Below are 72,089 nucleotides of genomic sequence, written 5' to 3'. Positions count from 1 at the left end.
TATATTTTGTCAGGCTGGATGTTTGAAATATGAGTAGGTGATTTGAGTAATGCTTCTTCAGTAGTGGAATAAAGACAAGTAGCACTTGAATGTTGTAAAGAAATACTGGAGTGATGTAAGATTGTTAATAAAACTGATTATAGACCAATTTATTATACTAGGTCCATGTTTATAGGCTGCAAGTACGTTGAAATTAAGTTGTTGTCAAGTCGTTGAAAAAACGACCTGAAAATACATATTTTCAACTAAAACCGAATGTAAACTCAGCAACAACAAAAAAGTCCTCTCACTGTCAACTGCGTTTATTTTCAGCAAACTTAACATGTGTAAATATTTGTATGAACATAACAAGATTCAACAACTGAGACATAAACTGAACAAGTTCCACACACAAATAATGTGTCCCTGGGGGGGGGGGGTCCAAATCAAAAGTAACAGTCAGTATCTGGTGTGGCCACCAGCTGCATTAAGTACTGCAGTGCATCTCCTCCTCATGGACTGCACCAGATTTGCCAGTTCTTGCTGTGAGATGTTACCCCACTCTTCCACCAAGGCACATACAAGTTCCCGGACATTTCTGGGGGGAATTGCCCTAGCCCTCACCCTCCGATCCAACAGGTCCCAGACGTGCTCAATGGGATTGAGATCCGGGTTCTTCACTGGCCATGACAGAACACTGACATTCCTGTCTTGCAGGAAATCACGCACAGAATGAGCAGTATGGCTGGTGGCATTGTCATGTCAGGATGAGCCTGCAGGAAGGGTACCACATGAGGGAGGATGCCTCCTTGCAGCATGCATAAGGCACGTTCACGCAGATGAGCAGGGATCCTGGGCATATTTATTTTGGATTTTTACAAATTATCTTTGAAAGACAGGGTCCTGAAAAAGGGACGTTTCTTTTTTTGCTGAGTTTATATTGGACATCAGGCATAGTCTTCTTTTCAATGACTTTTCAATGACATTTTGTTACGTGGGAAACCTCAATGTCAAAACACAGTTTTAACATGTCCAAATCAATAACCAATATGCAAAAACAGTTTGTGATATATTGAAAACCTAAACCTAAACTGTACTATCTACACAAATGTGCCACAATAATCATATTAAAACAAGCACCTTATAAACTGCACAAGCACCAACAATAAGTCACTGATATCGATTATGGGGAAGATCAGGTTGTATGTGATGTTGAAACTAACACAACTAAAAAAACACATGAAAATGGGAGATAACTTTTACCTCACTGGTTAGAGGACAACCTGCAGAAGACAGTCAGCTACATTTTGGAATGATGCATTTACATTTATGGGTCGCTAAACAAAGGAACGCAACACTTATTTCATCGATATCATGTTGAAATCAATTGCGCGAGGGGGGAGATGAGGTTGCACGTCCTGTTAAAACGAATAGCTCAAACACCACATGGAATCTGGGAATAATGTGGACATCACTGGTCAGAGGACAATTTGTAGAAAACAGCTAGCTGCATTTTGATTAACGCGGAACACAACTTTTTTTAAATTTATTTTTTACTTTTTGTTAAATCACATAAATACTCTTTCAATTCATAGCCTGGGTTTTTCCCAGAGGCTAATATCCATATCACGCTGAAATAAATTGAACAGGGGGAAATGTTTAGGGTTCTACATTGTGACATTATTAATTAAAGTACTTCTTCTACAATGTTAAAACATTCTACATTGTGACATTATTTCATTGATATCATGAAACAACTCATGTATGTACTTTCTGATGTTTGATCAGAGATCTTTTATCAAAGTATCTCTTGTCACATGATCACAGCTATATCATTTATCTCCAGCTATATCATATATCTCCTGCTAAATTGTTTCTCTCCTGTGTGTGTTCTCTGGTGTGATTTTAAATCTCTTAACCTAACAAAATTCTTTCTGCAGTCAGAGCAGTGATAAGGTTTCTCTCCCGTGTGTGTTCTCTGGTGTACTACCAGGCCGCTTGACTGAGTAAAACTCTTCCCACATTGATTACAGCCATAAGGTTTCTCTCCTGTGTGTGTTCTCTGGTGTATCGTCAGATACACAGATGTACCAAAACTCTTCCCACATTGATCACAGCTATAAGGTTTCTCTCCTGTGTGTGTTCTCTGGTGTATCGTCAGATCGCAAGATGCAACAAAACTCTTCCCACATTGAGTACAGCTATAAGGTTTCTCTCCTGTGTGTGTTCTCTGGTGCACTATCAGGGAGCTTGACTGAGTAAAACTCTTCCCACATTGATCACAGCTATAAAGTTTATCTCCTGTGTGTGTTCTCTGGTGTATAATCAGATTGCAAGATGCAACAAAACACTTCCCACATTGAGTACAGCTATAAGGTTTCTCTCCTGTGTGTGTTCTCTGGTGAACTATCAGGGAGCTTGACCGAGTAAAACTCTTCCCACATTGAGTACAGCTATATGGTGATTTCTCTCCTGTGTGTGTTCTCTGGTGTGATTTTAAATCTCTTAAACTAACAAAAGTCTTTCCGCAGTCAGAGCAGTCGTAAGGTTTCTCTCCTGTGTGTGTTCTCTGGTGCACTATCAGGGAGCTTGACCGAGTAAAACTCCTCCCACATTGATCACAGCTATAAGGTTTCTCTCCTGTGTGTACTCGCTGGTGTATTTTAAGTTCTGATGAAGACTTGCAACGTTTCCCACAGTCAGAGCAGCAGTGAGATTTCTTCCCAGTGGGTCTCAGATGTTTTTTTTTAAGGTGTTCTGATCTGGAGAGAGACCTTTCTGCCTCGTCAGCATCATGTTGTTGAGGCTCCCCAGAGGATCCACGATAGCCACGTCTCTCTCCTGTGTGAACGACAAAGTCAGACAGATGGTTCAAGAACCACAACAGCAGAAATACACTGTTTATTTGAGGTAAAAGGTGATACCCAGAGAGTACCCATGAAATTGTACAACAATTGACGTCTTAAATTATTTGACAATTGTCTTAAGACAGTCAAGTGAGCAACAAGTCATATTTTGTCATTTTTCCACATTAGTAGTAACATCGATGATTCTAGGCTAGAAATAAGTTATTAGTTGTTGAAATCCTAAGCAGAGTGCCAGACGACTTTTACTCTCCAATATAGGACCCTTTCTGTGTTTGCTGCTTGTTGATATGCAAGACAATTTGGCTGTAGAAACTCCTCCATGCTAATAACCTCTAGTTATGGATGTAGTATATCTGAACTCCTCCATGCTAATAACCTCTAGTTATGGATGTAGTATATCTGAACTCCTCCATGCTAATAACCTCTAGTTATGGATGTAGTATATCTGAACTCCTCCATGCTAATAACCTCTAGTTATGGATGTAGTATATCTGAACTCCTCCATGCTAATAACCTCTAGTTATGGATGTAGTACATCTGAACTCCTCCATGCTAATAACCTCTAGTTATGGATGTAGTATATCTGAACTCCTCCATGCTAATAACCTCTAGTTATGGATGTAGTATATCTGAACTCCTCCATGCTAATAACCTCTAGTTATGGATGTAGTATATCTGAACTCCTCCATGCTAATAACCTCTAGTTATGGATGTAGTATATCTGAACTCCTCCATGCTAATAACCTCTAGTTATGGATGTAGTATATCTGAACTCCTCCATGCTAATAACCTCTAGTTATGGATGTAGTATATCTGAACTCCTCCATGCTAATAACCTCTAGTTATGGATGTAGTATATCTGAACTCCTCCATGCTAATAACCTCTAGTTATGGATGTAGTATATCTGAACTCCTCCATGCTAATAACCTCTAGTTATGGATGTAGTATATCTGAACTCCTCCATGCTAATAACCTCTAGTTATGGATGTAGTATATCTGAACTCCTCCATGCTAATAACCTCTAGTTATGGATGTAGTATATCTGCATGGAGCAAAAATGGTGAGCAAAGATTTTAGTTTTTCACAATGTATTCTGAATATTACCACACATTATCAGAGCAAGATCGGGAGTGCTACTCAAGGAAACTCACATTAAGCTCTGTGTCGTAAAATGCTCTTTGGCTACCTTTGCACACTAAGTGTATGCCAAACTGGCCCATAACTTCACCTAACAATAACATACAGTACCAGTCAAAAGTTTGGACACAACTACTCATTCAAGGGTTGTTCTTTATTTTTACTATTTTCTACATTGTAGGACAATAGTGAAGACATCAAAACTATGAAATAACACATATGGAATCATGTAGTAACCAAAATAGTGTTAAACTAATCAAAATATATTTTATATTTGAGATTCTTCAAATAGCCACCCTTTGCCTTGATGACAGCTTTGCACACTCTTGGCATTCTCTCAAGCAGCTTCATCTGGAATGCTTTTCCAACAGTCTTGAAGGAGTTCCCACATATGCTGAGCACTTGTTGGCTGCTTTTCCTTCACTCTGCGGTCTGACTCATCCCAAACCATCTCAATTGGGTTGAGGTCGGGGGATTGTGGAGGCCAGGTCATCTGATGCAGCACTCCATCACTCTCCTTGGTAAAATAGCCTTTACACAGCCTGGAGGTGTGTTGGGTCATTGTCCTGTTGAAAAACAAATGATAGTCCCACTAAGCCCAAACCAGATGGGATGGCGTATCACTGCAGAATGCTGTGGTAGCTATGCTGGTTAAGTGTGCCTTGAATTCTAAATAAATCACAGACAGTGTCACCATCAAAGCACCCCCACATCACCACACCTCCTCCTCCATGCTTCACGGTGGGAACTACACACGCGGAGATCATCCGTTCACCCACATCGCGTCGCACAAAGACACGGCGGTTGGAACCAAAAATCTCAATTTCCACCGGTCTAATGTCCATTGCTCGTGTTTCTTGGCCCAAGCAGATCTCTTCTTCTTAATGGTGTCCTTTAGTAGTTGTTTCTTTGCAGCAATTCAACCATGAAGGCCTGATTTACCCAGTCCCCTCTGAACAGTTGATGTTGAGATACGTCTGTGACTTGAAATCTGTGAAGTCTTTATTTGGGCTGCAATTTCTGAGGCTGGTAACTCTAATGAACTTATCCTCTGCAGCAGAGCTAACTCTGGGTCTTCCATTCCTGTGGCGGTCCTCATGAGAGCCAGTTTCATCATGGCGCTTGATGGTTTTTGCGACTGCACTTGAAGAAACTTTCAATGTTCTTGAAATGTTCCGTATTGTCTGACCTTCATGTCTTAAAGTAATGATTGACTGTCGTTTCTCTTTGCTTATTTGAGCTGTTCTTGCCATAATATGGACTTGGTCTTTCACCAAATAGGGCTATCGTCTGTATACCAACCCTACCTTGTCACAACACAACTGATTGGCTCAAATGTATTAAGAAGGAAATAAATTCCACAAATTAACTTAAGGCACACCTGTTAATTGAAATGCATTCCAGGTGACTACCTCAGGAAGCTGGTTGAGAGAATGCCAAGAGTGCAAAGCTGCCATCAAGGCAAAGGGTGGCTACTTTACAGAATCTCAAATAAAAAATATATTTTGATTTGTTTAACACTTTTTTGGTTACTACATGATTCCATATGTGTTATTTCATAGTTTTGATGTCTTCACTATTATTCTACAATGTAGAAAATAGTAAAAAATAAAGAAAAACCCTTGAATGAGTAGGTGTGTCCAAACTATTGACTGGTAGTGTACATAGTGTACACTAACTGTAAGTCGCTCTGGATAAGAGCGTCTGCTAAATGACTCAAATGTAAAATATACACATATAAATATACACAGACATATAGTGGTTAAGAGCGGTGTGCCAGTAACCGAAAGGTCGCTGGTTCTAATCCCCGAGCCGACTAGGTGAAAAATCTGTCGATGTGCCCTTCAGCAAGGCACTTAACCCTAATTGCTCCTGTAAGTCGCTCTGGATAAGAGCGTCTGCTAAATGACTTAAATGTAAATGTATTATTTTCCACTAACCCTACCACCTCTCCCCTAATTGCAGCAAAGTAATGAACAACAACACTTAGGCTTCTACTTCCAACTTATACATACTATATACATTTTACGGACACAATCTATTTTACAATAGTTATATTTTGTTTGTTTTTTACATCACTGGGGTCAAGCTTCCTGCCATCCAGGACCTAGATACTAGGCATGTCAGAGGAAAATCGTCAAAGACTCCAGTCACCCAAGTCATAGACTGTTCTCTCTGCTACCGCACAGCAAGCGGTACCGGAGCGCCAAGTCTAGGACCAAAAGGCTCCTTAACAGCTTCTACCCCCAAGCCATAAGACTGCTGAACAATTAATCCCCTCCCTCCTTTGTTTTGTCTTGTTATGCCTGTACCAGTACCCCCTGTATATAGCCTCATTATTACCTGGACTAACCTGTACCCCAGCCCATTACCTCTGTACCGGTACCCCCTGTATATAGCCTCATTATTACCTGGACTAACCTGTACCCCCACACATTACCTCGGTACCGGTACCCCCTGTATATAGCCTCATTATTACCTGGACTAACCTGTACCCCAGCCCATTACCTCGGTACCGGTACCCCCTGTATATAGCCTCATTATTACCTGAACTAACCTGTACCCCAGCACATTACCTCGGTACCGATACCCCCTGTATATAGCCTTATTATTACCTGGACTAACCTGTACCCCAGCCCATTACCTCGGTACCGGTACCCCCTGTATATAGCCTCATTATTACCTGAACTAACCTGTACCCCAGCACAATACCTCGGTACCGGTACCCCCTGTATATAGCCTCATTATTACCTGGACTAACCTGTACCCCAGCACATTACCTCGGTACCGGTGCCCCCTGTATATAGCCTCATTATTACCTGGACTAACCTGTACCCCAGCACATTACCTCGGTACCGGTACCCCCTGTATATAGCCTCATTATTACCTGGACTAACCTGTACCCCAGCCCATTACCTCGGTACCGGTACCCCTTTATATAGCCCCCAGCCCATTACCTCGGTACCAGTACCCCCTGTATATAGCCTCATTATTACCTGAACTAACCTGTATCCCAGCCCATTACCTCGGTACCGGTACCCCCTGTATATAGCCTCATTATTACCTGGACTAACCTGTATCCCAGCCCATTACCTCGGTACCGGTACCCCGTGTATATAGCCTCATTATTACCTGGACTAACCTGTACCCCAGCCCATTACCTCGGTACCGGTACCCCCTGTATATAGCCCCCAGCCCATTACCTCGGTACCAGTACCCCGTGTATATAGCCCCCAGCCCATTACCTCGGTACCAGTACCCCCTGTATATAGCCCCCAGCCCATTACCTCGGTACCAGTACCCCGTGTATATAGCCTCATTATTACCTGGACTAACCTGTACCCCAGCACATTACCTCGGTACCGGTACCCCCTGTATATAGCCCCCAGCACATTACCTCGGTACCGGTACCCCCTGTATATAGCCTCGAAGTCGCGAGAGTGTGACTCACCATAGTATGTTTTACCAAATTTGACTGACCCTTAAGGGAACTACACTGCCATAAATGCAAGGAAATCCTCACTGGCAGTTATAGAAAGACCCATATACTGTATAACCATTGATTCTTGAAGAATATAACTTATAAATGCCTCAAATGTATTTCCCCATCAGAAACCAAAACATAAGCTTGTATAACGCCACTGTTTGTAAACAAACACTGTTTATCTTCAAAACCAGGTCAAAACTGTGATTTTGACCTTATGGATGGCCAGTCCTTGTATTCATAGTGTAGTGAATTCAGGGGGTAGCCCTGAGTTGGACTCAAACCTGGGTCCAGAGACTGTCAAGCCAACACCTTATAACTGTTATACCAAGATGTCTGAACTTCTTGATGAGGTCGCTAGGTTTTGGGTTAAGGTTGCTATAATAACTTTCTCTATGAATTTGAGAGTGGTTACATTTCTCCAGCCCCCAATTTTGCTGCTGTTTAAAACCTAGGTTGCCCCTTTAAAAAAAGCCACACATCAATCAATCAACCAATCTGCAGTTCAAACAATAACAAAGCTGTCGTTCCGCCACTGTTTTGGTAATAAGATGATGAATGGGACTGGAGAAATGTAACTACTCTCAAAATCATAGACAGACCTATGGATGCAAGGACTGACCATCCATGATATCACCATTATAGTTTTAACCATGTTGAGGCGATACAGTGTTGGTTTACATTTACATTGTTTCTAAACATTGGAGTAGAAAAAGCTTATTTTGGGATCTGATGGGGTACGACTAGGGGTGTAACGATCCATCTACTACATCGATGTATCGATTTATATTCATATGATCCAACTACATCGATCTGTGCGCGGCGAGTTGGCCTTTTGGACAACATATATCGATCTAACATCGTTTTAAAATGTAATAAATCGATTGTATCGATACTAGGAAATAACCCATTGGATTTAAGCACGTCAGACTTTATATGCAGGGGTGCACATAACTGGTACGCAGATACGCAAGCGCGACAAAAATCAGGAATGCGTAATGCCACTTGTGTTACTACGCGCCTTTGCGTACTTGACCGATCTTCTCATCTAACCTTACACATGACATGTTGCTTGGCAACTACTGTCAGGGATGTCCAAAAAGCAACAGACATTAAGCAGCTTCTTTGGCGTTTCGCCACCTACAAAGAAACGCCAATTGGAGCCAGAGCCGAAGAAAATACTTTTTTCGGAAAAGTGGCTCCAAGATGTGCAGTGGCTTGAAGCTAACGATGAGCGCACTGAAATGTGGTGCAAGATTTGCCGCTCAAATCCACATCTAGCAGACAAAACAGGTGCATTTTATAAAGGCTCAAAGAATTTCAACCATCCTTTATTTGACCAACATGAAAAGAGCAAGGAGCACACGAATGTGGCGCAAGCCATTGCTAAAAGCTAGCCGAGAATAAATGCATAAAGCTAAACACGCACGTCCCATGTCTTCCTATTCTGAGGATGTTCCTTTACTGAATGCTTTTTGATGGATCTGAGGACATCACAAAAACTGAGCAGGAAATAGTTTACATTGTGTCTGTGTCCAGCAACGGAGAGTTTACTTCGGACTTTATTGGACTGATTGAATTGGGTGCTGACCGAACCGCACAGGCCATAACAGACGGACTTGTGAGACTTTTCCAGGACACAGGCTTGGATGACTGGACAACAAAGTTGGTCGCTGTGTGCACAGACGGGGCTGCTGTCAACGTAGGTATGGGTACGTTTCATAATACCAGATGGTCTGCATGGAGGCATGAAACACTGTTAAAAATATCAAGACTATTGCCAGCCATTAAAATGCAACTGGTTACCAGGTATTTATTTCAGTCACACTGGTTGAATTTTTGGCTAAAAGGTTACTGAATCGATTTCAAGTCACTGAATCGTTTCGGATCGTATCGTTCTAAATGAACCAATATCGTCCTTGAATCGTATCGACAACCACGAATCATGATACAAATCGAATCGTTGTTAAAACGAATCGTTACACCCCTAGGTACGACAGTTGAACTAAGCTCATGAGGCATGTGTTATATTCTTCAAGAATCAATGGATATATATAAATAATTTAAAAGTCCAAATATGGATGTAGCAACTGCAGATTCCCCCTTTAACACCACACATCAGTTCAACAACTGCAGAGGTTGTGCCTCTGTTTTTAAGACAGTACTTACTAGTGTTAATCAGGGCCCGGTTTCTCAAAACCCTCTTACTGCTAAGTTCATCATTAGAACCATTGGATGCCTTAAGATGCCTTTGGGAAACCGGAACCAGATATCCAGTTTCCTCATCTTCTTCCTCCTCCTTTTTCGATGTGACAGTCATCTCCTCCTCCTCCTCTTTCACTCCAAAAACGGGAGCCCCCTCTTCTTTCACTGTAACATCCTCCTCCTCTTTCACTCTGAACGCGTCTTCCTCTTCTTTCACTGTAACGTCTTTCTCTTCTTTCACTCTGAACGCGTCTTCCTCTTCTTTCACTGTAACATCCTCCTCCTCTTTCACTCTGAACGCGTCTTCCTCTTCTTTCACTGTAACATCCTCCTCCTCTTTCACTCTGAACGCGTCTTCCTCTTCTTTCACTGTAACATCCTCATCCTCTTTCACTCTGAACGCGTCTTCCTCTTCTTTCACTGTAACGTCTTTCTCTTCTTCTTTAACGGTAACAGCTTCGCCCTCTACTTGTTTTTGTATTGTAACATCCTCCTCTTCCTCCTCCTCTTTCACTAGAGCTTCTTTCTCCGTCCAGCAGACCTCCTCTTCTTTAGCAGGAGGAGAGTAGCTTAGTGAGCTCATGGTCGGGGATGTTAGCTAGCTAGGCTAGTGCTAACTTAACCAGCCAGCTAGCTGACCAATAACAACAACACCGTAAATATGAAATTAAATGGGATAACTAACTAGACGACAGAAGTAGGTTTAAAACACAGTGGCTCATATACACGAAAGCGTCTAAAGAGCTTTATTGGTTGGGCTATTTTGGCTAGCAAGCTACCGAGGTGTCTGACTAACTGTTGCTGCTGTTGAAAGAAGCGTCCCGTCCACTAGATTATACGTCACACTAGCAGCATAGCCTTAAAGTTCCACATTGCCATCTGCTGACTGGAGTGGGTAACGCAGTTGAGTAAAATGTAGATTTAATTTTCAGACAAAAAGTTAAAGCGTAGGAAGCATGAGTTTTTTTTACCCACCAATGTAACAACACAGTGTGGTTAAAGACTTAGTAAATTAGTTGTAGTCACGATCTGGTTACCTATAAGAACAAACAGTTATGTTTTTGCGTTATTACGTATTTATTAACTTATTTCCGGATATCTTCTAAACTACCCATAGTGCACTATTTCTCAACGTCATATGGGGGATCTACTCTGTGCTACCGAGTTCATATGCTAGCTCAAACTGACTAATCTCAGCCACACCTCATGCTCTTCTCAGACTGTGTGGCTAAAGACTTTTATAACTAACCCAAGATAGACCAGAGCCTGTCATTTCCAATGGGAGCAAATTAATCATAGTGGGCAGAACAAGCAAGGAGGTGGGCAGAGCCAAGCAGGAGCAAGAGAGGTCCTATTGGCGCGTTCTAGAATCTATTTGCATATTTCCTTTAGGGAACGCCTACTTTGTGAAGATTGCCCATGTGCAATAACTCAATTCGCCCTTGCACTCCTTCTAAACAACGCAATTTTTTACAACTTTGGCAAAGGGTAAAGTCTACAAAACGTAGTCCACTCTGTTTGTCACAGATTCTAGTGATGGAAACAGAAAACTGTGTTGAGATCAAATGTTTCATAGATAAAAAAATAAAATAGCAGAATATCGGCCAAAATCCATCTCGCTCCATCTTCTCCCACTGCCGGCCACTGGGCTTCCTCTCAACACCATATTTGGTATTGATTTGAAACGCCAAAAAAAAAAAAAATGTATTGTCCCATCGCTGCAACTCCCATACGGACTCGGGAGAGGCGAAGGTCGAGAGCCATGCATCCTCTGAAACACGACCCCCGCCAAGCCGCACTGCTTCTTGACACACTGCTCGCTTAACCCGGAAGCCAGCCGCACCAATGTTTCAGAGGAAACGCCATACAACTGGCGACCATGTCAGCATGCATTTGCCCGGCCCGCCACAGGAGTCGCTAGAGCGCGATGGGACAAGGACATCCCGGCCGGCCTAATCCGGACGACGCTGGGCCAATTGTGCGCCGCGTCATGGGTCTCCCGGTCGCGGCCGGCTGCGACACAGCCCGGGATCGAACCCGGGTCTGTAGTGACGCCTCAAGCACTGCGATGCAGTGCCTTACAACGCTGCACTGGAAATTAATAACTTTTCCATCAACTTCCGGGTCAGTAGCTTTAGCCCAACATCACTCACACACACACACACACACCAACTGGCACTCACAAGTGCCTGAATGATTTATTGCCACAATTGCTTCATATACACATAAAACCTGCATCACAGACATAGAAAACACAGGAGACTGTCGTGTATTGAGATTATGACTGTTTTGGAGGAACAAGGAATGTTGTTTATGTTAGTATCAAGAGTGAATGTTTTAGGTGTAATACCACATACCACAGACAGGAGGTGGGTTGTAGACAGGGGAGACTGGTGATTGGCCAGAAGAGGGGGCATCATTGTTTATAAATAGGGGGGAAAATGACGGAGAGGGTAGAGCAAGCAGCCATTCTGAGGCGTCGCTCTCCGGGTGTCATGTCACCTGTTACTCATGCTGAAGCTTGTGATCTGAATAAACCTTATGATCGACGTTCAGTATGAGCAGACTCTTTAATTGATGGTAACACCTACGAATAACCGACACTACAAATGGAGGCTCCGCTGAGATATTGATTGCATCGTTGTTGGTCCCTTTCCTGGATTCGCGAGGTGACTACTGTCCAAGCCGGCTCTAAAGGTGAGAGATTACTCACAAAGAAATTTGGCCAGTGGTTATCCCGCTGATTCATGAGAGGGCTTTGACGGTGTACAGTTAAAAGTACTTGGGTCGTGGTGAATGTGGGGTGTTGCTGTTGATTAGGAGTCTGATAATAATTATTCTAAAATTGTATAGATATTAGTGGCAGATATTGGCAGAATGAAGTAAGGGAAATACGTATATAATTTTAGAGCATTGCAGGTTTAGATAAGCCCTCGTGACGAACGGGGCGACCGCAGGGTGGGCCAAAATCCTGGAAAGGCATTAGGAATTTCTGGGTCAGTCTGGGACTGGGGTTTGGTTGAAAATTTCTTGGGGATGGCTTACTCAACTTCTGTTCGACGGGATAGTTGCATTGGGGGGGATCGCTCATAGGAATAGCCATACCCACGGCAGAATAAATTTAGGGCAAACGAAACAGTAATCAATTAGAGACGCAATGCAGGATATTGATTTGTGTTGTAGGCCGCAGTTAGCTGGAGGCTAGGGCTAAGGCTGGATTGTTACGGGTCACGTGGTACATCGTGGCTAAATGCTAATGTTAATGCTTAAGGCTAAATGCTAATGTTAATGCTTAAGGCTAAAGGCTAAATGTGTTTTGTGTCACCGTGTACCTCAGGCTAATGCTAACTGCTAAAGCTAATGTTAATTGTGTTGTGTGCTACATGCTAACGTATCCTTAGAGATTCCGTTGCGACGGGTGAAAGTCTCTTAAACTTGTCACTGTCTGTAAGTCAGGTTGTATGTTTTGTGAGCGCTGTTAAATGTTGTTTGACTATAAGGGGGAAATGGGAAGTTACAGCTGGCTGTTATTCTTTCTGTTTGGGGAGAGAGAGTAGAGAATCATTCTTTCACGGGGAAAGGTATTTTTGAATGGTTGTGCGCATGCGTTTAATTTTGCGACACTACACTACAGAAAGGGGGAGTTTATGACACGAGATTAGGGTACGTTTTGGTTTACGGCACTAAATCTACGACATGCGGTCGTGCTGAGCCTACGAAACAAAATGGTGGCGTAAGGTCATGTGGTTTGGGGTTTCCTTTTCAGGGGTTTAATGGCTACCGGAAAAGAAAGGTGAACACGACTCTTTTAAAATCGTTAAAGTAACTGTTATGTGAACGTTAAACTATTTGGCGAGATGTAGTAAAGTTATAAATCAAATATATGTTGACGGAGTATAATTAATTAAATTAAAAGACGATTAAAATTAAATGAAATGTTTTGGAGCGATTTATGTAATAAATGTTATTTGCGCATGCGTGGGATTCTGCAAAACAACACATTGGTTAAACTGCAGGGGGAGACAGAGGAACACAGACGATGGAACAAATACGCATAAAGAGATTTTAACACGAATCTTATAAGTTTAAACGGCGGTGGGTTAAGATGAAACTTGTTTTGGGACCTATTGAATTTATAAATTAAATATATGATAATGGATTATAATGGATTGAATTAAATAATTAAATAACGGATTAAAATAATGTTTTTGAGCGATCTATTTAGTTCTGAGTTTAGTCTTAGAGTGAATAATGTAGAACGAATGAATATTGAATGGTTGGAAATACTCAGTGATGGCATGAACTACTAAAAGCTGTTCTTGTGTCTTTGTCCCTTGTCATGAGAGACAGGAGAGAGGGGGAGCGAGGAGATACAGGAAGTGATCACGTCACGTGGCAGAGGATCAAGTCAAAAAGGTTTTGGTACTGATTATGGTTACAAAATCTTTCCCTAACAAGATATGTGATGTTATGACGATTTTACATAGACTTGGCAAATACTATTTCATTAAAAATTGCATTTTGGATGCTCTGTGTATCACTGGGGTTTAATTACAGTTGGGTTGGGAATCAAGGACTGACATTGTTCTGTAAATTTAAGATAATTAGAGCTAATAGAGCAAGGGGTTATGGGAATTGGAGTATTGAAGGGTTGTAAGGTTAGAAGGCTTTGTTTATGGGTATTTTAGTCTGAAGATGACTAACTTGCATTTACTTGCAGTTGATGGGTTGTGGTAAGATAGCTAACACTAATTGATATTGGTGACATAGGAATAGGAATTGGGGTTAATTATTCAGGATTGTTAATGGATTTGTTTAGGTTATATTAAGAATTACAGGGGGGAAGCCTATATAACTTATACAGTCTAGAATAACATAGTTCACAATAAAGGAATATAAAAGGCTTGATATAGGGGAAAATTGATTAAAATAGTCATTTTTTAATCTAAGTAGGGTTAGAGAGTAGTGTTAGAAAGACAAATGGTAGATGTTAGTACACCTTTCTCACATACGGATTCAGCAGAAAGACACCCACCTTACGAGAAGGAAGCTTTCAGTGATTGTCTAGCATGGTGATTATGGCATCAGAGATGAAGACGAATACGAGCAGAAACGACGATGAAGATGAATTCAAAACTCCAGAAGGAAGGAAAATCGGGATGTCTGGGAACTTAAGAAGATGAGGATGATGAAGATGAGAGTGATTGATGAGAGGCCATGGGTGGAGATGACTCTGTGATCAGAAGGAAGTGGCAAGAGAGGAAAGAAGGATACTGGAGACTTGATCTCTGATGAAAGTTGAACGAAGAAGGAGACAAGAGATTCGAGTTCTGATGAAGAAAGCGATGAAGATTTGGAGATTAAAGGTGTTGTATGTTCAAGAGGATTTTATCCTACAATGACGGGCAAAGAAGAAATAGGAGATATAGACCGAGGTGTATCAGGTCTGGAGGAAGAGACGACTTTGGGAGAGGTAAGGGAGCTAGAGGAACAGCTCGAGACGCTGAAGATACAGAAGAGACAAGGAGAAAACCTGCGGAGAACATTTTTAATCCCAAGAATTGAAGGAGAAGAATAATACAGTGAGGCCAAAGGAAAGGCCACTGGTAAGAAGATGATATTTCAAGAACAGAACTTAGAAGATAACCTTTTGAAGAATACTGATAGGTCCACAACGAGAAGAACCGGACGAAGAAAACTCTATCAAATACAACTTATAACTGGTGGTGGAGAAGAAGAAAAGAAGTGTTGGTTATGAAGAATCAGAGTGAATTAAATCAACAATCACTGTTACAGCTTTAACTGAACAATATCAAAGGCAATTGTACCAGCCAAGGGGGGACCAGATGTTCCATATCGACCGCCAGTTTCTGGACAGACACAGAATTGGAGAGGGAGAAGAACAAAGAAGAAGGGGGAATATTTCAGCTACACTTTCAGCAACTTTCAGAAGACTGGTATAATTATGGACAGATTGGGTACTTTACCTGTTCATGCAACAAGTTAGGAGGAAGAACAGAGAACCTTTTTAAGGAAGATACAGGGGCAATTCAAGATCACCTGTTAGTGTCTAGAAGAGATGAAGGGGGGTGCATTGCTGAGAGCATCGATTAGAGAAGAAGAGGAAATAGTTAACAGTTGAAACAACTGACAATTAGAAGGGATAGTGAATAGGGGAAAACTTATCTGGGTTCAGCCTAAAGAGGTTAAACATCTCACTAATTGATAACGAATTAGGATAGGGATTTGAGGTAGTAAAACGGTTAATTACTCTTAAAGTACTAATATTAGAAGATACTGTTATTGTAGTGTTGGGAAGAGAATTGAATTGTACAATAAGATGTCCACTAGACGACTGTCAGACAGTCTGTCTGAAAAGTTAAAAGGGGTGACTGTTTATTCTGGGTTACATTCTTACAGTAAGGGATTTCAGGCTAGGCTAAAAGGTGTTTAGTCGGTTTTGCCAAGTCTGTGTGTAATGAGTCAGAAGCAGGTGGGGAACTTTCCCAATCACATAGTCTAAACATTTGGTGGTAGGAGATTTTGTCAATAAGTCAGGGGAAAAGGTTTTAAATGTTATGAGAGAAAAGATTAGATTAAAATAAGTTAGGAGTAGATTAGGGTTGAAGGAACTCTGAGACAGTAAGCTAAGTTTCAAAGTTAGTAGTGAAAGAGAGAGAGAGAACAGTAATGAATGACACTTTAGAATAGGAAGATCAAGGTAATTGTGGGTACCTTTTGTTATAATCAAAAGTTTGAAAGTCAGGGATTTAGAGATAGGACTGAGATTTGGGGAAAAAGTGACACTAGTGGTGATGGATGGAAGTACAAGGAAAGAGTTCAAAGTCTTAGGGGAAAACTGGGGGAAAACTAGGAGTAAATAAGGACATTAACACTTCAGTCTATTAGAACAACAGGGAGAAGCAATTTAACTCTTTCAACATTGATAGGTATTAAAGTCATAAATATATTGCAGTTGATTATAAGGGAACCAATACAGCACCAATTTTAGGGGGAAAAATACTTATTAGGGTTTAGGATGGGGACGTTTCTCTCATATGGAGAGATAATTATGGAGAATAAGTGTTGTTATCAGGACCAGGAGTAAAAGGAGGTATAGTTTAGAAGAGGGTTAGGAGTGACTGTTCACTTATGTTGCGTAATATTATAGAGAAAGGTTAGGGAGAATATATGTGTACTTATCTAGTGCAAGCATTAGAAGTTGTTCCGGTTAAGAATTATGGGTTAAAGGGCTATGTAATTCGTAAAGTGATGCCTATAATGGAAGATTTGAAATCTGTTCAAGCTTCCGCAGTCACCGAAGGAGTTCAGGAAGAGTAGATTACAGTCACTCCAACAGTAGATAAGACACAGAGGATAATGGGATATGGGTAGCTTTTCCACTAGAAGGAATTAAGGGTTTTAATTCATCAACTAAATCAACGACGGTAATGGTAACTTTGGAAAGAAATTAATGACTCAGGAGTTTATGTTACGGATGGAGAGGGCTGTCAATGATAGTACGAATAGGATTAAAATAGGAGAGCAGATAGAAACAATATAGATTAATCTGAAATGGAGAATATAGATTCATCATGGAAGCTGCAGGATGGGGTCTTTTGATTTTGATGACAGAGGGGGGGGGGCATCTGATCAGTGCTGCTCGTTCCTCTGTTGTGAAAATTAGAGATAGATTAACTCATTCTGTAAGAATCAGTGAGGAATCTTGAGGGTTGATGTCTGTTGGGGATGCCAGCCCAAGACGTGTTAGACGGTCGCGCGGCCTCTGGCAGGTGTGGGTCAGGGTTATGCTTTGTCATGACTGTGGTGTCGGCAACAGTCATTGACAGATAAAATAATGTTGTTGTCAGAACAGTGGTTTAAGCCTAGGTAGTGTTCTTGGGTAAATGGATTACCCTATGGGAATTGTTAGATGGAAAGTAAAGTCAGGTAACAGTGGAAACCTGAAGTATTCAGGTGAACCAGTGAGGATAAAAGTTGTTTTTGGTCTAATAAAACATGAGGTAAAGGGTGTGTTTATGGAAAGATCAGATTGGAATGTTAGATGATAACTTTGGAAGGGATTAACATAAGGTTAGAGATGACAAATATAATGTAATTTTTAATATACCAGGGAGTAAGAAGAGCAGGACTTTGATGGTTGAACGATTAGCTTTTGACTGACAATGTGACTATGGGAATTTTAGAGATATTTGGTGGGTTTGTGATGATAGAGTATATTCTTACCCTATGGGGATAGGATGTTGTTACAGGTCAACGTTTAAGCTTCCATATGAGGTTTTTACCATTAAAAGAGGAGTGGTACCAACACAGAAATCTGAAGCTAGGGTTAAAAGGGTGACATGGCGACATGTCATAGTCTTCAAGCCTATCATTGAAGGGTAAGTCTAAGGGAGAAGGGGGGACTTCATTCATGGTATGGTGTAACATTTGGGAAGATAATATTGATAAATATTAGTTATACTTTGAGTCCAGATAGTTCAGATAAGATCACTGGGGTTATATATGCATTATAAGGGATGTGTTTGGGAGATCTGAGAAAATTTGGTTGCAAGATCAATTAGGCCAGTAGGGGCAGTGATGGGTTAATGACAGCTTTGATAGCAAGGTGTAATATGTTACTGACTTTTGAGGAAGCTATGAGATTGAAATAGGTTGGAGAATGATGCCGGTGTTGACTGTTCCGGATCTGGACGAAGACGGACGAGGGGGTCTAGATGGACTACTGAATGGATAAATATCCTTTTTGATTATTTGATCATTTTATTTTTATTGTTTCAAGGAAAACATTTTTTTAGTATGATTTTAGTATGATTTATGAATCAAGGGGGGGATAGGTTAATGTGATTCATACATCATTTATAGGTCATTTTTATATTCTTAAATTGATGTTGAGGTTTAATTTGAAAATGTTGTTTGGCAAAAGATACTGTTTGGTCGTTTATTTTCTTGTCATTCTAGAAGCATTTGGGAGAACATGTGGAGATTGGAATACTCAAACAAAGACAATATGAAGGGACAATATGACTGGAGGAGATGAAACAAGGAGGGTGTGGCTGATTCCATCATCAACAAGTCCATTGGAAGAGGACACTACAGGGAGATGAAGTGTAGTGGACTACATTCCAGTGTTGGCAATGAAATATAGACATATTTGATGTGTAATACATAATGGTGTCATATTCTTAGGTATTGATTTTAGTAGAATGATGTTTGATGTTATTGAATGCAGATGAGGATCTTAGATGCTTTTGTTTATTTCGATGGGGTTTAGGGACAGAAGGTCTAGGAAGGGAGAGATTCATTGTACGATTCGATGGGTTGACCAGCCGTACAATGGATATTTCTGGATAGGATTTTGTTTACAGGGGCTTACATGTGTAGTTAATTGTATTATAGTTTCAAATGTATTTACATGGTTTATGAGGTTATCTGGAGTACCGACGGTGGTTGCCTGGGGCAGAGGGACCGTGAGAGAATTTTACTGTCTTGATTGATGGATGGATATCTGAAAAGATGGCTGCCGGACAGTTTTTCGCTCTTACACTCCATAAAGATTTATTCATAATTCATAGTAATGTGTTCACACTTCATAAATAGTTATTCATATTTCATAGAAAGGTATTTACACTCTAGAGGAGAATGGTTTGGTTTAAGGTTAAAGATACTCAATAAGATAAGTTGTTACTAGTCATAATCCTATTCTGTTTGGTTTCGAGACGTTTAGTTCGTCTCGAAGGGGGGAATATGTCGTGTATTGAGATTATGACTGTTTTGGAGGAACAAGGAATGTTGTTTATGTTAGTATCAAGAGTGAATGTTTTAGGTGTAATACCACATACCACAGACAGGAGGTGGGTTGTAGACAGGGGAGACTGGTGATTGGCCAGAAGAGGGGGCATCATTGTTTATAAATAGGGGGGAAAATGACGGAGAGGGTAGAGCAAGCAGCCATTCTGAGGCGTCGCTCTCCGGGTGTCATGTCACCTGTTACTCATGCTGAAGCTTGTGATCTGAATAAACCTTATGATCGACGTTCAGTATGAGCAGACTCTTTAATTGATGGTAACACCTACGAATAACCGACACTACAAGACTCTTTACAGTTCACACCTGGGTCTCACACATTATGGAAAATATAAAATACTTACAAATATCTGAGGTGAGCTTGATACCAAAAGAGGCAATCTGCAGTTGCTACATCCATTTGTGGACTTATAAATGAATGATATATACCCATTTCATTCTTGAAGAATATAATTTATAAATGCCTCATGAGCTTAGTCCAACTGTCGTACCCCGTCAGCACCCAAAATATAAGCTTGTTTTATACCAATGTTTGTAAACAAAGTAAATGTAAACAAACACTGTAAAACCTTAAAACATGGTTAAAACCAATCATTGTGATATCATGGATGGTCAATCCTTGCATCTGTCTATGAATTTGAGTGGTTACATTTCTCCAGGGTTGTCCCTGAGCTTTTCACCGAAACAGTGGCGGGGAACTTGTTTTTGCTGCTGATTGCCCCTTTTAAAGGTACCATTCCATTGGTTCCAAAAGGAGAGAATAATATATTTATAAGTATTGGACATAAACAATAATAAATAAACTCAACTGCGTTACCCACTCCTGTCAGCAGATGGCGATGTGCGTCTTTCAGGCGATGCTGTCAGAGTGTGACGTATAATCTAGTGGACAGAACGCTTCTTCAACAACAGCTAGTCAGCCACCTCCGTAGCTTGTTAGCTTCAAGCTCTTAGACGCTTTCGTGTATATTATCCAGTGTGTTTTAAAAGCACTCCTGTCACCTTATGTCGTATAGCTAGCTAGTTACCCCTTGAATGTAATGTTTATGTTGCTATAGCTAGCTAATGCTAACATCTCCGACCATGAGCTCACTAACCTACTATCCTCCTGCTAAACAAGAGGAGGTCTGCTGGACGGAGAAAGAGGGTCTTTGGCCGAACATTGTCGTGAAAGAGGAGAAGGATGAGGAAGATGTCACAGTAAAACAAGAAGTAGAGGGTGAGGCTGTTACCGTGAAAGAAGAAGTGAAAGAAGTTACAGTGAAAGAAGAGGAAGAAGCGTTAAGAGTGAAAAGAGAAGAGAATATTACCGTGAAAGAAGAGGATGCCGTTTTTGGAGCGAAGAGGGAGGGAGAGATAACTGTCACATTGAAGGAGGAGGAGGAAGAGACTGAAGGTCTAATTAACACCAGTAAGTGCTGTCTTAAAAATAGTATCACTAACTGTTGTTGAACTGAGACGTGGTTTTAAAACGGCATTCAACTGAAGTGATACATGTGATTATGTTCTTTTTTAATGTAGAAATTGTAAAAACTATATTAAGTAGCCTAATACTGGACTAAAGGAGCCGTTTGAACCAGAATCTGGGCTTACAGGAGACGTTGAATATGGAGATCCTCCTTTTCAAGCTTAATAATGTCAAAATACGTTCTGGACTAAGCAAAGAATGGAGTTTCGTTGAGCAACTATGATCAGTACTGCTGTCCCACCGGTATGTACTCCCAAAAAAGGTTTAAATAAAAAGTTACAAGTGTAACAGTGTTGCTTCCGTCCCTTTCCTCGCCCCTACCTGGGCTCGAACCAGGGACCCTCTGCACACATCGACAACAGTCACCCTCGAAGCACCGTTACCCGTCGCTCCACAAAAGGCAGCGGCCCTTGCAGGGAAACAACTACTTCAAGGTCTTAGAGCGAGTGACGTCACCAATTGAAACGCTTCGAGCGCGCACCGCTAACTAGCTAGCCATTTCACACCAGTTACATAAGCAACCAAAATAATACCTTAAATACCTTGTCTGGAAATAAGTGTTGTTTTTGAGCACCAAATCCACCTCTTCTCCACCCAGGAGGATACAATTGAGATCTTCCCTGTATGTAGCCTCTGCTTCCAGGCTGATGAGGTGAAAGCCTGGTGGACACTTTACTCAGTACTTTGTTGAAGCACCTTTGGCAGCGATTACAGCCTCGAGTCTTCTTGGGTATGATGCTACAAGCTTGGCACAACTGTATTTGGGGAGTTTCTCACATTCTTCTTTGCAGATCCTCTCAAGCTCTGTCAGGTTGGATGGGGAGAGTCGCTGCACAGCTATTTTCAGGTCTCTCCAGAGATGTTCGATCGGGTTCAAGTCCGGGCTCTGGCTGGGCCACTCAAGGACATTGAGACTTGTCCTGAAGCCACTCCTGCGTTGTCTTGGCTGTGTGCTTAGGGTCTTTGTCCTGTTGGAAGGTGAACCTTTGCCCCAGTCTGAGGTCCTGAGCGCTCTAGAGAAGGTTTTCATCAAAGATCTCTCTGTACTTTGCTCTGTTCATCTTTCCCTCGATCCTGATGGTCTCCCAGTCCCTGCCACTGAAAAACATCCCCACAGCATGATGCTGCTGCCACCACCAAGCTTCACCGTAGGGATGGTGCCAGGTTTCCTCCAGACATGACGCTTGGCATTCAGGCCAAAGAGTTCAATCTTCTTTCTCATGGTCTGAGAGTCCTTAAGGTGCCTTTTAGCAAACTCCAAGCAGGCTTTCATGTGCCTTTTACTGAGGAGTGGCTTCTGTCTGGCCACTCTACCGCAAAGGCCTGATTGGTGGAGTGCTGCAGAGATGGTTGTCCTTCTGGAAGGATCTCCCATCTCCACAGAGGAGCTCAGTCAGAGTGACCATCGGGTTCTTGGTCACCTCCCTGACCAAGGCCCTTCCTCCCCGATTGCTCAGTTTGGCCTGGCGGCCAGCTCTAGGAAGAGTCTTGGTGGTTCCAAAACTTCTTCCATTTAAGAATGATGGAGGCCACTCTGTTTCTTGGGGACCTTCAATGCTGCAGAATTTTTTTGGGTAACCTTCACTGAGCAGAATGGCAACACCGTATCTCAGTAGCTCCTGTTGCTAATAATAGCCACATAATAATGGCTCTGCGGGGCTCTGTTGGCTCTCAGTCCAGGAGTGGATAAGGGTGTTTTAAGAGCCTGGTGGGTTTTAGGATTTTTTTTCCCTCCGGGTTTTACAAATTGGTAAGTAGGTTGTTTTTATGAATGGATATTTGAGGCTCTTGACTAATTGACACCTGGGACTGACCTCGACATACTTGCTTGAGGCTTTTCATTATAAAGGTACATCTATTGTGACAAATGTACTTCTACCAGAGATAGAACTGATGCAGAAACTACTGTAAAAAATAAATAATAATCCCTTCGCTATTCAGTGGTACGACCAAACTGCTTGTTCCCATAGCAACTCTGCATGTCAAACTGTCCCTGTGCAGAACTGTCACAGCAGTTGCCACAATCAAAAGTACAGGAACAAAATTGACCACCGACTGAACGTAATCTGTCAGTGCCTATTTCTCTGCTTCAATCTGTGAATGATGGACATCATCTAGGCCTAATGCCTATATATATAATATATATTGGCCAGATTCTGGGAGAATCTCAGTGGAGAAATAATACAAAAAGGACAAAATGGTGGCAAGTATGATGTGAAAATATACTTTACTGGACAATTTTACATGTAATAGAAACAAAAAAAGTAGGATCAGATTAGGCTTGGTTACACTTTTACTTCCCATTGTAAAAGCATTTCAAATATCTGTTCCTCTTGTTGGTTAGTATGAAAAATGTATGCACTCACTAACTGTAAGTCGCTCTGGATAAGAGCGTCTGCTAAATGACTAAAATGTAAATGTAAATCTGTGCCTCGACACAATCCTGTCTCGGAGCTCTACGGACAATTCCTTCGACCTCATGGCTTGGTTTTTTGCTCTGACATGCACTGTCAACTGTGGGATCTTATATAGACAGGATGTGTGCCTTTCCAAATCATGTCAAATCAATGGAATTTACCACAGGTGGACTCCAATCAAGTTGTAGAAACATCTCAAGGATGATCAATGGAAGCAGGATGCACCTGAGCTCAATTTCGAGTCTCATAGAAAAGGTCTGAATACTTATGTAAATAAGGTATCTCTGTTTAGAATAAGGCTGTAACAAAGTGTGGAAAAAGTCAAGGGGTCTGAATACTTTCCGAATGCACTGTATTATTGTCAGCCTATAACATGACATTATCTATTATTATAGAGCTCTGATCAGCCTATAAACATGATCTATTATTATAGAGCTCTGCTCAGCCTATAAACATGACATTATCTATTATTATAGAGCTCTGATCAGCCTATAAACATGACATTATCTATTATTATAGAGCTCTGATCAGCCTATAAACATGACATTATCTATTATTATAGAGCTCTGATCAGCCTATAAACATGACATTATCTATTATTATAGAGCTCTGCTCAGCCTATAAACATGACATTCCATGAGAGCAAGATTAGATTTGAAGCTCTACATCATCTCAAGTTTATTTTTTATTGTGTTGTGAAGACTCACCTCAGGCTATTGTGGGATATAGTCTGGATTAAACCTCATAGGAAGACGGTTTTATCATGTGGAGGTTTCATTCAGGTCGCTGTTTAGCTAAATTATATGTCTGTCTTTGGCAGGAGAGAGACCAGACTCTCACTCTGACAGCGGGAAGAGTCCTTCAGGGGAACCAGACCCAGAGACGCCCAAACCAGAGAGACGACATCCGTGCTCCCACTGTGCAAAGAGTTTTACTAATTTAGGGAGTCTGAAAATGCACGAGAGAATACATACAGGAGAAAAGCCTTACCACTGCTCCAACTGTGGAAAAAGTTTTGCTCAGTTAGGGGCCCTGGTTGGGCATGAGAGAACACACACAGGAGAGAAGCCTTATCACTGTTCCCACTGTGGAAAGAGTTTTAGGTGGTATGGGAGCCTGAAGGAGCATGAGAGGACACACACAGGAGAAAAGCCCTACCAATGTTCCCAGTGTGAAAAGAGTTTTACCCATCAAGGGAGCCTGAAAGTCCATGAAAGAATACACACAGGAGAAAAGCCCTACCAATGTTCCCAGTGTGAAAAGAGTTTTAGGTGGTATGGGAGCCTGAAAAAGCATGAGAGAACACACACAGGAGAAAAGCCCTACCAACATACTAAAACACAGGAGGAGAAGACATACCACTGCTCTCATTGTGGAAAGACATTTTCCCAGTCAGAGGACCTGAAATCCCATGAGAGAATAGAGAGGCTGTGTTCTGACTTATGTTTTTGATAAAAAATGCTAGCTAGTTTCGTCAACAACAACAACAGCTAGTCAGCCACTTTGGTAGCTTGCTAGACAACATAGCCAAAACATTATAGCTCTTGAGATTATTTCGGTGTCACTGTGTTTAAGAAAATATATGTTGTATAGATAGTTACCCCATTTATTTCATATGTAAGTTACTAATCAGCTGGCTGAATAGCTAGAATAGCCTACCACTAGGCTAGTAGCTCATCTTAGCCAGATAGGAGGATGTTAGCTAGTTAAGTAACACTAGGCTAATGCTAACAAGCTAGCTAACATCCTCCTATCTGGCTAAGTAACACTAGGCTAATGCTAACTAGCTAGCGAACATCATCCTATCTGGCTAAGTAATACTAGGCTAATGCTAACTAGCTAGCTAACATCCTCCTATCTGGCTAAGTAACACTAGGCTAATGCTAACTAGCTAGCGAACATCCTCCTATCTGGCTAAGTAACACTAGGCTAATGCTAACTAGCTAGCTAACATCCCCGACCATGAGCTCACTAAGCTACTCCCCTCCTGCTAAAGAAGAGGAGGTCTGCTGGATGGAGAAAGAGGGTCTGTGGCTGAACATTGTTGTGAAAGAGGAGAAGGAAGAGGAGGATGTCACAGTAAAGAAAGAAGATGAGGAAGTTACAGTGAAAGAAGAAGAAGAAGAGAGAGAGGAGGATGCCGTTCTTGGAGTGAAGGAGGAGGGAGAGATAACTGTCATGTTGGAAGAGGAGAAGGAAACAGTACTTACTTGAGGGAGTGTGCAATTGGCATGCTGACTGCATGAATGTCCACCAGAGCTGTTGCCAGATAATTTAATGTCAATTTCTCTACCATAAGCCGATCCCACAGACCACGTGTAACCACACCAGCCCAGGACATCCACATCCGGCTTGTTCACTTAAGGGATCGTCTGAGATCAGCCGCCCGAACAGCTGATGAAACTGAGGAGTATTTCTGTCTGTAATAAAGTCCTTTTGTGTGGAAAAAACTCATTCTGATTGGCTGGACCTGGCTCCCCAGTGGGTGGACCTATGCCTGTCGTTCTGTACTTTTTGGACTCTGATCTGGATTATTGACCTCTGCCTGCCCTAACACTGCCTGCCGTTCTGTACTTTTTGGACTCTGATCTGGATTACTGATCTCTGCCTGCCCTGAGACAGCCTGCCGTTCTGTACTTTTTGGACTCTGATCTGGATTACTGATCCTGCCCTTGACCTGTTGTTTACCTGCCCCCTGATTTTGTAATAACCTTTTGTTACTTGGACAATGTCAACATCTGGGTCTTCTCCTGAAACGTGATACAGTGAATGTGAGTATATTTAGGTGGTTTAAATTATTAACTTTCCTGCTAACCTTCTAAAAGTTGACGGTGCCAAAATCTTGCCAATGCATTCATTATTCTACTAACTATGACTGAGTGTGAGACATGTTTTCCATAATGTACAGTACCAGTCTAAAGTTTGGACACCTATTCATTCAAGGGTTTTCCTTTGTTTTTACTATTTTATTTACATTGTAGAATAATAGTGAAGATGTCAAAACTATGAAATAACACATATGGAATCATGTAGTAGCCAAAAAAGTGTTAAACGAAGTCGGGGGAGAAGGGCCTTGGTCAGGGAGGTGACCAAGAAAACAATGGTCACTCTGACAGAGCTCCAGAGTTCCTCTGTGGAGATGGGAGAACCTTCCAGAAGGACAACCATCTCTGCAGTACTCCACCAATCAGGCCTTTATGGTAGAGTGGCCAGACGGAAGCCAATCCTCAGTAAAATGCACATGACAGCCCACTTGGAGTTTGCCAAATGGCACCTAAAGGACTCTCAGACCATGAGAAACAAGATTATCTGGTCTGATGAAACCAAGATTGAACTCTTTGGCCTGAATGCGAAATGACACGTCTGGGGGAAACCAGGCACCATCCCTACAGTGATGCATGGTGGTGGCAGCATCATGCTGTGGGGATATTTTTCAGCTACAGGGACCGGGAGACTAGTCAGGATCGAAGGAAAGATGAACGGAGCAAAGTACAGAGAGATCCTTGATGAAAACCTGCTCCAGAGCACTCAGGACCTCAGACTGGGGGGCGAAGGTTCACCTTCCAACCGGACAACGACCCTAAGCACACAGCCAAGACAACGCAGGAGCGGCTTCGGGACACGTCTCTGAATGTCCTTGAGTAGCCCAGCCAGAGTCCGGACTTGAATCCGATCAAACATCTCTGGAGAGACCTGAAAATAGCTGTGCAGCGACGCTCCCCATCCAACCTAACAGAGCTTGAGAGGATCTGCATAGAAGAATGGGAGAAACTCCCCAAATGCAGGTGTTCCAAGCTTGTAGCGTCATACCCAAGAAGACTTGAGGCTGTAATCGCTGCCAAAGGTGCTTCAACAAAGTACTGAGTAAAGGGTCTGAATACTTATGTAAATTTCATATTTCAGTTTGTATTTTTTATACATTTGCCAAAAATTCTAAAAACCAGTTTTTGCTTTGTCGTTATGGGGTATTGTGTGTGTGTGTGTGTGTGTGTTTATTGATGAGGGATAAAAAACGATTTAATCCATTTTAGAACTAGGCTGTAACGTAACAATGTGGAAAAGTGAAGGGGTCTGAATACTTTCCGACTGCACTGTATATGAAGTGCCATGGAGGGCACAATATTACAATGTTGCAGTCCAGAAAAGAGAGCTTTACCATCTCTGCCAAAAGCCTGGGCCTCTGATGGAGGCTGTAGAACTGTCATCAACATGCTTCAGTATTCTCCCTTCTCTCTAGGAGCATTTGGGTGCCAAGAACCCCATAGGCTCCTCTGGACCGTACCTCTCCCAGAACCCATAGGCTCCTCTGGACCGTACCTCTCCCAGAACCCATAGGCTCCTCTGGACCATACCTCTCCCAGAACCTATAGGCTCCTCTGGACCGTACCTCTCCCAGAACCCCATAGGCTCCTCTGGACCGTACCCCTCCCAGAACCCATAGGCTCCTCTGGACCATACCTCTCCCTGAACCCATAGGCTCCTCTGGACCGTACCTCTCCCAGAACCCATAGGCTCCTCTGGACCGTACCTCTCCCAGAACCCATAGGCTCCTCTGGACCGTACATCTCCCAGAACCCATAGGCTCCTCTGGACCGTACCTCTCCCAGAACCCATAGGCTCCTCTGGACCGTACCTCTCCCAGAACCCATAGGCTCCTCTGGACCGTACCTCTCCCAGGACCCATAGGCTCCTCTGGACCGTACCTCTCCCAGAACCCATAGGCTCCTCTGGACCGTACCTCTCCCAGGACCCATAGGCTCCTCTGGACCGTACCTCTCCCAGAACCCATAGGCTCCTCTGGACCGTACCTCTCCCAGGACCCATAGGCTCCTCTGGACCGTACCTCTCCCAGGACACATAGGCTCCTCTGGACCGTACCTCTCCCAGAACCCATAGGCTCCTCTGGACCGTACCTCTCCCAGAACCCATAGGCTCCTCTGGACCGTACCGCTCCCAGAACCCATAGGCTCCTCTGGACCGTATATATGAAGCGATGTATGTAGAAAAGTTATTCAAGCAACCTTTTTCAGCGAGTGGTTGATTGGACTGGCAGTGGACGAAGTGCACACTGTTGTTCACCGGTTAGTCTATATTTCAGTCTACATGTTCAGATGAACTCCTGGCTAGCTATTGCCGCTAGCTAGCTGTATCATTATCCTACTTCGCTATCAACTGGCTAGCTGCATCTATCATTCATTCTACTTCACTATCAACTGGCCAGCTGCATCATTCATCCTACTTTACTATCAATTGGCCAGCTGCATCATTCATCCTACTTTACTATCAACTGGCTAGCTGTATCATTCATCCTACTTTACTATCAACTGGCTAGCTGTATCTATCATTCATCCTACTTTACTATCAACTGGCCAGCTGTATCATTCATCCTACTTTACTATCAACTGGCTAGCTGTATCATTCATCCTACTTTACTATCAACTGGCCAGCTGCATCATTCATCCTACTTTACTATCAACTGGCCAGCTGTATAATTCATTCTACTTTAGAATCAACTGGCCAGCTGCATCATTCATCCTACTTTACTATCAACTGGTTAGCTGCATCATTCATCCTACTTTACTATCAACTGGCCAGCTGTATCTATCATTCATCCTACTTTACTATCAACTGGCCAGCTGTATCATTCATCCTACTTTACTATCAACTGGCTATCTGCATCTATCATTCATCCTACTTCACTATCAACTGGCCAGCTGCATCATTCATCCTACTTTACTATCAACTGGCCAGCTGTATCATTCATCCTACTTTACTATCAACTGGCCAGCTGCATCATTCAACCTACTTTACTATCAACTGGCCAGCTGCATCATTCATCCTACTTTACTATCAACTGGCCAGCTGCATCATTCAACCTACTTTACTATCAACTGGCCAGCTGCATCATTCATCCTACTTTACTATCAACTGGCCAGCTGTATCATTCATCCTACTTTATTATCAACTGGCCAGCTGTATCATTCATCCTACTTTACTATCAACTGGCTAGCTGCATCATTCATCCTAATTTACTATCAACTGGCCAGCTGTATCTATCATTCATCCTACTTTACTATCAACTGGCTAGCTGCATCTATCATTCATCCTACTTTACTGATCAACTGGCTGGCTGCATCTATCATTCATCCTACTTTACTGATCAACTGGCTAGCTGCATCTATATTTCATCCTACTTTACTATCAACTGGCCAGCTGCATCTATCATTCATCCTACTTTACTATCAACTGGCTAGCTGTATCTATCATTCATCCTACTTTATTATCAACTGGCTAGCTGTATCTATCATTCAACCTACTTTACTATCAACTGGCTAGCTGTATCTATCATTTATCCTACTTTACTATCAACTGGCTAGCTGTATCTATCATTCATCCTACTTTAATATCAACTGGCTAGCTGTATCTATCATTCATCCTACTTTAATATCAACTGGCTAGCTGTATCTATCATTCATCCTACTTTACTATGAACTGGCCAGCTGTATCTATCATTCAACCTACTTTACTATCAACTGGCCAGCTGTATCTATCATTCATCCTACTTTAATATCAACTGGCTAGCTGTATCTATCATTCATCCTACTTTACTATCAACTGGCCAGCTGTATCTATCATTCATCCTACTTTACTATCAACTGGCCAGCTGTATCTATCATTCAACCTACTTTACTATCAAATGGCCAGCTGCATCAATCATCCTACTTTACTATCAACTGGCCAGCTGTATCTATCATTCATCCTACTTTACTATCAACTGGCCAGCTGTATCTATCATTCATTCTACTTTACTATGAACTGGCTAGCTGTATCTTTCATCCTACTTTACTATCAACTGGCTAGCTGTATCTATCATTCATTCTACTTTACTATCAACTGGCTGGCTGTATCATTCATCCTACTTTACTATCAACTGGCTAGCTGTATCTATCATTCATCCTTCTTTACTATGAACTGGCCAGCTGTATCATTCATCCTACTTGGCCTGGCACAGCGACCGCAGCACCTGGACACATACAGCCACTGTAGACTATTGAGATGCCCCCCTACAGTAGACTAACTTGTTATGAGTCCTGTGTAGGACACAGGGAAGGGTGTGTTCAGTGTTACTCTCCCTCAGGATGAGGAGACCAAGGAGCTGCTGTCACTGATGACTCCACTGTCTGGTGAAGAAACAGAGCCGCTTGGTGACAGATTGGATCTTCCTCAAGAGGTCAAAGGGCAGGCTGCACCATCCCAGGCCGCTTCAGTGACCCAGAAATCAGGAGTTGACCTCTTGGATAGGTAAGAGATAGCAGGAACATAATCAAACCAGACTCAGAGCTGGATAGGTAAGAGATAGCAGGAACATAATCAAACCAGACGCAGAGCTGGATAGGTAAGAGATAGCAGGAACATAATCAAACCAGACTCAGAGCTGGATAGGTAAGAGATAGCAGGAACAAAATCAAACCAGACTCAGAGCTGGATAGAAGAAGTGTTCTTCCTAACCAATCCCTCAACAGCTCTCTGACTGAGCTCCACCCTCACTGGGTCTTCAGAGGAGAGGAAGGCTGAGGAGGGATGGAAGGATGAATGGATCACACAGAACACCAGTGTCACGGTTTCGGCCGAGGCTGCTCCTCCTCCTTGTTCGGGCAGGCTTCGGCGGTCGTCGTCTCCGGAGTACTAGCTGCCACCGTTCTATGTTTCATGTTCGTTTGGTTTTGTCTGTTTGTAACACCTGTCCCTTGTTTGTGTTTGATTGTGTTCCCTATTTAGTTTCGTTTATTCGGGTCAGGTGTTATGTGTGATTGTTATTGTCAGCTTGCCTCCGAGGAGTTTTCTCTCTCGTTTGTTGTTATTTCGAGAGTTCGCACTGCGTGCGCTTTTTCTTGTTTTCCGCACTGTGTGTTGTGCGTAATTGTTCGTGCCGCCCGGTTGGGGTGGCGACTCATTCCTGTTTTGGAAAGTACTAAAAGTCTGTTGAAGAACATCCTTGTCCCTGCGCTTGATTCCCTTCACTACATCCACACGCAACACTCTGACAGAATCACACATCATCCATGGAATCAGCAGGAGCGACCGCGCCAACAGCAAGCCTGGAGGAACGTCTTCGTGGACAGGAGGACCGGATTCACCAGGTCTGTCATGCCCTGGAGGGGGTGATGAACACTCTCCACCGATGGGAAACCAGCGGGGTACCCACGACCCCACCTGCCGAACCATCCCCATCGGTCAGTCTTCCTGTCCCATCTCCGGAACCCAGTGGGATTCGGCTCTCGCTCCCGAGGGCGTACGACGGCTCCGCTGCCGGGTGTCAAGGGTTCCTGCTGCAAGTGGAGCTCTACCTCGCCACCGTACACCCGGCGCCCTCGGGACACGAGAGCGTCTCAGCCCTCATCTCCTGTCTCACCGGCAAGGCGTTGGAGTGGGCCAACGCCGAATGGAGGAGAATGGACGCCGCTACCACTACCTATGCGGAGTTCTCCCGCCACTTCCGTGCTGTGTTTGATCATCCACCGGAAGGGAAGGCGGCGGGGGAGCGTCTGTTCTACCTCCGACAGGGGATGAGGAGCGCCCAGGACTTTGCCTTGGAATTCCGGACTCTAGCGGCCGATGCAGGGTGGAATGAGCGGGCCCTTATAGACCACTTCCGTTGCAGCCTCCGGGAGGACATCCAGCGAGAGTTGGCGTGCAGGGACACCTCGTTGACGTTTGACCAACTTGTCGACATGGCCATTCGGCTGGATACCCTGCTCGCCACCCGTGGACGTCCCGGGTGGGGTTCGCCCATTCCACTCTCCAGCACCTCCGAGCCGAGCCCTATGGAGCTCGGGGGTGCTGGCGCTAGAGAACGGAGGAGTAGGAACCCGAGGGGGGCCGTTCCCTGCACTAACTGTGGCCGTGGAGGGCACACCGCGGCTAGGTGTTGGGGAGGGTCCCCCGGTGGAGGAGAAGGCAGGTCAGGCATTGGGGGGTCCCCCCAGGTGAGTAGGCGCCCTACTTACCCAGAGCTTTCTGTCGTTCACCTAACCTTGCCTGTTTGTTTTCCACAGGTTGCACCTCGTTCCCAGCATAAGGCGCTGGTAGATTCAGGCGCAGCTGGGAATTTTGTAGATCGCCAGTTTTGTATAGAGTTAGGGATTCCCCTCCTTCCAGTTGATAAGCCTTTCCCTGTTCATGCCCTAGATAGCCGTCCGTTAGGGTCTGGGTTGATTAGGGAGGTCACAGCACCCCTTAAAATGATGGCGCAGGAGGGTCATGAGGAGACGATTCAGCTCTATCTGATTGACTCTCCTGCGTATCCGGTAGTGCTGGGCCTTCCCTGGTTGATGACCCATGACCCTACTATTATGTGGCGAGAGAAAGCTCTTAAAGGGTGGTCTGCCCAGTGTGAGGGGCGGTGTCTGGGTGTTTCCATAGGGGCGACCTCGGTGGAGAGTCCGAATCTAATGCCAGCACTGCATATTCCCCCCGAGTATGAGGATTTGAAACTGGTGTTTAGTAAAACTAGGGCGGCACAGCTGCCGCCTCATAGACGGGGGGATTGTGCGATAGATCTCCAGTCAGGAGCAGCTCTCCCGCGGAGCCATGTGTATCCCTTGTCTCAAGAGGAGAGGAAGGCAATGGAGACGTACATCGCTGAGTCTCTGAGACAGGGATACATACGGGCCTCCACTTCACCCGCTTCCTCGAGTTTCTTTTTTGTGAAGAAAAAGGATGGAGGTCTGCGCCCGTGTATTGATTACCGCGGTCTCAATCAGATTACGGTGAAGTACAGCTATCCACTTCCTCTGATTGCGACTATGACGGAGTCATTGCACGGTGCGCAGTTCTTTACAAAATTGGATCTCAGGAGCGCATATAACTTGGTGCGCATTAGAGAGGGCGATGAATGGAAGACAGCGTTTAGCACGACTTCCGGACACTACGAGTATCTAGTCATGCCATATGGGTTAATGAATGCTCCCTCAGTCTTCCAATCCTTCGTCGATTAGATTTTCCGGGACATGCAGGGACAGGGAGTAGTCGTGTACATCGACGATATTCTGGTGTACAGTCCTACCCGAGCAGAGCATGTAGCCCTGGTGCGCCGAGTATTGAGGAGGCTGTTGGAGCATGACCTATATGTCAAGGCAGAGAAATGTCTGTTTTTTCAGAAGTCGGTCTCCTTTCTGGGTTATCAGTTGTCTGCGTCAGGGGTGAAGATGGAGGTAGACCGGGTGTCAGCCGTGCGTAATTGGCAGACCCCAACCACTGTGAAGGAGGTGCAACAGTTCTTGGGTTTTGCAAATTATTACCGGAGGTTTATCCGGGGTTTTGGACAGGTGGCAGCTCCCATAACGTCTCTGTTGAAGGGGGGTCCGGTGCGCTTGCGGTGGTCAGCTGAGGCGGACAGGGCTTTTGGGAAACTGAAGGACCTGTTTACCTCGGCGCCGGTGTTGGCGCATCCGGATCCCTCTTTACCTTTCCAGGTAGAGGTGGACGCGGCAGAGGCCGGTATAGGGGCCGTTCTTTCCCAACGTTCTGGCACACCACCTAAACTCCGTCCCTGTGCGTTTTATTCTAAAAAGCTCAGTCCGGCGGAGCGGAATTATGACGTAGGAGACAGGGAGCTGTTAGCCGTGGTACAGGCCCTAAAGGTGTGGCGGCATTGGCTCGAGGGGGCTCAACACCCTTTCCTCATTCTAACTGACCATCGTAACCTGGAATACATCCGGGCAGCTAGGAGACTGAATCCTCGCCAGGCCCGCTGGACTATGTTTCTAGCCCGGTTTGTGTTTAAAATCACTTACATCCCTGGGTCCCAGAACGGGAAGGCAGATGCTCTGTCTCGGCGGTATGACGCGGAGGAGAGGTCCGTTGAGCCCAAGCCCATACTACCAGAGTCTTGTCTGGTTGCACCGGTGGTGTGGGAGGTTGATGCCGAGATCGAGCGGGCGTTACGCACCGACCCAAGTCCTCCACAGTGTCCAGTGGGTCGGACGTACGTTCCGCTCGAGGTACGCTATCGCCTCATTTGTTGGGCTCATACGTCCCCCTCCTCTGGCCATCCGGGTATCGGCCGGACAGTGCACTGCCTTAGCACGAAGTACTGGTGGCCAACGTTAGCTAGGGATGTGAGGATTTATGTCTCCTCCTGTTCGGTGTGTGCCCAGTGTAAGGCGCCCAGACATTTGCCCAGGGGTAAGCTACAACCCCTGCCTATTCCACAACGACCCTGGTCCCACCTCTCGGTGGATTTTGTTACCGACCTTCCCCCCTCACAGGGGAATACTACCATCCTGGTCGTTGTGGATCGGTTCTCGAAGGCCTGTCGTCTCCTTCCCATGCCGGGTCTACCCACTGCCCTACAGACCGCTGAGGCTCTGTTTACCCATGTCTTCCGGCATTACGGGGTACCCGAGGATATAGTGTCTGACCGAGGCTCCCAGTTCACCTCCAGAGTGTGGAGAGCGTTTATGGAACGGTTGGGGGTTTCGGTAAGCCTTACCTCGGGTTACCACCCGGAGAGTAATGGGCAGGTTGAACGTGTTAACCAGGAGGTGGGTAGGTTTCTGAGGTCTTATTGCCAGGGCCGGCCGGAGGAGTGGGCGAGATACGTTCCGTGGGCCGAAATGGCACAGAACTCTCTCCGCCACTCCTCCACCCAACTAACCCCTTTCCAGTGTGTGTTAGGGTACCAGCCGGTTCTGACACCTTGGCACGAGAGCCAGATCGAGGCCCCTGCGGTGGATGAATGGGTACGGCGCTCGGAGGAAACATGGAACGCTGCCCACGTACATCTGCAGCGGGCCATCCGTCGGCAGAAAACGAGCGCCGATCTCCACCGCAGTGAGGGGCCTGTGTACGCACCTGGAGATCGAGTCTGGCTCTCGACCAGAAACCTGCCCCTCCGCCTGCCCTGCCGGAAGCTGGGTCGGCGGTTTGTGGGGCCATTCAAAGTCCTGAGGAGGTTGAACGAGGTGTGTTACAGGTTAGAACTGCCTATTGACTATAGGAATATTAACCCCTCGTTCCATGTGTCTCTCCTCAGGCCAGTGGTAGCTGGTCCACTCCAGGAGTATGAGATAGAGGAGACTCCTCCGCCCCCGTTGGACATCGAGCGTACACTTTGAGGTCCATCCTTGATTCGAGACGCCGGATGGGGGGTCTTCAATATCTCGTGGAGTGGGAGGGGTACGGCCCGGAGGAGCGGTGCTGGGTGCCAAGGAGGGACATATTGGACCAGTCCCTGCTGACCGAGTTCCATCGGGGTCATCCTGCGCGCCCTGCTCCGCGTCGTCCGGGTCGTCCCCGAGCCCCGGGTCGGCGCACGGCTGGAGCCGCGTGTCAAGGGGGGGGTACTGTCACGGTTTCGGCCGAGGCTGCTCCTCCTCCTTGTTCGGGCAGGCTTCGGCGGTCGTCGTCTCCGGAGTACTAGCTGCCACCGTTCTATGTTTCATGTTCGTTTGGTTTTGTCTGTTTGTAACACCTGTCCCTTGTTTGTGTTTGATTGTGTTCCCTATTTAGTTTCGTTTATTCGGGTCAGGTGTTATGTGTGATTGTTATTGTCAGCTTGCCTCCGAGGAGTTTTCTCTCTCGTTTGTTGTTATTTCGAGAGTTCGCACTGCGTGCGCTTTTTCTTGTTTTCCGCACTGTGTGTTGTGCGTAATTGTTCGTGCCGCCCGGTTGGGGTGGCGACTCATTCCTGTTTTGGAAAGTACTAAAAGTCTGTTGAAGAACATCCTTGTCCCTGCGCTTGATTCCCTTCACTACATCCACACGCAACACTCTGACAACCAGATAAGACCCCTCCCCAGTTCTTTAGCCAGAGAGCTGTTGAGGGACTGGTTAGGAAGAACACTTCTAAAGCCAGAGAGCTGTTGAGGGACTGGTTAGGAAGAACACTTCTACAGCCAGAGAGCTGTTGAGGGACTGGTTAGGAAGAACACTTCTACAGCCAGAGAGCTGTTGAGGGACTGGTTAGGAAGAACACTTCTACAGCCAGAGAGCTGTTGAGGGACTGGTTAGGAAGAACACTTCTACAGCCAGAGAGGTGTTGAGGGACTGGTTAGGAAGAACACTTCTACAGCCAGAGAGCTGTTGAGGGACTGGTTAGGAAGAACACTTCTACAGCCAGTGAGCTGTTGAGGGACTGGTTAGGAAGAACACTTCTACAGCCAGAGAGGTGTTGAGGGACTGGTTAGGAAGAACACTTCTACAGCCAGAGAGGTGTTGAGGGACTGGTTAGGAAGAACACTTCTACAGCCAGAGAGCTGTTGAGGGACTGGTTAGGAAGAACACTTCTACAGCCAGAGAGGGGTCTTATCTGGTGTCCTGTGTGAATTTAAGTATAATCCCTCTAATTCTCCTCTCTCTCCCTGCCCTCCCGGAGGACCTGAGCCCCAGGGACCATGCCTCAGGACTACCATGCCTGATGACTCCTTGCTGTCCCCAGTCCACCTGGTCGTGCTGCCGCTCCAGTTTCAACTCTTCTGCCTGCGGCTATAGAACCCTGACCTGTTCACCGGACGTGATCCTTTGTCCCGGACCTGCTGATATCGACCCTCTCTCTACCGCACCTGCTGTTTTGACCTCAGAATGCTCAACTCCTGAGGTACTGACCTGTTGCACCCTCTACAACCACTGTGATTATTATTTGACCCTGCTGGTCATCTATGAATGTTTGAACATCTTGAAGAAGGATCTGGCCTTAATGGCCATGTACTCTTATCTCCACCCGACACAGCCAGAAGAGGACTGGCCACCCCTCAGAGCCTGGTTCCTCTCTAGGTTTCTTCCTAGGTTTCTGCCTTTCTAGGGAGTTTTTCCTAGCCACCGTGCTTCTATATCTGCATTGCTTGATGTTTGGGGTTTTAGGCTGGGTTTCTGTATAGCACTTTGTGACATCTGCTGATATAAAAAGGGCTTTATAAATACATTTGATATGAGGCCGCAGATGCTTTGTGTTTTATATAATATGACAAAATGTGTTTCTTTCTGTGTTGCAGGGGCAGTCAAGAAATGGAACAGCAAGGCCACAGAACATGGTGTTGAATTCTAACTTGAAATGACCTTATTCATGTTAACATATTAGTACTGGAGGTATGGAAATCTACTGAGTGAGATGTAGAAAAGTTTAGATTCTGCCAGAACATGTTATTGTTAAATCTCATGTATCCTCTGGAGAGGAGAAGGGCCACGGTCTGGTTTCAGTCGACAGATAAGGTAGGACAGCCGTGAGTTGGGGAGGAGGGAGGAATTTGGGCCGAGGTCAGGTCACATGAAGTGAGAAAGAATAGTCACCACTAAAGTCCTGTCTAGCAGCAGAGATGTATTGGCTGTCTAGAGGTGGTACAGTGGGGGAAAAAAGTATTTAGTCAGCCACCAATTGTGCAAGTTCTCCCACTTAAAAAGATGAGAGAGGACTGTAATTTTCATCATAGGTACACGTCAACTATGACAGACAAAATGAGGAAAAAAAATCCAGAAAATCACATTGTAGGATTTTTTATGAATTTATTTGCAAATTATGGTGGAAAATAAGTATTTGGTCAATAACAAAAGTTTCTCAATACTTTGTTATATACCCTTTGTTGGCAATGACACAGGTCAAACGTTTTCTGTAAGTCTTCACAAGGTTTTCACACACTGTTGCTGGTATTTTGGCCCATTCCTCCATGCAGATCTCCTCTAGAGCAGTGATGTTTTGGGGCTGTCGCTGGGCAACACGGACTTTCAACTCCCTCCAAAGATTTTCTATGGGGTTGAGATCTGGAGACTGGCTAGGCCACTCCAGGACCTTGAAATGCTTCTTACGAAGCCACTGCTTTGTTGCCTGGGTGGTGTGTTTGGGATCATTGTCATGCTGAAAGACCCAGCCACGTTTCATCTTCAATGCCCTTGCTGATGGAAGGAGGTTTTCACTCAAAATCTCACGATACATGGCCCCATTCATTCTTTCCTTTACACGGATCAGTCGTCCTAGTCCCTTTGCAGAAAAACAGCCCCAAAGCATGATGTTTACACCCCCATGCTTCACAGTAGGTATGGTGTTCTTTGGATGCAACTCAGCATTCTTTGTCCTCCAAACACGACGAGTTGAGTTTTTACCAAAAAGTTCTATTTTGGTTTCATCTGACCATATGAGATTCTCCCAATCCTCTTCTGGATCATCCAAATGCACTCTAGCAAACTTCAGACGGGCCTGGACATGTACTGGCTTAAGCAGGGGGACACGTCTGGCACTGCAGGATTTGAGTCCCTGGCGGCGTAGTGTGTTACTGATGGTAGGCTTTGTTACTTTGGTCCCAGCTCTCTGCAGGTCATTCACTCTGTCCCCCCGTGTGGTTCTGGGATTTTTGCTCACCGTTCTTGTGATCATTTTGACCCCACGGGGTGAGATCTTGCGTGGAGCCCCAGATCGAGGGAGATTATCAGTGGGCTTGTATGTCTTCCATTTCCTAATAATTGCTCCCACAGTTGATTTCTTCAAACCAAGCTGCTTACCTATTGCAGATTCAGTCTTCCCAGCCTGGTGCAGGTCTACAATTTTGTTTCTGGTGTCCTTTGACAGCTCTTTGGTCTTGGCCATAGTGGAGTTTGGAGTGTGACTGTTTGAGGTTGTGGACAGGTGTATTTTATACTGATAACAAGTTCAAACAGGTGCCATTACAGGTAACGAGTGGAGGACAGAGGAGCCTCTTAAAGAAGAAGTTACAGGTCTGTGAGAGCCAGAAATCTTGCTTGTTTGTAGGTGACCAAATACTTATTTTCCACCATAATTTGCAAATAAATTCATTCAAAATCCTACAATGTGATTTTCTGGATTTTTTTTCTCATTTTGTCTGTCATAGTTGACGTGTACCTATGATTAAAATTACAGGCCTCTCTCATCTTTTTAAGTTTTAGAACTTGCACAATTGGTGGCTGACTAAAAACTTTTTTCCCCCACTGTATATGTGTTTGTGTGTTTATTTACATTTTGGTCATTTAGCAGACACTCTTATCCAGAGCGACTTACAGTTAGTGAGTGCATACCCTTTTTCATACTGGCCCCTCGTGGGAAACGAACCCACAACCCTGGCGTTGCAAGCGCCATGCTCTACCAACTGAGCTCCACGGTCTTTTCAGCTATTTGACCCAGTGGGTGAATAAACTTGGTTTGAGTGTTTTACTCTGTCCGTCAGAACCTAACAATGGCATACGCAGAGCTGTGGGAGACCACCTCAAGCATGCCCCTGGTAAAGCCCAGGGTGGTGTTTACCACGATACCACGCCTTCAGCAGGCTTGAAAGGTGGGATTCATCTGTTTTCATCCATTCGTTTGTTTCAGTAGTTGAATCCTATTGTTGATTTCAACATTTTTCATTTTCAACAAAAATGTCCTGGATTTGGTTGAAAACTGATACTGAAGTTACATACTATTTTGACCAAGATATGTGTTGATTTTGCACCATATTGGTCTGTCATTGGGTTCATTTATTTTGCAATATGTTCAATTCAAATCAAGCTTTATTTATACAGCACATTTCAGACATTGATGCGACACAATGCGCTTCACAGGAAATAACTAATAAAAACAATGAAAATAAAAACTGAAATATTTACACAACAATCGCAAGGATAAAAAAACTAAAGAATAACAATAAAAATTGAAATACTAAAGAGCATTCTAAGGAAACAAAAAATCAGTTAATCACATAAATTATTATGATTACTAAGTGTTACACACCCCTTTGGAAATATGTATTGGCATTAATTCATTTCCAATAGGGAGGCATGGAATAATAAATTTTTTATATTTTGTCAGGCTGGATGTTTGAAATATGAGTAGGTGATTTGAGTCATGCTTCTTCAGTAGTGGAATAAAGACAATTAGCACTTGAATGTTGTAAAGAAATACTGGAGTGATGTAAGATTGTTAATAAAACAGTTCATAGACGCATGTGTTATCCTGCGTCAATGTTTATAGGCTGCAAGTACGTTGAAATGAAGTTGTTTTCAAGTCGTTGAAACAACGACCTAAAAAATACATATTTTTAACATTTACTTTCAACCAAAACCAAACGTAGATTGGACCTCGAGCATAGTCTTCTTTTCAACGTCTTTTCAACTATATTTTGCAAGGTGGGATACTGCCCAATGTCAAAACACCGTTTTAACGTGTCCAAATCAATAACCAATATGCAGAAACAGTTTGTGATAAATGGAAAACATAAACATAAAATGTACTATCGACACAAACATGTTCCACAATAGTAATCATATTGCTTGTATTTTTTTAAACAACCACCTTATTAACTGCACAAGCACCAAAAACACTGTTGTTTTGACAAGTGGCAATAAATCACAAATATCGATTAGGGGGGGAAATCAGGTTGTACATGCTGTTGAAACTAAAACAACAACAAAAATACACATGGAAACGGGCGATATCTTTTACTTCACTGGTTAGAGGACAACCTGCAGAAGACAGTCAGCTACATTTTGGAGTGATTCATTTAAATTTAGCGGTCCCCAAAACGAAGAGAAACGCAACACTTATTTGTCATCACTCATATCGATATCATGTTGAAATCAATTGCGCGCGAGGGGGGAGATGAGGTTGCACGTCCTGTTAAAACTAACAGCTCAAAAACCCACACGGAATCTGGGAATAATGTGTACATCACTGGTCAGAGGACAATTTGTAGAAAACAGCTAGCTACATTTAGAAGTGTTGCATTTTGAATCAAGTGGGTCGCCAACGTGGTAAGTGTAACACAACTAATTTCAGAGCCTGGATTTTCCCCCTGATGAGGCTAATATCAATTTCACGCTGAAATCAATAGAACAGGGGGAAAACGGTTGGTGCGGCGCACAATTGGCCCAGCGTCGTCCAGGGTAGGGGAGGGAATGGCCAGCAGGGATGTAGCTCAGTTGGTAGAGCATGGCGTTTGCAACGCCAGGGTTGTGGGTTCGATTCCCACGGGGGGGGCAGTATGAAAAATACTAAAATTATGTATGCACTCACTAACTGTAAGTTGCTCTGGATAAGAGCGTCTGCTAAATGACTAAACATTTAAATGGTTCTACATTGTGAAATTCATTAAAATACTCATACAACAATGTTAAAACATTGTGACATTATTTAATTGATATCATGAAACAACTCCTTCATGTATGTACTTTCTGATGTTTAATCAGAGTTCTTTTACCAGCGTATCTCTTGCCACATTGATCACAGCTATAAGGTTTCTCTCCAGTGTGCGTTCTCAAATGTATCATCAGGCTGCTTGATCGACTAAAACTCTTCCCACATTGATCACAGCTATAAGGTTTCTCTCCAGTGTGTGTTCTCAAATGTGCCATCAGGTTGCTTGAATCACTAAAACTCTTCCCACATTGATCACAGCTATAAGGTTTCTCTCCAGTGTGCGTTCTCAAATGTGCCATCAGGCAGCTTGATGCACTAAAACTCTTCCCACATTGATGACAGCTATAAGGTTTCTCTCTAGTGTGTGTTCTCATATGTACCATCAGGTTGCTTGATCGACTAAAACTCTTCCCACATTGATCACAGCTATAAGGTTTCTCTCCTGTGTGTGTTCTCTGATGTTCTATCAGGCAGCTTGATTGAGTAAAACTCTTCCCGCATTGATCACAGCTATAAGGTTTCTCTCCTGTGTGTGTTCTCTGGTGCCTAGTCAGATGGCTAGATGTAGTAAAACTTTTCCCGCATTGATTACAGCTATAAGGTTTCTCCCCTGTATGGATTCTCTCATGTCTTTTGAGGTCTGCTGAAGAAGTGAATATCTTCCCACAGTCAGAGCAGCAGTGAGCTGTATCGCCTGTGTGAATTCTCTGGTGTACTTTTAGTGAATCTGATCTTGAGTAACTCTTCCCACAGTCAGAGCAGTGGTGAGATTTCTTCCCTGTGGGTCTCCGCTGGTGTTTCTTGAGGTGTTCTGATCTGGAGGGACTCTTCTCTGCCTCCTCAGCTTCATGATGTTGTTGAGGCTCCCCAGAGGATCCACGATAGTCACGTCTCTCTTCTGTGTGAACGACAAAGTCAGACAGATGGTTAAAGGCCCACAACAGCAGAAATACTGTTTATTTGAGGTAAAAGGTGATGCCCAGAGCGTACCCATGAAGCTGTACAACAATTGACATCTGTTAAATTATTTGACAATTGTCTTAAGACAGTCAAGTGAGCAATAATAGTAATATCTTGTCTTGTTTTCACATTAGTAGTAACATCGATGATTGTAGGCTAGAAATATTAATACGCACAAAACATATGAACAAAATCATCCACTGTGAAAGTTGATACTTGCAGGCCCTTGATATGTAGGCTATGAGCAGCACTTCGTTAAATTGATCAAATCAGTTATTGTTTTCTTGATCAAACCGTGAGCAACACCTGTCAAACTCATTTCTCTCAAAACACAGGGATGTCGATTCACACGGGACTAGTAATACCAGAGGACCTTGGAGTTCGCCAAAAAACAGTAGGTTATTCTGGCTTGAATTGTTACTCTCCTGCCATGTAAAAATGACTGCCATGGCAGATTCAGACGGGACTAAAATTGCAGATGTGGTGTTTTTGTGCTTGTGCATATAATTACATTCAGAACCGCGGACAGCGACAGTATCCAAAGCGGGAGAAAGTACATTTGTTATAAAATAATATTATATTTATTAGTGTTGCATCATTATTTTGTACATAATATAACCATATACAATTTATGTATCACATGTCTTAGAGCTATGGACTGTGCCATCTCCGTGGCCTCCACAAAGTCTTGTGCACCAGCTGTTCCGGACGACTGTATGATCACTCTCTCCTTAGCCGATGTGAGTATGACCTTTAACCCCTGTAAATCTAAGCCGTTGGGGGAGGGGGGCTAAACTGACATATGGAATTGTTTTAAGATGGTCGTACTATGGATTACTTAAATTACTTAGATTGAAGCAAATCTGCGTCAATTGACTCCAAGGGGTTAAACAGGTTAATCTTCACAGACAGATTACCAGGATGCGTACTCAGAGCATGCACTGACCAGCTGGCAAGAGTCTTCACTGACATTTTAAAACGTCTCCCTGACCGTGTCTGTAATACCTACATGTTTCAAGCAGAGGCATTAATATGGAGTTGGTCCCCCCTTTTCTGCTATAACAGCCTCAACTCTTCTAGGAAGGCTTTCCACTAGATGTTGGAACATTGCTGCGGGGACTTGCTTCCATTCAGCCACAAGAGCTTTAGTGAGGTCGGGGCACTGACGTTGGGCGATTAGGCCTGGCTCGAAGTCGGCCTTCCAATTCATCCCAAAGGTGTTCGATGGGGTTGAGGTCAGGGCTCTGTGCAGGCAAGTCAAGTTCTTCCACACCGATCTCGACAAACCATTTCTGTTTGGACTTTGCTTTACGCACAGGGACATTGTCATGCTGAAACAGGAAAGGGCCTTCCCCAAACTGTTGCCACAAAGTTGGAAGCACAGAATCGTCTAGAATGTCACTGTATGCTGTAGCGTTAAGATTTCCCTTCACTGGAACTAAGGGCCTAGCCCGAACCATGAAAAACAGCCCCAGACCATTATTCCTCATCCACCAAACATTACAGTTGGCACTATGCATTGGGGCAAGTAGTGTTCTCCGGGCGTCCGCTAAACCCAGATTCGTCCGTCGGAATGATCACTCCAGAGAACGCCTTTCTACTGCTCCAGAGTCCAATGGCAGCGAGCTTTACACCACTCCAGCCGACACTTGGCATTAAGCATGGTGATCTGGGCCTTGTGTGCGGCTGCTCGGCCATGGAAACCCATTTCATGAAGCTCCCGACTAACAGTTATTCTGCTGACGTTGCTTCCAGAGGCAGTTTGGAACGCGCTTCAGCACTCAGCGGGCCTGTTCTGTGAGCTTGTGTGGCCTACCACTTCGCGGTTCAGCCGTTGTTGCTCCTAGACATTTTCACTTCACAATAACAGCACTTACAGTTGACCGGGGCAGCTCTAGCAGGGCAGAAATTTGACGAACTGACTTGTTGGAAAGGTGGCATCCTATGACGGTGCTACGTTTAAAGTCACTGAGCGCTTCAGTAAGGCCATTCTACTGCCAATTTTTGTCTATGGAAATTGCATGGCTGTGTGCTCGATTTTATACACCTGTCAGCAACGGTTGTGGCTGAAACAGCTGAATCGACTAATTTGAAGGGGTGTCCACACACTTTTGTATATATAGTGTATTTGCGACTGCTCGACTAAAAAAATCTCAGTCTAAAAAAATCTCTGTCGACAAAAGAGCCTATTGACCAAACAATCGACCAGTCGACTAGGGTCAGCCCTAAAAAAAATGAAAATACATTTGCAGAATATTATACAATGACTTATCAACAGCTCCAACAATTTGACCCCCACAGGAAAGCCTCACTGGCAGATATAGAAAGACCCATAAACTGGATAGTCATTGATTCCTGAAGAATATAACTTTTAAATGCCTCAAATGTTTCAACTGTCTTACCCCATCAGAAACCAAAACATTTTTTTTTTTTTTTGTCATTTAGCAGACGCTCTTATCCAGAGCGACTTACAGGAGCAATTAGGGTTAAGTGCCTTGCTTAAGGGCACATCGACAGATTTTTCACCTAGTCGGCTTGGGGATTAGAACCAGCGACCTTTCGGTTACTGGCACAACGCTCTTACCCACTAAGCTACCTGCCGACCCATAAGCTCATATAACGCCACTGTTTGGAAACAAACACTGTTTAGTCTCAATTTGGTTAAAACTGTGATTTTGACCTTATGGACGGCCAGTCCTTGTATTCATAGTGTAGTGAATTCCAGGGGTAGCCCTGAGCTGGACTCAAACCTGGGTCCAGAGACTGTCAAGCCAACACCTTATAACTGTTATACCAAGATGTCTGAACTTCTTGATGAGGTCGCTAGGTTTTGGGTTAAGGTTGCTACAATAGCTTTCTCTATGAATTTGAGAGTGGTTACATTTCTCCAGCCCCCATCCCTCAGCTGTTTACCAAACCAAGTCTAAGGGCAGCCATTTTGTTTATGTTTAAATCCAAGGTTGTCCCTTTAAAAAAGCCACACATCAATCAATCCACCAATCTGCAGTTCAAACAATAACAAAGCTGTCATTCTGCCACTGTTTTGGTAATAAGATGATGGATGGGACTGGAGAAATGTAACTACTCTCACATTCATAGACAGACCTATGGATGCAAGGACTGACCATCCATGGTATCAACATTATAGTTTTAACCATGTTGAGGCGATACAGTGTTGGTTTACATTTACATTGTTTCTAAACATTGGAGTAGAAAAAGCTTATTTTGGGATCTGATGGGGTACGACAGTTGAACTAAGCTTATGAGGCATGTGTTATATTCTTCAAGAATGTAAATAATTTAAAAGTCCAAATATGGATGTAGCAACTGCAGATTTCCCCTTTAACACCACACATCAGATCAACAACTGCAGAGTTTGTGCCTCTGTTTTTAAGATGCATCTTACTGCTTAGTTCATCATTAGAGCCATTGGATGCCTTAAGGTGCCTTTGGGAAACCGGAACCAGATATCCAGTTCCCTCCTCTTCCTCCCCCTCTTCTTTCACTCCAAAAACTGCATCCTCCTCCTCTTTTACTCTGAACGCGTCTTCCTCTTCTTTCACTGTAACGTCTTTCTCTTCTTCTTTCACGGTAACAGCCTCACCACCCTCTACTTGTTTTTGCATTGTAACATCCTCCTCTTCCTCCTCCTCTTTCACTAGAGCTTCTTTCTCCGTCCAGCAGACCTCCTCTTCTTTAGCAGGAGGAGAGTAGCTTAGTGAACTCATGGTCGGGGATGTTAGCTAGCTAGGCTAGTGCTAACTTAACCAGCCAGCTAGCTGACCAATAACAACAACACCGTAAATATGAAATTAAATGGGATAACTAACTAGACGACAGAAGTAGGTTTAAAACACAGTGGCTATTATACACGAAAGCGTCTAAAGAGCTTTATTGGTTGGGCTATTTTGGCTAGCAAGCTACCGAGGTGTCTGACTAACTGTTGCTGCTGTTGAAAGAAGCGTCCCGTCCACTAGATTATACGTCACACTAGCAGCATAGCCTTAAAGTGCCACATCGCCATCTGCTGACTGGAGTGGGTAACGAAGTTGAGTAAAATGTAGATTTTATTTTCAGACAAAAAGTTAAAGCGTAGGAAGCATGAGTTTTTTTTACCCACCAATGTAACAACACGGTGGCGTTTTAAAGACGTAATAACGTAGTTGTAGTCATAATCTGGTTACCTATAAGTACACACATTGTTATGTTTTTGGGGTTATTACATATTTATTATTTTATTTCCAATATCTTCTAAACTACCCACAATGCACTATTTCTCAACATCATATTGATCTAGTCTGTGCTACAGTTTGTATGCTAGCCCCTCTAACGAAAGGTTTAATTATCTAACCTAAAAAAAATACTTGTTACTCATTGATAATTGGCGTCCACTTTGTCTTTTAAATAACGATTCTAAGCTAATAGCTCTGGTTTTGGATGCCGTTATAGATGAGTCCCGGTCAGGGTTGATGAGAAATAGACAAATCTCGAATAATGTCACACTGCTATTAAATATCATAGATTACTCAGATTTGGTCTCTGATGAGAGTTTTATTCTCTTTTGTGATTTTATAAAGCCTTCGATACATTTTACATTTTAGTCATTTTAGCAGACGCTCTTATCCAGAGCGACTTACAGTTAGTGAGTGCATACATTTTCATACTGCCCCCCCAGTGGGAAACGAACCCACAACCCTGGCGTTGCAAGCGCCATGCTCTACCAACTGAGCTACAGGGATAAAGTAGAACATTACTATTTTTCATGCCCTTAAAACATTTGTCTTTGGATATTTATTTTGTAAATCTATTAATATTCTGTAAATGCAACATTTAAAGTTTTGATTTCACGAGCCTGAAATAATAAATTTTTCATACGCACAACATTTTTGTTTATATCCCTGTCAGTGAGCATTTCTCCTTTGCCAAGATAATCCATCCACTTGACAGGTGTGGCAAATCAAGAAGCCGATTAAACAGTATGATCATTACACAGGTGCACCTTGTGCTGGAGACAATAAAAGGCCACTTTAAAATGTGCAGTTTTGTCACATAACACAATGCCACAGATGTCTCAAGTTTTGAAGGAGCGTGCAATTGGCATGCTGACTGCAGGAATGTCCACCAGAGCAGTTACCAGAGAATCATCTTCAATTTAATGCTCTGAACTCCCCAATCTCCTGCATGTCCCTCTGAACTCCCCAATCTCCTGCATGTCCCTCTGAACTCCCCAATCTCCTGCATGTCCCTCTGAACTCCCCAATCTCCTGCCTGTCCATCTGAACTCCCCAATCTCCTGCATGTCCCTCTGAACTCCCCAATCTCCTGCATGTCCCTCTGAACTCCCCAATCTCCTGCATGTCCCTCTGAACTCCCCAATCTCCTGCATGTCCCTCTGAACTCCCCAATCTCCTGCATGTCCCTCTGAACTCCCCAATCTCCTGCATGTCCCTCTGAACTCCCCAATCTCCTGCATGTCCCTCTGAACTCCCCAATCTCCTGCATGTCCCGCTGAACTCCCCAATCTCCTGCATGTCCCTCTGAACTCCCCAATCTCCTGCATGTCCCTCTGAACTCCCCAATCTCCTGCATGTCCCTCTGAACTCCCCAATCTCCTGCATGTCCCTCTGAACTCCCCAATCTCCTGCATGTCCCTCTGATCTCCCCTCACTATTCTCCTCCTTTTAGTCCAGTAACTTGACTTGGTTAACACACCTTTCACTTAAAGCACAAAGGTAAGGCTAGTCTGTCAAGGTGTCTGTAGGAGAAACTATTTTTTTAAACAAAACCAGCATTGTAAAACGGCAGCAAATTTAACAATGCTCAGAAGTGGATTCAGTTGCATGGCAAGGTAGTTTTCCATGGTGTATTTGAGTCTTTCCATGTAATTAAACCGCCATAGAAAACGTAGATTGACCGGGGTTAGAGGAAGCAACAGATCTGGAGATGAAAATGACGAGGGTTTCAAGTTGATTTTGATTGGGTCCGAGGCGGCCGGAAACAAAAATGGTACCACCCTCCCGACCCAACGCTGAAATATGGAAGAGATACAACCAGGAGGGGGCGTGGCCTAAACTAGTAACGGTCACAGCAAACTAACGCTCTTATTTAAATCAACACTGTTAAGGACAAGCATATTAATAATAATAATAATAATATGCCATTTAGCAGACGCTTTTATCCAAAGTGACTTACAGTCATGCGTGCATACATTTTTACGTATGGGTGGTCCCGGGGATCAAACCATGCTCTACCAATTGAGCTACAGAGGACCATTAAGGTTAGAATATTGCAGAGAACAATCTAATTATTAATGTTGTAGAAAATTGTCTTTGTCCTCAGTCAAACACAACGTACTTTCAGAGTTTTTTGTAGAATTAAGATAGACTTTATTACAATCAATATAGCCGAGGTGGTCTGCAGAGCATCTAACTTTCCACCTCTCAGCTCTCAGTTTATACAGTCATTTTACATTCATTTTAGCTTAATCCCTCCCTCTTTGGTTCCTCCACCACTGTCTCCAGTTTTCACCTCTTGACCGCTCCGCCCACTTCCTTAATGGCGGTATCTGACTTCCCTCCCTTCTAGTTCCGTGTCTGGAAACAATAGTGGTGGGACCAAACCCTGTCATGCAAAAATAACAGAGCCATTTCCTGGCTCCGTTCTGACCCCCTAATTGATTCCCAAACCTATCTATCGATACTTAAAACATGGCAGGTCCATAATCAATTTTCTCAAACATACACAAGCCTCCTCCCTCTGTACCACCCAGTCCAAACGCCCCCGTCATGCTGTGATTAACCAGGTTTAGTCTGAACTCTGTTCAACCCTGGCTCTGTTCCAGGACTATGCCTAAGGAGAGAGGTGAAGGGCAGCAGTCTGGTTTCAGTCACTGATAAGGCTTAGAGTGGATTAGAGAGGAGCGAGGAATTAGACCCGAAGACAGGTCAGATGAAAAGAGAAGTCGGACGTTTACAGACACTTACAGGTGGGAGTCATTAAAACTCGTTGAGGTATGAAGAGAGATGTCTATGTTATACTGTGTATATTTACTACTGTATGAGTTCTGTTGGTGTACTCTACCTGTATGTACTGGTAACTCAAACGGCATCCTATCCCCATAGAGCTCTGCTCAAAAGTAGTGCACTATATAGGGAACAGGGAGCCATTTGAGACACACTTTATGTGTGTGTGTGTGTGTGTGTGTGTGTGTGTGTGTGTGTGTGTGTGTGTACAGTTGAAGTCGGAAGTTTACATACACTTAGGTTGGAGTCATTAAAACTTGTTTTTCAACCACTCCACAAATGTCTTGTTAACAAACTATAGTTTTGGCAAGTCGGTTAGGACATCTACTTTGTGCATGACACAAGTACTTTTTCCAACAATTGTTTACAGACAGATTATTTGACTTATAATTCACTGTATCACAATTCAAGTGGGTCAGAAGTTTACATACACTAAGTTGACTGTGCCTTTAAACAGCTTGGAAAATTCCAGAAAATTTTGTCATGGCTTTAGAAGCTTCTGATAGGCTATTTGACATAATTTGAGTAAATTGGAGGTGTACCTGTGGATGTATTTCAAGGCCTACCTTCAAACTCAGTGCCTCTTTGCTTGACATCATGGGACAATCAAAAGAAATCAGCCAAGACCTCAGAAAAAAAATTGTAGACCTCCACAAGTCTGGTTCATCATTGGGAGCAATTTCCAAACGCCTGAAGGTACCACGTTCATCTGTACAAACAATAGTACGCAAGTATAAACACCATGGGACCACGCAGCCGTCATACCACTCAGGAACGAGACGCGTTCTGTTTCCTAGAGATGAACATACTTTGGTGCGAAAAGTGCAAATCAATCCCAGAACAACAGCAAAGGACCTTGTGAAGATGCTGGAGGAAACAGCTACAAAAGTATCTATATCCACAGTAAAATGAGTCCTATATCGACATAACCTGAAAGGCCGCTCAGCAAGGAAGAAGCCACTGCTCCAAAACCGCCATAAAAAAGCCAGACTACGGTTTGCATGTGAGTAAGACCTTTAACCCCTGTAAATCTAAGCCGTTGGGGGAGGGGGTGTAAACTGACATATGGAATTGTTTTAAGATGGTCGTACTATGGATTACTTAAATTACTTAGATTGAAGCAAATTTGCGTCAATTGACTCCAAGGGGGTTAAACAGGTTAATCTTCACAGACAGATTACCAGGACGCGTACTCAGAGCATGCACTGACCAGCTGGCAAGAGTCTTCACTGACATTTTAAAACGTCTCCCTGACCGTGTCTGTAATACCTACATGTTTCAAGCAGAGGCATTAATATGGAGTTGGTCCCCCCCTTTGCTGCTATAACAGCCTCCACTCTTCTGGGAAGGCTTTCCACTAGATGTTGGAACATTGCTGCGGGGACTTGCTTCCATTCAGCCACAAGAGCTTTAGTGAGGTCGGGCACTGACGTTGGGCGATTAGGCCTGGCTCGCAGTCGACCTTCCAATTCATCCCAAAGGTGTTTGATGGGGTTGAGGTCAGGGCTCTGTGCAGGCAAGTCAAGTTCTTCCACACCGATCTCGACAAACCATTTCTGTTTGGACTTTGCTTTACGCACAGGGGCATTGTCATGCTGAAACAGGAAAGGGCCTTCCCCAAGCTGTTGCCACAAAGTTGGAAGCTCAGAATCGTCTAGAATGTCACTGTATGCTGTAGCGTTAAGATTTCCCTTCACTGGAACTAAGGGGACCGAACCATGAATAACAGCCCCAGGCCATTATTCCTCCTCCACCAAACATTACAGTTGGCACTATGCATTGGGGCAAGTAGTGTTCTCCGGGCGTCCGCTAAACCCAGATTCGTCCGTCGGATTGATCACTCCAGAGAACGCCTTTCTACTGCTCCAGAGTCCAATGGCAGCGAGCTTTACACCACTCCAGCCGACACTTGGCATTGCGTATGGTGATCTGGGGCTTGTGTGCGGCTGCTCGGCCATGGAAACGCATTTCATGAAGCTCCCGACTAACAGTTATTCTGCTGACGTTGCTTCCAGAGGCAGTTTGGAACGCGCTTCAGCACTCGGCGGGCCCGTTCTGTGAGCTTGTGTGGCCTACCACTTCGCGGTTCAGCCGTTGTTGCTCCTAGACGTTTCCACTTCACAATAACAGCACTTACAGTTGACCGGGGCAGCTCTGGCAGGGCAGAAATTTGACGAACTGACTTGTTGGAAAGGTGGCATCCTATGACGGTGCTACGTTTAAAGTCACTGAGCGCTTCAGTAAGGCCATTCTACTGCCAATGTTTGTCTATGGAAATTGCATGGCTGTGTGCTCGATTTTATACACCTGTCAGCAACGGTTGTGGCTGAAACAGCTGAATCGACTAATTTGAAGGGGTGTTCACATACTTTTGTATATATAGTGTATTTGCGACTGCTCGACTAAAAAAATCTCTGTCGACAAAACAGCCTATCGACCAAACAATCGACCAGTCGACTAGGGTCAGCCCTAAAAAAAATGAAAATACATTTGCAGAATATTATCCAATGACTTATCAACAGCTCCAACAATTTGACCCCCACAGGAAAGCCTCACTGGCAGATATAGAAAGACCCATAAACTGTATAGTCATTGATTCTTTAAGAATATAACTTTTAAATGCCTCAAATGTTTCAACTGTCTTACGCCATCAGAAACCAAAACATAAGCTCATATAACGCCACTGTTTGTAAACAAACACTGTATAGTCTCAATTTGGTTAAAACTGTGATTTTGACCTTATGGACGGCCAGTCCTTGTATTCATAGTGTAGTGAATTCCAGGGGTAGCCCTGAGCTGGACTCAAACCTGGGTCCAGAGACTGTCAAGCCAACACCTTATAACTGTTATACCAAGATGTCTGAACTTCTTGATGAGGTCGCTAGGTTTTGGGTTAAGGTTGCTACAATAGCTTTCTCTATGAATTTGAGAGTGGTTACATTTCTCCAGCCCCCATCCCTCAGCTGTTAACAAACCAAGTCTAAGAGCAGCCATTTTGTTTCTGTTTAAATCCTAGGTTGTCCCTTTAAAAAAGCCACACATCAATCAATCCACCAATCTGCAGTTCAAACAATAACAAAGCTGTCATTCCGCCACTGTTTTGGTAATAAGATGATGATGGGGCTGGAGAAATGTAACTACTCTCACATTCATAGACAGACCTATGGATGCAAGGACTGACCATCCATAATATCAACATTATAGTTTTAACCATGTTGAGGCGATACAGTGTTGGTTTACATTTACATTGTTTCTAAACATTGGAGTAGAAAAAGCTTATTTTGGGATCTGATGGGGTACGACAGTTGAACTAAGCTCATGAGGCATGTGTTATATTCTTCAAGAATCAATGGATATATATAAATAATTTAAAAGTCCAAATATGGATGTAGCAACTGCAGATTTTCCCTTTAACACCACACATCAGTTCAACAACTGCAGAGGTTGTGCCTCTGTTTTTAAGACAGTACTTACTAGTGTTAATCAGGGCCCGGTTTCTCAAAACCCTCTTACTGCTAAGTTCATCATTAGAACCATTGGATGCCTTAAGATGCCTTTGGGAAACCGGAACCAGATATCCAGTTTCCTCCTCTTCTCCCTCATCCTTTTTCGATGTGACAGTCATCTCCTCCTCCTCTTCTTTCACTCCAAAAACGGGAGCCCCCTCTTCTTTCACTGTAACATCCTCCTCCTCTTTCACTCTGAACGCGTCTTCCTCTTCTTTCACTGTAACATCCTCCTCCTCTTTCACTCTGAACGCGTCTTCCTCTTCTTTCACTGTAACATCCTCATCCTCTTTCACTCTGAACGCGTCTTCCTCTTCTTTCACTGTAACGTCTTTCTCTTCTTCTTTAACGGTAACAGCTTCACCCTCTACTTGTTTTTGTATTGTAACATCCTCCTCTTCCTCCTCCTCTTTCACTAGAGCTTCTTTCTCCGTCCAGCAGACCTCCTCTTCTTTAGCAGGAGGAGAGTAGCTTAGTGAACTCATGGTCGGGGATGTTAGCTAGCTAGGCTAGTGCTAACTTAACCAGCCAGCTAGCTGACCAATAACAACAACACCGTAAATATGAAATTAAATGGGATAACTAACTAGACGACATAAGTGGGTTTAAAACACAGTGGCTAATATACACGAAAGCGTCTAAAGAGCTTTATTGGTTGGGCTATTTTGTCTAGCAAGCTACCGAGGTGTCTGACTAACTGTTGCTGCTGTTGAAAGAAGCGTCCCGTCCACTAGATTATACGTCACACTAGCAGCATAGCCTTAAAGTCCCACATCGCCATCTGCTGACTGGAGTGGGTAACGAAGTTGAGTAAAATGTAGATTTAATTTTCAGACAAAAGGTTAAAGGGTAGGAAGCATTAGTTTTTACTCACCAATGTAACAACACAGTGTGGTTAAAGACTTAGGAACTTAGTTGTAGTCACGATCTGGTTACCTATTAAGTTCAAACAGTTATGTTTTTGCGTTATTACATATTTATTAACTTATTTCCAGATATCTTCTAAACTACCCACAATGCACTATTTCTCAACGTCATATGGAGGATCTACTCTGTGCTACCGAGTTTGTATTTTAGCTCGGAAGCTAACTCAAGCTGGATAACGTTAGCCACGCCTCATGTTTTTCATGCACTGTGTGGTTGTGTTATCTAGTGTGAACCTGTTACCACAACAGGCTCTGGTGCCTTCTTGCCGTGGGCTCAAAACCAAAGAGAAAATCAGACCTGGCAGTGACATACTAGACCCTGGCAGTAAATCTAATACTCAGGTGCTTTAAGTCATGCATGAAAGGTCTGGGGTGGTTCCGTGGTTATAAGTTACTGACCTAAAACTCACTAGTTTAAAACTCACTAGCTTCTAGAACTCTGGTCTTCCTAAAACTCACTAGCTTCTAGAACTCTGGTCTTCCTAAAACTCACTAGCTTCTAGAACTCTGGTCGTCCTAAAACTCATTAGCTTCTAGAACTCTGGTCTTCCTAAAACTCATTAGCTTCTAGAACTCTGGTCTTCCTAAAACTCATTAGCTTCTAGAACTCTCGTCCCATTGGAACGAGCCCAAACAAAACTCATCTCCAATACAGAAAAACGTGCAGTCAAAATAAATTGTGATCCATGACAACGCACTGGCTAAATGCAAAACACAAATCCTTTTGACTGCCCACCCTTGAGACAATCAGCAACCAAGTTGTCCTTACCACGGACATGTCTGATTTCAAGAGGAAACTCCTGCAATATCCGTAGTAACTTTCCACCTCACTGCGGACCTTCTCTCTCTTTTCAGGGTTCACTCGATAGGCATGTTGTTGGATCGGGGCCGAGTCCCCAATGTCATACTCTAGTACATTTGGGTTGGCACATCTGAGAATGAACCCTGATATTCTACAAGCAGTGCAACAATGTCAATATAATTGTACCCCAAAATGGTCAGTTCGTTGCATAAATTATGATTACTAAATGTTGCATGAATTGTAAATATAAAATATCAAAACCAAATGATCACCCCTTTGTTAATATGTATTGGCAATAATTCACTTAATGGTGAGGCATTGAATAATTAAAAATGTATATTTTGTCAGGCTGGATGTTTGAAATATGAGTAGGTGATTTGAGTCATGCTTCTTCAGTAGTGGAATAAAGACAAGTAGCACTTGAATGTTGTAAAGAAATACTGGAGTGATGTAAGATTGTTAATAAAACTGATTATAGACCAATTTATTATACTGCGTCCATGTTTATAGGCTGCAAGTACGTTGAAATTAAGTTGTTGTCAAGTCGTTGAAAAAACGACCTGAAAATACATATTTTCAACTAAAACCGAATGTAAACTCAGCAACAAAAAAAGTCCTCTCACTGTCAACTGCGTTTATTTTCAGCAAACTTAACATGTGTAAATATTTGTATGAACATAACAAGATTCAACAACTGAGACATAAACTGAACAAGTTCCACACACAAATAATGTGTCCCTGGGGGGGGGGGGGGGGGGGGTAACAGTCAGTATCTGGTGTGGCCACTAGCTGCATTAAGTACTGCAGTGCATCTCCTCCTCATGGACTGCACCAGATTTGCCAGTTCTTGCTGTGAGATGTTACCCCACTCTTCCACCAAGGCACATACAAGTTCCCAGACATTTCTGGGGGGAATTGCCCTAGCCCTCACCCTCCGATCCAACAGGTCCCAGACGTGCTCAATGGGATTGAGATCCGGGTTCTTCACTGGCCATGACAGAACACTGACATTCCTGTCTTGCAGGAAATCACGCACAGAATGAGCAGTATGGCTGGTGGCATTGTCATGTCAGGATGAGCCTGCAGGAAGGGTACCACATGAGGGAGGATGCCTCCTTGCAGCATGAATAAGGCACGTTCACGCAGATGAGCAGGGACCCTGGGCATATTTCTTTTGGTGTTTTCCAGAGTCAATAGAAAGGCCTCTTTTGTGTCCTTAGTTTTCATAACTGTGACCTTAATTGCCTACCATCTGTAAGTCTTAACGACCGTTCCACAGGTGCATGTTCATTAATTATTTATGGTTCATTGAACAAGCATGGGAAACAGTGTTTAAACCCTTTACAATGAAGATCTGTGAAGTTATTTTGGATTTTTACAAATTATCTTTGAAAGACAGGGTCCTGGAAAAGGGACGTTTCTTTTTTTGCTGAGTTTATATTGGACATCAGGCATAGTCTTCTTTTCAATGTCTTTTCAATGACATTTTGCTACGTGGGAAACCTCAATGTCAAAACACAGTTTTAACATGTCCAAATCAATAACCAATATGCAAAAACAGTTTGTGATATATTGAAAACCGAAACCGAAACTGTACTATCTACACAAATGTGCCACAATAATCATATTAAAACAAGCACCTTATAAACTGCACAAGCACCAACAATAAGTCACTGATATCGATTATGGGGGAGATCAGGTTGTACCTGCTGTTGAAACTAACACAACTAAAAAAACACATGGAAATGGGAGATAACTTTTACCTCACTGGTTAGAGGACAACCTGCAGAAGACAGTCAGCTACATTTTGGAGTGATGCATTTACATTTATGGGTCGCTAAACAAAGGAACGCAACACTTATTTAATCGATATCATGTTGAAATCAATTGCGCAAGAGGGGGGAGATGAGGTTGCACATCCTGTTAAAACTAACAGCTCAAACACCACATGGAATCTGGGAATAATGTGTACATCTCTGGTCAGAGGACAATTTGTAGAAAACAGCTAGCTACGTTTTGATTAACGTGTAACACAACTTATTTTTTTATTTTTTTACTTTTTGTTAAATCACATAAATACTCTTTCAATTCATAGCCTGGGTTTTTCCCAGAGGCTAATATCCATATCACGCTGAAATAAATTGAACAGGGGGAAATGTTTAGGGTTCTACATTGGGACATTATTAATTAAAGTAGTCCTTCTACAAAGTACTCCTTCTACACCCCAATGGTGGAACAAGCTCCCTCACGACGCCAGGACAGCGGAGTCACTCACTACCTTCCGGAGACATTTGAAACCCCACCTCTTTAAGGAATACCTGGGATAGGATAAAGTAATCCTTCTACCCCCCCCCCCCCCCAAAAAAAATTGTAAAGTGGTTATCCCACTGGCTATAGGGTGAACGCACCAATTTGTGAGTCGCTCTGGATAAGAGCGTCTGCTAAATGACGTAAATGTGCCCTTGAGCAAGGCACTTAACCCTAATTGCTCCTGTAAGTCGCTCTGGATAAGAGCGTCTGCTAAATGACTAAAATGTAAATGTAAATGTACAATGTTAAAACATTCTACATTGTGACATTATTTCATTGATATCATGAAACAACTCATGTATGTATTTTCTGATGTTTGATCAGAGATCTTTTATCAAAGTATCTCTTGTCACATGATCACAGCTATATCATTTATCTCCAGCTATATCATTTATCTCCTGCTAATTTGTTTCTCTCCTGTGTGTGTTCTCTGGTGTGATTTTAAATCTCTTAACCTAACAAAATTATTTCTGCAGTCAGAGCAGTGATAAGGTTTCTCTCCTGTGTGTGTTCTCTGGTGTACTACCAGGCTGATTGACTGAGTAAAACTCTTCCCACATTGAGTACAGCTATATGGTTTCTCTCCTGTGTGTGTTCTCTGGTGTACTACCAGGGAGCTTAAATGAGTAAAACTCTTCCCACATTGAGTACAGCTATAAGGTTTCTCTCCTGTGTGTGTTCTCTGGTGTATCGTCAGATACACAGATGTACCAAAACTCTTCCCACATTGATCACAGCTATAAGGTTTCTCTCCTGTGTGTGTTCTCTGGTGTACTATCAGGGAGCTTAAATGAGTAAAACTCTTCCCACATTGAGTACAGCTATAAGGTTTCTCTCCTGTGTGTGTTCTCTGGTGTGATTTTAAATCTCTTAAACTAACAAAAGTCTTTCCGCAGTCTGAGCAGTCGTAAGGTTTCTCTCCTGTGTGTGTTCTCTGGTGTACTATCAGGGAGCTTAAATGAGTAAAACTCTTCCCACATTGATCACAGCTATAAGGTTTCTCTCCTGTGTGTACTCGCTGGTGTATTTTTAAGTTCTGATGAAAACCTGCAACGTTTCCCACAGTCAGAGCAGCAGTGAGATTTCTTCCCAGTGGGTCTCAGATGGTTTTTCTTAAGGTGTTCTGATCTGGAGAGAGACCTTTCTGCCTCGTCAGCATCATGTTGTTGAGGCTCCCCAGAGGATCCACGATAGCCACGTCTCTCTCCTGTGTGAACGACAAAGTCAGACAGATGGTTAAAGAAACACAACAGCAGAAATACACTGTTTATTTGAGGTAAAAGGTGATACCCAGAGCGTACCCATGAAATTGTACAACAATTGATGCCTTAAATTATTTGACAATTGTCTTTTATACAGTCAAGTGAGCAACAATAGTCATATTTTGTCTTGTTTTCACATTAGTAGTAACATCGATGACTGTAGGCTAGAAATAAGTTAAAGTTTAAAGTTGTTGAAATCCTAAGCAGAGTGCCAGACGACTTTTACTCTCCAATATAGGACCCTTTCTGTGTTTGCTGTTTGTTTCTATGCAACACAATTTGGCTGCAGAAACTCCTCCATGCTAATAACCTCTAGTTATGGATGTAGTATATCTGAACTCCTCCATGCTAATAACCTCTAGTTATGGATGTAGTATATCTGAACTCCTCCATGCTAATAACCTCTAGTTATGGATGTAGTATATCTGAACTCCTCCATGCTAATAACCTCTAGTTATGGATGTAGTATATCTGAACTCCTCCATGCTAATAACCTCTAGTTATGGATGTAGTATATCTGAACTCCTCCATGCTAATAACCGCTAGATATGGATGTAGTATATCTGAACTCCTCCATGCTAATAACCTCTAGTTATGGATGTAGTATATCTGAACTCCTCCATGCTAATAACCTCTAGTTATGGATGTAGTATATCTGAACTCCTCCATGCTAATAACCTCTAGTTATGGATGTAGTATATCTGAACTCCTCCATGCTAATAACCTCTAGTTATGGATGTAGTATATCTGAACTCCTCCATGCTAATAACCTCTAGTTATGGATGTAGTATATCTGCATGGAGGAACAATGGTGAGCGAAGATTTCACAATGTATTCTGAATATTACCACACATTATCAGAGCAAGATCGGGAGTGCTACTCAAGGAAACTCACATTAAGCTCTGTGTCGTAAAATGCTCTTTGGCTACCTTTGCACACTAAGTGTATGCCAAATTGGCCCATAACTTCATCTAACAATAACATACAGTACCAGTCAAAAGTTTGGACACAACTACTCATTCAAGGGTTGTTCTTTATTTTTACTATTTTCAACATTGTAGAACAATAGTGAAGACATGAAAACTATGAAATAACACATATGGAATCATGTAGTAATCAAAATAGTGTTAAACTAATCAAAATATTTTAGATTTTAGATTCTTCAAAGTAGCCACCGTTTGCCTTGAAGACAACTTTGCACTCTTGGCATTCTCTCAAGCAACTTCATCTGGAATGCTTTTCCAACAGTCTTGAAGGAGTTCCCACATATGCTGAGCACTTGTTGGCTGCTTTTCCTTCACTCTGCGGTTCAACTCATCCCAAACCATCTCAATTGGGTTGAGGTCGGGGGATTGTGGAGGCCAGGTCATCTGATGCAGCACTCCATCACTCTCCTTCTTGGTAAAATAGCCCTTACACAGCCTGGAGGTGTGTTGGGTCATTGTCCTGTTGAAAAGCAAAATGATAGTCCCACTAAGCCCAAACCAGATGGGATGGCGTATCACTGCAGAATGCTGTGGTAGCCATGCTGGTTAAGTGTGCCTTGAATTCTAAATGAATCACAGACAGTGTCACCATCAAAGCACCCCCACATCACCACACCTCCTCCTCCATGCTTCACGGTGGGAACTACACACGCGGAGATCATCCGTTCACCCACATCGCGTCGCATAAAGACACGGCGGTTGGAACCAAATATCTCAATTTCCACCGGTCTAATGTCCATTGCTCGTGTTTCTTGGCCCTAGCAGATCTCTTCTTCTTATTGGTGTCCTTCAGTAGTGGTTTCTTTGTAGCAATTCAACCATGAAGGCCTGATTTACCCAGTCCCCTCTGAACAGCTGATGTTGAGATACGTCTGTGACTTGAAATCTGTGAAGTCTTTATTTGGGCTGCAATTTCTGAGGCTGGTAACTCTAATGAACTTATCCTCTGCAGCAGAGCTAACTCTGGGTCTTCCATTCCTGTGGCGGTCCTCATGAGAGCCAGTTTCATCATAGCACTTGATGGTTTTTGCGACTGCACTTGAAGAAACTTTCAAAGTTCTTGAAATGTTCCGTATTGTCTGACCTTCATGTCTTAAAGTAATGATGGACTGTCGTTTCTCTTTGCTTATTTGAGCTGTTCTTGCCATAATATGGACTTGGTCTTTCACCAAATAGGGCTATCTTCTGTATACCAACCCTACCTTGTCACAACACAACTGATTGGCTCAAATGCATTAAGAAGGAAATAAATTCCACAAATTAACTTAAGGCACACCTGTTAATTGAAATGCATTCCAGGTGACTACCTCATGAAGCTGGTTGAGAGAATGCCAAGAGTGCAAAGCTGCCATCAAGGCAAAGGGTGGCTACTTTACAGAATCTCTTTGTTTAACACTTTTTTTGTTACTACATGATTCCATATGTGTTATTTCATAGTTTTGATGTCTTCACTATTATTCTACAATGTAGAAAATAGTAAAAAATAAAGAAAAACCCTTGAATGAGTAGGTGTGTCCAAACTTTTGACTGGTAGTGTACATAGTGTACACTAACTGTAAGTTGCTCTGGATAAGAGCGTCTGCTAAATGACTCAAATGTAAATGTAAAATATATATATATATATATACAGTGGGGAGAACAAGTATTTGATATACTGCCGATTTTGCAGGTTTTCCTACTTACAAAGCATGTAGAGGTCTGTAATTTTTATCATAGGTACACTTCAACTGTGAGAGACGGAATCTAAAACAAAAATCCAGCAAATCACATTGTATGATTTTTAAGTAATTAATTTGCATTTTATTGCATGCCATAAGTATTTGATCACCTACCAACCAGTAAGAATTCCGGCTCTCACAGACCTGTTAGTTCTTCTTTAAGAGGCCCTCCTGTTCTCCACTCATGACCTGTATTAACTGCACCTGTTTGAACTCGTTACCTATATAAAAGACACCTGTCCACACACTCAATCAAACAGACTCCAACCTCTCCACAATGGCCAAGACCAGAGAGCTGTGTAAGGACATCAGGGATAAAATTGTAGACCTGCACAAGGCTGGGATGGGCTACAGGACAATAGGCAAGCAGCTTGGTGAGAAGGCAACAACTGTTGGCACAATTATTAGAAAATGGAAGAAGTTCAAGATGACGGTCAATCACCCTCGGTCTGGGGCTCCATGCAAGATCTCACCTCGTGGGGCATCAATGATCATGAGGAAGGTGAGGGATCAGCCCAGAACTACACGACAGGACCTGGTCAATGACCTGAAGAGAGCTGGGACCACAGTCTCAAAGAAAACCATTAGTAACACACTACGCCGTCATGAATTAAAATCCTGCAGCGCACGCAAGGTCCCCCTGCTCAAGCCAGCCATGTCCAGGCCCGTCTAAAGTTTGCCAATGACCATCTGGATGATCCAGAGGAGGAATGGGAGAAGGTCATGTGGTCTGATGAGACAAAAATATAGCTTTTTGGTCTAAACTCCACTCGCCGTGTTTGGAGGAAGAAGAAGGATGAGTACAACCCCAAGAACACCACCCCAACTGAGAAGCATGGAGGTGGAAACATCATTCTTTGGAGATGCTTTTCTGAAAAGGGGACAGGACGACTGCACCGTATTGAGGGGAGGATGGATGGGGCCATGTATCGCGAGATCTTGGCCAACAACCTCCTTCCCTCAGTAAGAGCATTGAAGATGGGTCGTGGCTGGGTCTTCCAGCATGACAACGACCCGAAACACACAGCCAGGGCAACTAAGGAGTGGCTCCGTAAGAAGCATCTCAAGGTCCTGGAGTGGCCTAGCCAGTCTCCAGACCTGAACCCAATAGAAAATCTTTGGAGGGAGCTGAAAGTCCGTATTGCCCAGCGACAGCCCCGAAACCTGAAGGATCTGGAGAAGGTCTGTATGTAGGAGTGTGCCAAAATCCCTGCTGCAGTGTGTGCAAACCTGGTCAAGACCTAAAGGAAACGTATGATCTCTGTAATTGCAAACAAAGGTTTCTGTACCAAATATTAAGTTCTGCTTTTCTGATGTTTCAAATAATTATGTCATGCAATAAAATGCAAATTAATTACTTAAAAATCATACAAAGTGATTTTCTGGATTTTTGTTTTACATTCTGTCTCTCACAGTTGGAGTGTACCTATGATAAAAATTACAGACCTCTACATGCTTTGTAAGTAGGAAAACCTGCAAAATCGGCAGTATATCAAATACTTGTTCTCCCCACTGTATCTTTTAAAAATATATTTTCCTTTATTATGGCGGCAGGTAGCTTAGTGGTTAAGAGCGGTGTGCCAGTAACCGAAAGGTCTCTGGTTCTAATCCCCGAGCCGACTAGGTGAAAAATCTGTCGATGTGCCCTTAAGCAAGGCACTTAACCCTAATTGCTCCTGTAAGTCGCTCTGGATAAGAGCGTCTGCTAAATGACTACAATGTAAATGTATTATTTTCCACTAACCCTACCACCTCTCCCCTAATTGCAGCAAAGTAATGAACAACAACACTTAGGCTTCTACTTCCAACTTATACATACTATATACATTTTACGGACACAATCTATTTTACAATAGTTATATTTTGTTTGTTTTTTTACATCACTGGGGTCAAGCTTCCTGCCATCCAGGACCTAGATACTAGGCATGTCAGAGGAAAATCGTCAAAGACTCCAGTCACCCAAGTCATAGACTGTTCTCTCTGCTACCGCACAGCAAGCGGTACCGGAGCGCCAAGTCTAGGACCAAAAGGCTCCTTAACAGCTTCTACCCCCAAGCCATAAGACTGCTGAACAATTAATCCCCTCCCTCCTTTGTTTTTACACTGCTGCTACTCGCTGTTTATCATCTAAGCACAGTCACTTTACCCCTACCGACATGTACAAATTACCTGAACTAACCTGTACCCCAGCCCATTACCTCGGTACCGGTACCCCCTATATATAGCCTCATTATTACCTGGACTAACCTGTACCCCAGCCCATTACCTCGGTACCGGTACCCCCTGTATATAGCCTCATTATTACCTTGACTAACCTGTACCCCAGCACATTACCTCGGTACCGGTACCCCCTGTATATAGCCTCGAAGTCGCGAGAGTGTGACTCCCCATAGTATGTTTTACCAAAGTTGACTGACCCTTAAGGGAACTACACTGCCATAAATGCAAGGAACCCCTCACTGGCAGTTATAGAAAGACCCATATACTGTATAGCCATTGATTCTTGAAGAATATAACTTATAAATGCCTCAAATGTATTTCCCCATCAAAAACCAAAACATAAGCTTGTACAGTGGGGTAAAAAAGTATTTAGTCAGCCACCAATTGTGCAGGTTCTCCCACTTAAAAAGATGAGAGAGGCCTGTACTTTTCATCATAGGTACACGTCAACTATGACAGACTAATTGAGGAAAAAAATTCCATAAAATCACATTGTAGGATTTTAATGAATTTATTTGCAAATTATGGTGGAAAATAAGTATTTGGTCACCTACAAACAAGCAAGATTTCTGGCTCTCACAGACCTGTAACTTCTTCTTTAAGAGGCTCCTCTGTCCTCCACTCGTTATCTGTATTAATGGCACCTGTTTGAACTTGTTATCAGTATAAAAGACACCTGTCCACAACCTCAAACAGTCACACTCCAAACTCCACTATGGCCAAGACCAAAGAGCTGTCAAAGGACACCAGAAACAAAATTGTAGACCTGCACCAGGCTGGGAAGACTGAATCTGCAATAGGTAAGCAGGTTGGTTTGAAGAAATCAACTGTGGGAGCAATTATTAGGAAATGGAAGACATACAAGACCACTGATAATCTCCCTCGATCTGGGGCTCCACGCAAGATCTCACCCCGTGGGGTCAAAATGATCACAAGAACGGTGAGCAAAAATCCCAGAACCACACGGGGGGACCTAGTGAATGACCTGCAGAGAGCTGGGACCAAAGTAACAAAGCCTACCATCAGTAACACACTACGCCGCCAGGGACTCAAATCCTGCAGTGCCAGATGTGTCCCCCTGCTTAAGCCAGTACATGTCCAGGCCCGTCTGAAGTTTGCTAGAGTGCATTTGGATGATCCAGAAGAGGATTGGGAGAATGCCATATGGTCAGATGAAACCAAAATATAACTTTTTGGTAAAAACTCAACTCGTCGTGTTTGGAGGACAAAGAATGCTGAGTTGCATCCAAAGATCACCATACCTACTGTGAAGCATGGGGGTGGAAACATCATGCTTTGGGGCTGTTTGTCTGCAAAGGGACCAGGACGACTGATCCGTGTAAAGGAAAGAATGAATGGGGCCATGTATCGTGAGATTTTGAGTGAAAACCTCCTTCCATCAGCAAGGGCATTGAAGATGAAACGTGGCTGGGTCTTTCAGCATGACAATGATCCCAAACACACCGCCCGGGCAACGAAGGAGTGGCTTCGTAAGAAGCATTTCAAGGTCCTGGAGTGGCCTAGAAAATCTTTGGAGGGAGTTGAAAGTCTGTGTTGCCCAGCGACAGCCCCAAAACATCACTGCTCTAGAGGAGATCTGCATGGAGGAATGGGCCAAAATACCAGCAACAGTGTGTGAAAACCTTGTGAAGACTTACAGAAAACGTTTGACCTGTGTCATTGCCAACAAAGGGTATATAACAAAGTATTGAGAAACTTTTGTTATTGACCAAATACTTATTTTCCACCATAATTTGCTAATAAATTCATAAAAAATCCTACAATGTAATTTTCTGGATTTTTTTTCTCTCATTTTGTCAGTCATAGTTGACGTGTACCTATGATGAAAATTACAGGCCTCTCTCATCTTTTTAAGTGGGAGAACTTGCACAATTGGTGGCTGACTAAATACTTTTTTCCCCCACTGTATAATGCCACTGGTTGTAAACAAACACTGTATATCTTCAAAAACAGGTTAAAACTATGATTTTGACCTCATGGATGGCCAGTCCTTGTATTCATAGTGTAGTGAATTCAGTGGGTAGCCCTGAGCTGGACTCAAACCTGGGTCCAGAGACTGTCAAGCCAACACCTTATAACTGTTATACCAAGATGTCTGAACTTCTTGATGAGGTCGCTAGGTTTTGGGTTAAGGTTGCTACAATAACTTTCTCTATGAATTTGAGAGTGGTTACATTTCTCCAGCCCCCAATTTTGCTGCTGTTTAAAACCTAGGTTGCCCCTTTAAAAAAAGCCACACATCAATCAATCAACCAATCTGCAGTTCAAACAATAACAAAGCTGTCATTCCACCACTGTTTTGGTAATAAGATGAGGATGGGACTGGAGAAATGTAACTACTCTCAAAATCATAGACAGACCTATGGATGCAAGGACTGACCATCCATGATATCAATATTATAGTTTTAACCATGTTGAGGCGATACAGTGTTGGTTTACATTTACATTGTTTCTAAACATTGGAGTAAAAAAAGCTTATTTTGGGATCTGATGGGGTACGACAGATGAACTAAGCTCAATGAGGCATGTGTTATATTCTTCAAGAATCAATGGATATATATAAATAATATAAAAGTCCAAATATGGATGTAGCAACTGCAGATTCCCCCTTTAACACCACACATCAGTTCAACAACTGCAGAGTTTGTGCCTCTGTTTTTAAGACAGTACTTACTAGTGTTAATCAGGGCCTGGTTTCTCAAAAGCATCTTACTGCTAAGTTCATCATTAGAATCATTGGATGCCTTAAGATGCCTTTGGGAAACCGGAACCAGATATCCAGTTTCCTCCTCTTCTTCCTCCTCCTTTTTCGATGTGACAGTCATCTCCTCCTCCTCCTCTTTCACTCCAAACACGGGAGCCTCCTCTTCTTTCACTGTAACATCCTCCTCCTCTTTCACTCTGAACGCGTCTTCCTCTTCTTTCACTGTAACATCCTCCTCCTCTTTCACTCTGAACGCGTCTTCCTCTTCTTTCACTGTAACGTCTTTCTCTTCTTCTTTCACGGTAACAGCATCACCCTCTACTTGTTTTTGTATTGTAACATCCTCCTCTTCCTCCTCCTCTTCCACTAGAGCTTCTTTCTCCGAGGTGTCTGACTAACTGCAAGCTACCGAGGTGTCTGACTAACTGTTGCTGCTGTTGAAAGAAGCGTCCCGTCCACTAGATTATACATCACACTAGCAGCATAGCCTTCAAGTCCCACATCGCCATCTGCTGACTGGAGTAAGGCTGAACGATTTTGGAAAATAATCTAATTGCGATTTTTTGCCCCCAATATTGCGATTGCGATTTAATATGCGATTTAATTTATTTATCCTTTTTCCCCTACAAAACATAATGAATGATTTAAATATGACCAACACAATAGTATATACATTTAGTGTGAAATGTTCTTTCCCATAGGCTGGGTCTATTTGTTAGAATTAAATTCAAACATGTATGACTTGAAATAAATGACATTTTTATTGAACTGCTCATTACAGAAACATCTGTGGCTTTGCCACTGTGCATTTAAATAATTTAAACAAAGGCATGAACTTTGTAAACACTGTGTGCAAAAGGTACAGTCTTAAGAAAAAAATAATTTTAAATTGTATGTATCTTACTGCTCCCAAGTCAGTAACATTTCACACAACTGAAACAAGGAATTTGCTTTGAAAATATTTTGTAAAATCAAAGTAAATAAAGTTATAAATAAAAAATGAGAAATGCACTTTTAATTTAGACAAACTATTTTTTATAAACGATTTGAATATTATAATATAAAATAGATGAGCCTCACTTATCTCAAGTACACAACAATAACACACCACACAGACTAAAGTTCACTACGAGTATGGCACTGCCAGCCATACTTATCCAACAGTTCTGTTCTCAGTGGCTCACAGGTTTTTTGCTAAGAAAACCAGAATATTGACTTTTTCTGGCTTCAAGGATGAGCGAGTGCAAGTCACAATATTCCCTCCTGTGCTAAAAAGACGCTCTGAGGGAGCGCTTGTAGCAGGTACACAAAGATACTTGCGTGCCATGGTGCACAACTGTGGGTAGCTGATCTTGTGCACCCTCCACCAAGCCAATGGATCATCTTCTCCATCAATGGTAGGAGTCATCAGGTAATTGTTTATCTCTGCCTCTGCGACATCTTCAAGATTTACAGGCAAAGAAGGAGAGGCTGAACTGGTCTTGAAAAAACTGCCAAGAGACCTCTTCGTCTTTTCCCCCAAGGACTGTGCACTTTGAGGCATCTGAACAGTTTCAGTACGAGACCTCTTCTCCTATTAGATGAAAACAACAGCCATTAGTTTTCCAGTTAGATTTTACAGAAAATTTTTGTTTTTGTGAAATACATAATTATTTACCCAATGATATGTACGTTGTGCCAAGTCTACTATCTCTGTCTTCAGACGAGTCTTGATAGCAGGGATGTTGTCTGTACTGATGTACTGTATTTTGAACCTAGGGTCCAGGAAACAGGCAACATCCAAAAGCTCCTGGATGTTTGGGTCTCCATATTTGTTATTGAGGTATGCTAGGACTTTGGTTTTTATTGATTTAGTCAGGTCAGTGTCCTCAGCATCTTCAGCCAGGACTGATGTGGCAAAAAGGTGGAGAACTGGCTTGAGGTAGGAGATGCTTACATACTCCTCTCCAGAAAGAGCATCAGTAAACTCCAGTAGAGGATGCAGTGCCTTGTGAATCGACTCCAACACGTCAATATCCTGCCAGGTTGGGATAAGGGAGCGTGCATATCGATCTCCAGACAATACCTGAGAAATGGCTTTGGCCTGTTCAAGCACTCTGGCAATCATCATTTCTTTAGAACCCCATCTTGTTGGGCACTCCGTTATGAGGTTGTGCTCAGGGAGTTTGAGCTCTCTCTGTGCCTCCGTCAGGGCTGCTTTCTTCTTCCAACTGTGGGAAAAGTGCCCCACCAGCTTCCTGCACAGTGCTGTTGCCCTTGACACTCTGTCATCTTTGAGTGCATTTTCTAAAAGAAATAAAAAGTAGTGTATTACACACAATTTGAGTTTTGATACAAGGCTCTCACTATTACACACTCAAATTAGCTGTAATTCTGAAATACACACATCCACAACACATCCTCTCTCTCTCTCTCAATTCAAAGGGTCTTTATTTGCATGTCAATTCTCTCTCTCTTTCTCTCTCTCTCTCTCTCATAAACACTAAAAAAACATGTAAAAAACAAAAACAAGAAAAGAAAAAAAATGCAGGTGGGCATTCCACCACAGACAGACATATGATATAAGCAAGTAAAATGAATTTACATATTAGAAAAGGAGTGGAAGTATGAATTTATTTAATCCCATCCGATTTATATAATATCATTTATATATATTTGTATATTCAGCTTTACTAATCGACGCATCTCTCTCTCTCGCACTCGCGCACACACACACACACACACACACACACAAACACACACACACACACACACACACACACACACACACACACACACACACACACACACGATAACTTACCAATGGCAAGATGTAATCTGTGGCCAAAACATTGGAGCCTCGTCCATTCATTAAGCCGCGCAGCAAGCACCATATTCGACGCGTTGTCCGTCGTGATGCAGACGTGATTCTCCTCGTGGAGATCCCAGCTGACAAGCCCTTCTCTCAGGCCGGCTGCAATATTTTCCCCTGTGTGATCGTCTGGGAAGTAGGTAGTTTGTAGGCAGCGAGCTCGGAGGTTGAAATCTTCATCAATAAAATGGACTGTAAGACTCTGGTACGGCTCAGCTGTGCGGCTTGACCACATATCAGTAGTGCTAGCAAAAAACTCCACCGTTTTAAGTTCCGCGGCGACTTTCTCTTTGCACTTTTTGTACAGCTCCGGTATGGCAGTCTGACTGAAGTATGTGCGGGAGGGTATACTGTAACGTTTATCAAGCGTATGTATTAATGCCATGAACCCAGGCTTGGTCACCGTGCTGAGAGGCATCATATCTTTGGCTATGAACTCGGTTATTGTCCGAGTGATTTCTCCGTGCCGTTTTGAATTACGTTCATACGGAGTGACACTTTCGAACATTTCTGTCAGTGATCCCTGTCTTGAGGTATTTGGCTTGTCTCGCGCACTGATGCTCGGCATTTTGGTCATACAACTGTCATGCATTGATTTGTGGTATTTTTTTAAGTGCTGAAACAGGTTTGTAGTGTTACCCCGTGAAGTAGCAATCGGAGCACGGCATGCTCTGCACAACACCTGACGCTGCTCAGCATCTTCTTTTTTAAAACCAAAATAGTTCCACACCACCGACGTGCTGTTCCTCTTCGATATTAAAGTATCAGCTGTGTCAGTTTCTGACTGTTCCGTCGAGCAAGAGGCCATTGCACTGGACAGCATGAAAAGTCGCGTCACGTGACCACCTCAAATCGCGCACGTTGCGATTAGAAAATCGCGTTCAGTCAAATCGCGATATTATCGCGAATGCAATTAATCGTTCAGCCCTAGACTGGAGTGGGTAACGAAGTTGAGGGAAATGTAGATTTAATTTTCAGACAAAAGGTTAAAGGGTAGGAAGCATGAGTTTTTACTCACCAATGTAACAACACAGTGTCGTTTTAAAGACTTAAGAACTTAGTTGTAGTCACGATCTGGTTATCTATTAAGTTCAAACAGTTATGTTTTTGCTTTATTACATATTTATTAACTTATTTCGGGATATCTTCTAAACTACCCACAATGCACTATTTCTCAACGTCATATGGGGGATCTACTCTGTGCTACCGAGTTTGTATGCTAGCTCGGAAGCTAGCTCAAGCTGGCTAACGTTAGCCACGCCTCATGTTTTTCATGCACTGTGTGGTTGTGTTATCTAGTGGGAACCCGTTAACACGGTTCAGCTCTGGTACCTTCTTGCGGTGGGCTCAAAAGAAAAGAGAAAATCAGACCTGCTTGTTCCTTTTTGTTTTGTTAACTTTTCAGTAGGGATCTTAGATTTGATACCGGAGCTACAAGGAATGCGTTGAAATCCCTAAGCAGTATACTTCAAAGCAGTGTGCCGATTCCTGTATCACTTTATCAGCAGCACGTGATCAATGACGTCTGAAGCTTCATTTCGTCAAACAACCACCTGATTGGTTTAGTAATAGGCTTGTTCGACAATGCAGCCGACAAAATGCAGGCGACTGCCGATTGACTGATCTACAAATCACCTTGCATCATAAATAACTACTCATTATATTATTTATAAATCAGTCAACATTTACCCACAATGCAGCATGGATTTGATGCTCTCCAACACGGCCAGTGGTTTAGTAGAAGACATAAAGGCGACGCTGCACAGTCAGTAGGGCGTGTGGGATGTCATCTATAAAAATGTGGCTGTTCTAAATTCTGTGTTGCTCAAAGCCTTGAGTAATGAACCTATTTTTGACACATTTGGCTGGAAAGCGTCGATGCTACAGGAAGCTTCGTTTCCCCCTCATCACTACTTCTCAGCATGTTCTCTGGGAAGTAGACTACGGGAGTTTTTGTAACTTTTTCCACTTTTGGCTTTACTGCTAGCGCGCTAGCTGACTGACATCTGGAATCTATCTATTTTGGATGTTGGGGATTTTCCCCTGCCATCATTCTGTATGTCTCTGCTCTTTTGATCTGCAGTTATGTTTCAGTTGGGTTTTGTTAGTTGGGTTCTAACTGGGTCTCCGGAAGTTGGGCTCCAGCTCGTAGACCATAGCTAGTTGGCTAAATAGCTAACATTAGCTGGCTGGCTAAGATAACTGCATATAGATAACATGATTTGATATGGACCATAGCTAGTTGGCTAAATAGCTAACGTTAGCTGGCTGGCTAAGATAACTGCATATAGATAACATAGCTAGTTGGCTAAATAGCTAAAGTTAGCTGGCTGGCTAAGATAACTGCATATAGATAACGTTCTATGATATTTTGGTTAGATGGCGTTATGTATTTCCAAAACGTTGGTTTTCCACCATTGGATGCCCTATTATGCACATGCAACATGGTCTAGGGAAAGGCGCCTGTTCAACGTCGCACTGAAGACTGTTTCAGAACCGTGGACAGCGACTGCTATCCAACGAGGGAGAAAGCGCATTTGTTATGAAATAATATAATTTTTATTAGTTTTGCACCATTGTTCTAACCATATACAATGTCTTAGAGTGATGGACAGTGCCATCCCCACGACCTCCACAATGGATCAGTCCACTCAGACAGGCCTCCACAATGGATCAGTCCACTCAGACAGACCTCCACAATGGATCAGTCCACTCAGACAGGACTCCACAATGGATCAGTCCAAAGACCCGAAACACACAGCCAGGGCAACTAAGGAGTGGCTCCGTAAGAAGCATCTCAAGGTCCTGGAGTGGCCTAGCCAGTCTCCAGACCTGAACCCAATAGAAAATCTTTGGAGGGAACTGAAAGTCCGTATTGCTCAGCGACAGCCCCGAAACCTGAAGGATCTGGAGAAGGTCTGTATGGAGGAATGGGCTAAAATCCCTGCTGCAGTGTGTGCAAACCTGGTCAAGACCTACAGGAAACGTATGATCTCTGTAATTGCAAACAAAGGTTTCTGTACCAAATATTAAGTTCTGCTTTTCTGATGTATCAAATACCTATGTCATGCAATAAAATGTATGGAGAAAAAAAAAAATTAGTAGTTAACGTGGCCAAATGTTTTCCTCCAAGTTGTAAGCAGCACAACAGCCTGCACGACAAGTCTGTGTTTCACTGTGTCCTTAGCCCCGGCCTGCCGAGCACTGCTTTACGCCGAGGGAATGTAGCTAGCTGGCTAACCTCGTCCCACACTGCGTGGAAGTGTCTGGGAAGGAGATTACTAGCTAGCTAGC

The 72,089-nt window shown here is 43.3% G+C and overlaps 3 protein-coding genes and 1 long non-coding RNA gene across 4 annotated transcripts in view; 2 read left to right on the top strand and 2 right to left on the bottom strand.

Moving 5' to 3' along the window:
• Positions 1–287: 287 nt before the first annotated feature.
• LOC311120534 (uncharacterized protein) lies at positions 288–12,914 on the bottom strand (the record flags this gene model as incomplete). Its single annotated transcript, XM_084195118.1, has 3 exons — positions 288–2,820; positions 9,638–10,114; positions 12,899–12,914. 3 exons carry the CDS (start codon positions 12,912–12,914, stop codon positions 1,826–1,828), a joined length of 1,488 nt encoding a protein of 495 aa, XP_084051244.1. The 3' UTR covers positions 288–1,825.
• A 7,519-nt stretch (positions 12,915–20,433) lies between these two features.
• LOC311120583 (uncharacterized protein) lies at positions 20,434–25,621 on the top strand. The gene is made up of 2 exons (XM_084195172.1): positions 20,434–20,912; positions 24,207–25,621. Exons 1-2 carry the CDS (start codon positions 20,567–20,569, stop codon positions 24,836–24,838), a joined length of 978 nt encoding a protein of 325 aa, XP_084051298.1. The 5' UTR covers positions 20,434–20,566; the 3' UTR covers positions 24,839–25,621.
• Positions 25,622–38,106: 12,485 nt separating this feature from the next.
• Positions 38,107–53,724, top strand: LOC311120586. Its single transcript, XR_014612174.1, has 3 exons — positions 38,107–42,407; positions 45,841–45,941; positions 53,072–53,724. It is a non-coding gene; the product is annotated as an uncharacterized lncRNA (long non-coding RNA).
• A 12,959-nt stretch (positions 53,725–66,683) lies between these two features.
• Positions 66,684–72,089, bottom strand: part of LOC311120576 (E3 SUMO-protein ligase ZBED1-like) — a 6,370-nt gene continuing 964 nt past the window's right edge. The window contains exons 2-4 of the mRNA XM_084195163.1: positions 68,745–68,969; positions 67,602–68,230; positions 66,684–67,517 (exon numbers count right to left, since the gene is read on the bottom strand). Of these exons, the coding sequence (XP_084051289.1) occupies positions 67,125–67,517; positions 67,602–68,230; positions 68,745–68,969 (1,247 nt within the window). The 3' untranslated portion in view covers positions 66,684–67,124. The remainder of the gene's footprint in view (positions 67,518–67,601; positions 68,231–68,744; positions 68,970–72,089) is intronic.

This window comes from Coregonus lavaretus (genome assembly GCF_964263955.1).
Source record: "Coregonus lavaretus genome assembly, contig: HAP1_SCAFFOLD_47, whole genome shotgun sequence".
Taxonomy (NCBI): Eukaryota; Metazoa; Chordata; class Actinopteri; order Salmoniformes; family Salmonidae; genus Coregonus; species Coregonus lavaretus.
The sequence above is the reverse complement of the archived record's forward strand: the minus strand, read 5'-3'. Positions and strand labels throughout refer to the sequence as shown.

Coding starts and splice junctions, on each gene's coding strand:
- LOC311120583 (XM_084195172.1), top strand. CDS start 20,567: ATGCTAACATCTCCGACCATGAGCTCACTAACCTACTATCCTCCTGCT. Junction 20,913..24,206: donor TGAAGGTCTAATTAACACCA/GTAAGTGCTGTC, acceptor TGTCTTTGGCAG/GAGAGAGACCAGACTCTCAC.